Source organism: Schistocerca gregaria, chromosome 3, assembly GCF_023897955.1.
Source record: "Schistocerca gregaria isolate iqSchGreg1 chromosome 3, iqSchGreg1.2, whole genome shotgun sequence".
Lineage (NCBI taxonomy): Eukaryota > Metazoa > Arthropoda > Insecta > Orthoptera > Acrididae > Schistocerca > Schistocerca gregaria.
In genome coordinates this window covers 197021463-197093551 of record NC_064922.1, presented here as the reverse complement: position 1 = coordinate 197093551, position 72089 = coordinate 197021463, and the positions used below count along the sequence as shown (strand labels likewise).

At 41.4% G+C, this 72089-nt stretch overlaps 1 protein-coding gene across 1 annotated transcript; it reads right to left on the bottom strand.

The window, feature by feature from the left end:
- Positions 1 to 17671: 17671 nt before the first annotated feature.
- On the bottom strand, positions 17672 to 64375 carry LOC126355756 (39S ribosomal protein L52, mitochondrial). Its single transcript, XM_050006148.1, has 4 exons — positions 64249 to 64375; positions 64069 to 64156; positions 29964 to 30096; positions 17672 to 17939 (listed from the first exon to the last, which is right to left on the bottom strand). Exons 1-4 carry the CDS (start codon positions 64268 to 64270, stop codon positions 17796 to 17798), a joined length of 387 nt encoding a protein of 128 aa, XP_049862105.1. The 5' UTR covers positions 64271 to 64375; the 3' UTR covers positions 17672 to 17795.
- Positions 64376 to 72089: the final 7714 nt, after the last annotated feature.

Genomic DNA, 72089 nt, shown 5'->3' with positions numbered 1-72089 from the left:
AGCGTGTATTTTATCTCTTGAGTTGCGTAAACATTTTAAAAAATCTTGCAAAAAGAATTTTCTATCCTACTCAGTGTAGGTAGAACATGGTTTATGATCACTTGAACAGAGGCTGATGAAAAAAAGCAAGCAGTTCCAGTGGTTGATGGCAATGGAGTTTGTGAATGGCTAGCCAGAAGCAAAGTCCAGAAAGTAGGCAAAATTATTGTAAGTGTGCACAAACAGTCCAGGGAGCTATCCAAATCAACACACTTAAAAACAGCCAAAATCAGTACTCCACTATAGTGTGTATCAAAACCTTCTCAGAACAGCAATTTCCAGACAAGTGCAGAACCGCAGTACTTATGGACATCGTCACTTCAGTGGACGTGCCCACGGTAGTCAGGATGCCATCTGTGGAAGCAAGATGCACTTGTAGTATGTAACCTGAGTATATCTGATCTTTCCTCCATATTGATACCAGGGCTGTGTGGGAAACTGAAATCACTGTCAGATATGAAATCCCTCCCCCTTTTAATTGGCAAATAGGACCAGAAATGGCCTCACCCTTGCCAACTTTGTTGAGGATGGAAAGAGAGATGCTGGAATCCCTTCCAAAGGCTCCTATGGTATTTCTTTCTCAGAAAAAGGTGGAATGGCTGGTGGAATTGTCTGTGGAGTTGGCAGCCCATCAGCAGTTTCTATGTAACCGTTTTGTCCTGTCTGCAGGGGGAGCTTGTGCCAGCCACAGTTCAAATGGGGAATATAGTTCAGCCTCCAAGAGCACCTCAGCCCTAGAATGCTCAACCTCCACTGATCCTTTAGTGAAGGAGTCTCTGTTGTTGGTGGAAGCCAGACATGGCACAGGGGATGGAAGTGGCTCCACCTCTATAGGCTTACATCACTGGTCACTACTGATCTGTTGGTGTCTAAAACGAGGGCAGATGTTGTAGTGATGGCAGGCAGGTTGTTGGACAGCCTTCTTCCTGGTGTGATTACGTCAGTCATGCTCAGTTGACTGTTGAGGAAGCAAGGGTGGCACTGTATGTTGTTGCAGCTGGAGCTGACGTCAATGCCTGACTACATGCTCATGGCCTCAAGCACCTGCCACATTCTATTGCCAACAATGGTTCCTTGTGTCCACTCGGTGTTTCGCTCAACAGTGTGAGCTCATACAAAAGGTCCAGGTAGTAATATGGCTGTGTGCATATACAATGGGTCTCTCGAGTTGGGCGCAGCAGGGTGATGAGGTGTGTGGTCTGCACTCATGCAAAGTCTTGGTCAAACTATATGCATTTACTGGGATGGAAAGGCAGGTTGTGAGAAACCGGTGAGAGCTTTCCCAAAGTTAGTTGTCACCATTGTCTTGTGCATCTGCATTTTGAAGGTCCTTACCATCAGTTTGGTTTCTGAATTAGATACTGGATGGAAATGTGCTCAATAATGTTACATTTACAAAAATCCTGAGATGTTGATGCCATGAACTGAGGTCCATTATTGGAAACCAGGGTGGAAGATGGCCCCTCCATTATAGATGTGATGCAGAGGGCACAGACAGTTGCTACTGTGGTGGTAAAAGTCATTCCTGTCACATATGGAAAGCCAGAATTGACATCAACAACTAGCAGCCACACTGCTCCTCAGAATCATCCAGCTAAATAATGTACTCTTGGTGAGGGTGTGGTCAAAGGCCGAAAGGCCGCACCAGGCCGTCCGACTGTGGAAGCAGGCGTGGCAGTACTGGAGTATGTTCTACAGCGGCATGAAAACCGGGCCAGCACACATGACATCACTCTATTGCCTTCATTCTGCACATTCCTCAGTGTGCATGTGGAGCACCTTCAGCATGTGGGGATGGAGCATATGCAGAATTACCACCCGGCATTCAGATTCAGTCATGGCTAACAACAGGACACCATCAATTGCGTTAAGCTGGTGTCATAGTGAAAAATATGTACAATGTTGGGGCTGCACCCTTAGGCATGTGCAGGAGTGTCACTGATTGATGTCGAAGGCAAAATACAGCACAGCACTCTGCAGCTGTCAAACTCTGCATCTGGACCATAGGAGCAAGAAGGAAACTCTGTCCACATTTTAGTGCTGTATGATGGACCTATAATGGATCTCATTGTTATAATTACTTAGGAATAATGCCTACCGTTGCAATCGCTGCGCTTTCTTACTGGAAAGTTCTGAGTGTGGACTGAATATCGAAATGAGGGGCTTGTGACAGTTGATCAGGTGAAACTTAATACCGTAGAGATGTACTTGAAATTTCTTGATGCCACATATGATAGCCAACATCTCTTCCTCTATTTCCAAGTAATTTGGCTGTGCTGTATTTGCTGTTTTAGATGCAAATGCTATGAGCTGTTCTGTGCCATTGGCATGCTTATGGGAGAGCACTGCACCAATGCTGCAATCTGAGGCATCAAGCATTCGCACAGGTTGCCCCTTCTAAACACGGGGCAGGCACTTTTTAAGTTGCAAGAAAGCTTTCTGGCATGCCTTTGACCACAGTAGTTTTTCATGCATCTGATTTAGCAGGTAGTTGATCCACACCATATTGCGAATGAATTTGACATAACAATTAGTTTTGCCTAGGAAAGACCACAGCTCTTTGAGTTTCTTGGCAGTTAGTAAGTTATTGATTGAGTCCACATGATTCCGTGAGGGCTTGTGCTCTTCTTTGCTTAATATATGTCCTAGTTGTTGTTGTTGTTGTTGTTGTTGTTGTTGTTGTGGTCTTCAGTCCTGAAACTGGTTTGATGCAGCTCTCCATGCTACTCTATCCTGTGCAAGCTTCTTCATCTCCCAGTACCTACTGCAACCTACATCCTTCTGAATCTGCTTAGTGTAGTCATCTCTTAATCTCCCTCTACGATTTTTACCCTCCACGCTGCCCTCCAATACTAAATTGGTAATCCCTTGATGCCTCAGAACATGTGCTACCAACCGATCCCTTCTTCTGGTCAAGTTGTGCCACAAACTTCTCTTCTCCCCAATCCGATTCAATACTTCCTCATTAGTTATGCGATCTACCCATCTAATCTTCAGCATTCTTCTGTAGCACCACATTTCGAAAGCTCCTATTCTCTTCTTGTCAAAACTATTTATCGCTCATGATTCACTACCATACATGGCTACACCCCATACAAATACTTTCGGAAATGACTTCCTGACACTTAAATCTATACTCGATGTTAACAAACGTCTCTTCTTCAAAAACGCTTTTCTTGCCATTGCCAGTCTACATTATATATCCTCTCTACTTCAACCATCATCAGTTATTTTGCTCCCCAAATAGTAAAACTCCTTTACTACTTTAAGTGTCTCACTTCCTAATCTAATTACCTCAGCATCACCCGACTTAATTCGACTACATTCCATTATCCTCGTTTTGCTTTTGTTGATGGTCATCTTATATCCTCCTTTCAAGACACTATCCATTCCGTTCAACTGCTCTTCCAAGTCCTTTGCTGTCTCTGACAAAATTACGATGTCATCGGTGAACCTCAAAGTTTTTATTTCTTCTCCATGGACTTTAATACCTACTCCGATTTTTTCTTTTGTTTCCTTCACTGCTTGCTCAATATACAGATTGAATAACATCGGGGATAGACTACAGCCCTTTCTCACTCCCTTCCCCACCACTGCTTCCCTTTCATGTCGCTCGACTCTTATAACTGCCATCTGGTTTCTGTACAAATTGTAAATAGCCTTCGCTCCCTGTATTTTACCCCTGCCACCTTCAGAATTTGAAAGATGAGTATTCCAGTCAACATTGTCAAAAGCTTTCTCTAAGTCTACAAATGCTAGAAACGTAGGTTTGCCCTTCCTTAATCTTGCTTCTAAGATAAGTCGTAGGGTCTGTATTGCCTCACGTGTTCCAACATTTCTACGGAATCCAAACTGATCTTCCCCGAGGTCGGCTTCTACTAGTTTTTCCATTCGTCTGTAAAGAACTCACGTTAGTATTTTACAGCCGTGGCTTCTTAAACTGATAGTTCGTAATTTTCACATCTGTCAACACCTGCTATCTTTGGGATTGGAATTATTATATTGTTCTTGAAGTCTGAGGGTATTTCGCCTGTCTCATACATTTTGCTCACCAGATGGTAGACCTTTGTCAGGACTGGCTCTCCTAAGGCTGTCAGTAGTTCTAATGGAATGTTGTCTACTCCCGGGGCCATGTTTCGAGTTAGGTCTTTCAGGGCTCTATCAAACTCTACACGCAATATGATATCTCCCATTTCAACTTCATCTACATCCTCTTCCATTTCCATAATATTGTCCTCAAGTACATCGCCCTTGTATAGACCCTCTATAGACTCCTTCCACCTTTCTGCTTTCCCTTCTTTGGTTAGAACCGGGTTTCCATCTGAGCTCTTAATATTCATACAAGTGGTCCTCTTCTCTCCAAAGGTCTCTTTAATTTTCCTGTAGGCAGTATCTATCTTACCCCTAGTGAGATAAGCCTCTACATCCTTACATTTGTCCTCTAGCCATCCCTGCTTAGCTATTTTGCACTTCCTGTTGATGTCGTTTTTGAGACATCTGTATTCCTTTTTGCCTGCTTCATTTACTGCATTTCTATATTTTTTCCTTTCATCAATTAAATTCAATATTTCTTCTGGTACCCAAGGATTTCTACTAGCCCTCGTCTTTTTACCTACTTGATCCTCTGCTGCCTTCACTACTTCATCCCTCAAAGCTACCCATTCTTCTTCTATTGTATTTCTTTCCCCCATTCCTGTCAATTGCTCCCTTATGCTCTCCTTGAAACTCCGTACAACCTCTGGTTCTTTTAGTTTATCCAGGTCCCATCTCCTTAATTTCCCATATTTTTGCAGTTTCTTCAGTTTTAATCTACAGGTCATAACCAACAGATTGTGGTCAGAGTCCACATTTGCCCCTGGAAATGTCTTACAATTTAAAACCTGGTTCCTAAATCTCAGCCGTACCATTATATAATCTATCTGAAACCTGTCAGTATCTCCAGGCTTCTTCCATGTATACAGCCTTCTTTTATGATTCTTGAACCAAGTGTTACCTATGATTAAGTTGTGCTCTGTGCAAAATTCTACCAGGCGGCTTCCTCTTTCATTTCTTTGCCCCAGTCCATATTCACCTACTACGTTTCCTTGTCTCCCTTTTCCTACTACCGAATTCCAGTCACCCATGACTATTAAATTTTCGTCACCCTTCACTATCTGAATAATTTCTTTTATTTGATCATACATTTCTTCAATTTCTTCGTCATCTGCAGAGGTAGTTGGCATATAAACTTGTACTACTGTAGTAGGTGTGGGCTTCGTATCTATCTTGGCCACAATAATGTATTCACTATGCTGTTTGTAGTAGCTTACCCGCATTCCTATTTTCCTATTCATTATTAAACCTACTCCTGCATTACCCCTATTTGATTTTGTGTTTATAACCCTGTAGTCACCTGACTAGAAGTCTTGTTCCTCCTGCCACCGAACTTCACTAATTCCCACTATATCTAACTTTAACCTATCCATTTCCCTTTTTAAATTTTCTAACCTACCTGCCCGATTAAGGGATCTGACATTCCACACTCCGACCCGTAGAACGCCAGTTTTCTTTCTCCTGATAACGACATCCTCTTGAGTGGTCCCCGCCCAGAGATCCAAATGGGGGACTATTTTACCTCCGGAATATTTTACCCAAGAGGATGCCATCATCATTTAATCATACAGTAAAACTGCATGCCCTCGGGAAAAATTACGGCTGTAGTTTCCGCTTGCTTTAAGCCATTCGCAGTACCAGCACAGCAAGGCTGTTTTGGTTATTGTTACAAGGCCAGATCAGTCAATCATCCAGACTGTTGCCCCTGCAACTACTGAAAAGGCTGCTGCCCCTCTTCAGGAACCACACATTTGTCTGGCCTCTCAACAGATACCCCTCCGTTGTGGTTGCACCTACGGTACGGCTATCTGTATTGCTGAGGCACGCAAGCCTCCCCACCAGCGGCAAGGTCCATGGTTCATGGGGGGATATGTCCTAGATACTTTACAATTTGCTCAAAGATACTACATTTATTATGGGAACAATGCAGCCCATGGGCCTGAAATCACTCAAACAACTGCAGATTTTGCAGCTGCTGCTCCCACATTGACCCAGTAGTTAGCAAGTCAGTTAAATAATTAACACAACTGGGGATACAAGATATCAAGTTCATTGAATGGAATATGGTTGAAACTAGACTGACTTAGTCTTGAATTTGGAAATCAAAATGCATCAAATCAGTTAAACCAAAAATGTTAGTTGTCATCCAAGAGTCTATTCTCAGCTGGGTTAGTTGTCAAGCTATATTTTTATACTTATCTAGGATTACAATCTGATCCCACAAAAGGAAAAACTGTCCATTTTATGTCATCAAGCTCTCACTTGCTTTGAGACATATCAACGGCAAACAAAGTGCTTCTGTTTGTGAGCATCTACCAACAATGAGGGTGGTGGATCTGGAACTACTGCTCTAACTACTGAATTCTACTTCTCTGCACTGCCGAAAAATTGGGTACTTGGCGAATCAGATGTAGACATTGATTGGTTGCCATTCTTTGATCATTCTACTACTGCTGCTGCTGCTGCTAAGAAACTTGACAGTAGCCGTATTGTGGAACACAGCTTGCACTGATGTTGTTACTTTGTGAGCTTTGGCAACTTTTAGCTCATCAGTCAGGGTTGAATCAGATGACTCTAAAGTGTTTGCATTAACTGCTCTATCAGGAAATTGATGTATAATAACATCACAGACTAATGATTCAGCATACAGTGCACCATACTGTTTATAGGAAAAATCACACTTGATTAGTAAGCCTTGCAAGTAAGCAGCCTATGCTCTAAGTGGTTCCTTAACAAATTGATTAAATTTTAGCGTAGTTGTGACTACAAGGGTTTGGTCAATGTCATAAAATCACAAACATCTGGAAAGCTCAAAATAACTGGGGTCGAAGAGTGGGTGTAGTTTTTGCACAAACTTCAAACAATTTACTTCTAAAATACAATAAGAGTGCACTCTGAAATTCTTGGTCAGCTATGTGATGTGCCATGTAGAGAAGAACAGAACTATGTCAATAGATCTCACAATGCTCATTTTACTCATCAAAGCAAGCAAATGGCTGAGGGAGAGATGATGATGCTGTAGCTGCAGGTAGTTGGAACAGTAAGTCCTTCTGTTGCTGCTGCTGTAGTTGTTGATGATGTTGCTGCAATTCTTTCTACAGTTGCTGCTGTAGCCACAGCTTTAGAAACTCAGGATCTATGCATCACACTGGATTGTCAAAAAGTAAGAAAATCCTTATCACCACTCTTCTATCCTATCTGGCATAGGCAGAACACAATTTATGATTACAAACACTGGCACTGATGCGGTAACCGGTGGAAAAAACAGACAGTTCTTGTGGCTGATGACGGTTAGATTTCAGAAAGTAAACAATTTTCCAGAAGCAAAGTTCAGAGCATAGTGAAAGTTACTATAAGCACAAGCAAACAGTTCAAGGACCAGTTCAAATTGAAAACTGTAAACACAAGCAAGGTCAATTACTTTAGTATCAATGGAACATACAGAAGGCTCCATAGAATGGTGAGAACTGTGTGACAAGTGCAAAGCCACTATGTTGACAGATACTCTTACATCGGTGGATGGGTCCATGTGACATGCTTATGAAGGCATTCTCTGCAAGAGCTAGCTGTGGCCAAGGTAGAAAACGCAAATGGAGTAATGCATGTGCACACCAGAGGGCACCTCACAATTGTGTGTGTGTGTGTGTGTGTGTGTGTGTGTGTGTGTGTGGTGTTGTTACAGTTCTTTTTGTATGTAATTGGTTCCTATACTGTGTTCAAGTAGTTAATGCTTCAATGGAATAAAGCTGTATTCTGTCTAGTGCTTGTGTTTACTTATAACTAATTACAACACCAAGCATCTCTGACTTTTTCCTTCATATAGATATGTGGACTGTGCAAGGAACCTGAAACATTGTCAGACAATGAGGATAGCATATTTTATCTCTGTTGTTATTTTTTCACTTGGCATCTTAATTGTGTGTCTACCCAAAATAAACTTCTATTTTGTTTTCTTCATACTGTAATTGTTTGTAGTTATTCTCTTGCCAAATTTTTATTGTGTCTTCTCACATCCAGTTTTGTTTCATTCAGCATATTCTATCATGTTACTGTTTGCTAGAAACTCTCACCTTTTCTTCAATAGCTGTCTTGTTCCACTTGAAAACATTTCTTTTGCTTTCTTCATATCTGAAAAATTGATTGTGTACACTGCTGGTAATCTTCATTGTGTTTTTTACCTTTTTATAATCCACTATTTTGCTTTAAAATTTTCTAATCAGTTTTCTGTGAATTGTTTGTTCCATGGCCCTACAGCTTTGACTTACACTGCTCTCCAGTTCCTGCTGAACTGAAATTATAATTAAAACTTATGTCAACTAATGTTCAGTATCTGAGGAAGATGCTGGGAGCCTTCACAGGTTCTGAACATTGGTTCCTTGGCTTAATTTGTTAAACATTGACTCTCTTTCATCCTGCACAATAGATAAATTATTAACATATTTACCACTGAATGCTGGCTGTAATGACAAAACTTGTCTCAATTTATAACTGAAATGTATGCACAAATATTCTTGGTACTGTTTCAAATTTACTTCCACGTGACATTCTCTGTCAACTCCCGTTTGCACCATCTCTGAATATCTGCATATCATCGCAAGGGTGTCATTACTATGTAGGAGAAGGTGGTTGTGCGTGTCCCTCAAGTTATACCAGATGAGAGTAATACTGGCTGATAGAAATTTAAGTTAGTTTTAATTAGCCATAAATCATTGATTACAAGGATATATAAATTTTAAAAACAGCAGTGCAATTGAAAAAATACTTATTGCTGTTTTCAACTTTACGTTCCTGAACATTACTTCAAGACAAGCATTATGAAGATTATTCCATCAGTTCCATGAAATCCAATAATTACTTCATCTCATTTACACAGTTTGTTGTCATTGTTGTGGTCTTCAGTCCTGAGACTGGTTTGATGTACGTCTCCATGCTTCTCTATCCTGTGCAAGGTTCTTCATCTCCCAGTACCTACTGCAACTTAAATCTTTTTGAATCTGTTTAGTGTATTCATCTCTTTATGTCCCTCTACAATTTTTACCCTCCACAATGCCCTCCAATACTAAATTGATGATCCCTTGATGCCTCATAATATGCCCTACCAACTGATCCCTTCTTCTGGTCAAGTTGTGCCACAAATTTCTCTTCTCTCCAATTCTATTCAATACCTCCTCATTAGTTATGTGATTGCAGCAGCTACCAGAAAGATCGTGGGAGGCGCACATCGGCACGTCACGTCACGGACAGTAGTTGCCACAAGTAAAGTCCCGTCCACCAGAGGGCCCGCGAGAATTTGGCTGCGCCCTCTGCCTGCGGAACAACAACAACTCAGCAGCACGGGCCATGCCCAGTCACTTCACATCGGGCAGGTCTAACAGACAGTTCCTGGTCTACACTAGGTGAAGTGCGACGGAAACGTGAATCGTGTTACTGGCGACGAATAGGGTAGTTCTTTCGTGTGTTGCATCATTGTTCCAGTTTCACAGCTTATCTACGGCATGGAGGATTTAGTGCGGGTTTTGGTTGAGCAGCAGACGGAGCTCTTGGCAACTATGAAACAAGTGCTTCCAGCATTGCTCTCCACACAGTCTGCTCCAGTGCCGTTCCCTCCTCCCTTTCCCCCCATATTACGAGACAGCGGAGGATTGGGACGCACATGAACATCGCCTTCGGCAGCATTTCCAGGCGTTTCATGTTGCCCTTGCTGCATTAGGTTTTGCGGCAGCTAGCACCGTTGCAGGAACCCTTGTCCTTGTCTTTTGATGCATTGTGTTCATTGCTGCCGTCATATTATCGCCGCCGCACTCATGTTGTGGCTGCTAGGGTTGAGTTCTATCAATGCAAGAAACAGCCTCATCAGTTTTACCGGGCGTGGGCCGCTACCCTGCACAACCTTAGTCGCAAGTGTCATTTTGTCATGGAGCAGTCACGAGAGTCGTATGCCCACGTTATGGTGCGCGACGTCATTGTTCATTCGGCCCCTGATAAGGAGGTCCAGCAACGGGCCCTGCAGTTGGAAGAGCCTTCCCTTGAGGAAGTCCTGTCCACTGCTCAATCGTATGAAGTCTCTCATGCCGCAGGCCAACAGTTGGAAGCGTGGTGCGATGTCGCGGCAGTTCAGGGCGGCGCAGCCGCGCCCACTGCGTCCGGGGTGGACGACGTGCGAGCGGTACAATCCGGCCGTTACCGCCGCTCCCGCACAGCGCGTAAACAGAGTTCCGGCCACCTGCCCCTGTTACCGTCCAGTGCATTATGCTATATACATCATGATTGGTCAGAGTGCCCCAAGCATAGGTCCGCTTGTCGCAAATATAATAAAAAACGACACATTGCTAAAGTTTGCTGCTCAGCCTCAAAAGAATTGAAGGAAACAGGTACAGAGGACATGGATGTCGACATTCAGGAAGTTTCATCGGGCCAGGCTCCCGACACATCAGCACACAAACTCTTTATCGAGGTGTCGGTTCGGTCACGCCAATTACAACTGCAAGTAGATACGGGCGTGGCAGTTTCCTTGTTGAATGCACAAACTTACTCCGACCTTGGGTGGCCCCCGTTGGTGCCAGTTTACTGGCGTCTATGCGGTTATTGTAACCAGTTCATTCCCCTACTGGGTCAATTCACTACTGACGTTACTTGCAAATCAGTCACTAGGCCTCTTACTTTAATTGTTGTCAGTAATGCGAGCTCCGCTAACCTTTTTGGGATGGATGAATTTCAAGCTTTCCATTTTTCTATCACAGATACCTTACAGTTGGTCTCTGACGACGTTCCCTATAAGTCATTGGAATCTTTGATCTCCGACTTTAAGGATATCTTCGAGGAAGGCCTGGGGCGTGTTTCAGACTTTGAAATTCACTTGGCGTTGAAGGCGTCGGCTCGCCCGCATTTTCTACGCGTGAGGCAGATCCCCTTGGCTCTCCGCCCTCAGGTAAAAGCAGAGCTAGACCGGCTGGTAGCCCTCGGGGTCGTTCTTCCCATTTCTTCTAGTGAGTGGGCTTCGCCCCTTGTTATTGTCAGGAAGCCCTCAGGAAATTTATGTCTTTGTGGCGATTTCAAGGCCCCCATTAATTCCCAATTGGTGGTGGACACTTATCCCTTGACTCTTTCTGATGAATTGTTCTCCGCCGTGGCGGGAGGCCAATATTTTTCGAAAATCGATTTTTCGGAGGCTTATCATCAGATACCACTTGATGAGGACTCCAAACGACTGGTGGTCGTCAACACCCTATTTCGCCTTTACCAATACCAGCAGTTGGCCTTCGGAATATCCAGTGCCCCGACGATATTTCAGCGTTATCTTGAGCACATCACGTCGACAATCCCTCATTGTATTAATTACTTGGATGACATAACTGTCACAGGCCACAGCACGAAGGAACACTTGCATACCTTCGAACCCTCTTTCTCAAATTCAGGTCCGTGGGCCTGCGTTGCAACCTATGTAAGCTGAACTTCTTCCAACCGTCCATTGAGTATGTGGGCTACACCATCTCTCGGCACGGCGTCCAGCTGCTAGGAAGTTTGGTCCAAGGTATCGTCAAACTTCTGCAGCCCACTTCACTGAAGGAGTTACAAGCTTTTTTACTCAAGCTTGCCTATTACCACTGGTTCATTCCCAGGGCTTCCATCATAGCCCACCCCCTGTACTGCCTTCTGCGCAAGGGTGTTCCTTTTGATTGGTCGCCTGCATGCGAGCAAGCGTTCACCTTGTTGAAGGGCCACTTCACATCAGCGCCTTGTTTAGCTACTTTTAACCCCAATAAGCCGTTGGTCCTGGCTACAGATGCTTTGCAGTACGGGGTGGGGGCGGTCCTGGCCCATTGAGCAGCCACTAGCGTCTGTGTTTAAAACACTTAGTCCCGCATAGGCCCATTACTCCCAGGTGGAAAAAGAGGCTTTGGCCATGGTCTACGCTGTTACCAAGTTTCACGCTTTCTTGGGTGGCACGAAGTTTCAGTTAATCACTGACCATAAGCCATTAATATCGTTATTTGGCCCCGCCTCTCAGATTTCAGATGGGGCAGCCCACAGACTGCAGTACTGGTCCTTGTTCCTCTCTAAGTATCATTATGACATACATTTTGGCCCTACCGGACAGCATGCCAATGCCGACGCTCTTTCTTGTCTTCCGGTGGACCCGGATCCTAAGTTCGATCGGGAGGAGATTATGCGTTTTCATTTGGACGTAGCGTCCCGCCAAGTGGTTGATGGCTTCCCGATCACTAGCTCTAGAGTCGCCAGGGAAACAGTAGCTGCCCGATTCTCCGGCAAGTAGTTTGCCTCGTTCAGCAGGGGTAGTGGTCCCGACCTCCAGGCAGGCCTCGGACCCTCTTCATAATTATTTTGTTCTACAAGACTGCCTCTCAGTCTTGGAAGGAGTTCTCCTTCTGGCTACTCATGATACAGCTCTTCGCGTGGTTGTTCCTGCAACTTTGCGAAGGGAGGTCCTTACGTTATTACATGAGGGGGCACTGGGGTGTTTCCTGTACTAAAACCTTGGCTTGCAGACACGTGTACTAGCCCGGTAGTGACAGAGAAATTGAGCACTTGGTGGCCGCCAGTTCCCAGTGTGTGAGCCAACAGCCATCTCCCTGTTCAGCGTTCTCTTCATGGCCGCCTGCAACCCAGGCATGGGAACGTGTTCACATAGATTTTGCGGGTCCATTTCTCAATGGCTTTTGGCTCATTGTCATTGATGCTAATTCCCGATTCCCATTATGTGGTTCACTGCTCCTCAACCACTTCAGAAGTTGCAATCCAGGCACTATCAAAAATCTTTTCTGTGGAAGGGCTGCCAGTCACTCTGGTATCAGACAATGGACCTCAATTTATCTTGCAAACCTTCCAGGATTTTTGTAGGCGCTTCGGTATTTGGCACGTTTGCTCTCCCCACCTTCATCCACAGTCGAATGGGGAAGCCGAGCACATGGTGCGCACATTTCAGATGCAGATGAAAAAGTATGTGCATGAATTTCCTGTGGAGGAGGCATTGACGCTTTTCCTGACGGCACACCGGAACACACCGATAGTAGAACGCAGCCCCGCAGAGCTCCTCCACGGGCGCCAACCTAGGACACTGCTGCACCTCCTCCGGCCTGGTCCTTGCCAGTCTTCGCAAAACGGGATACCTGGCTTTCACCGTGTATGTCAGTCTGGGCACGTGGGTTTGGTCCCAATCCACGTTGGATACTGGCAGTGGTCCTGCGCCGCAATGGCCGATGGCTCCATACCTTGCAAGCGGGGGACCGGGATGTACGTCGTCACCAAAATCAGCTATGTCCACGTTTGGACACCCACCCTCCGACCCCTTGGGCGCCGGCTTCCCCATTGCCAGTACCATGTTGTTTTCTCAGGGTACACTACCGCCCCTCCCACCTGTGACTCCGCCACTCTGCGATTGTTCTCAGCCTTGGCGGCCTCCAGTAGCTTCAGCACCACTGTCGTTAGAGATGCCCCGGCAAGAGCCAACCACCCCTCAAAGGCCCAGTTTCTCAGGAGGCTGATTCACCTGTGGTCATACCTTCCCCATCGATCCCGCCACTGGGTCTGGCCACTCCCGAGGTAGACTGGGATCCGGAGTTCAGTGGCTTGTCGCCCGTTCCGTTCTGGGCTCCCGCTGTGGGACGACGGGGGCCTCTTCGTGTGAGTCACTTCCAACTGTATTCGAAGGTTCCGGCTCGAGGGTTGGCAGATCCCCCCAACTCCAGCCGTCCAATGGACGTGGAGGTCATTGCTACTGCACGACACGCCACCTTCCGACACAGTGGATCACAGTGGCTTCACCCTCGAAGTTGGAGGAGTTCAGTAGCCACCAGAAACATCGCGGGAGGCGCACATCGGCACAGAGCACCACAGACAGTAATTGCCGCAAGTAAAGTCCCATCCACCAGAGGGCACGCGAAAATTTGGCTGCGCCCTCTATGGCGGTCCCGTCCACCAGAGGGCACATGAAAATTTGGCCGCGCCCTCTATGGCAGAACAACAACAACTCAGGCAGCACGGGCCGTGCCCAGACAGTTCACATCGAGCAGGTCTAGCAGACAGCTCACGGTCTACACAAGGTGAAGTGCGACGGAAATGTGAATCGTGTTACTACAGTGATCTACCCATCTAATCTTCAGCATTCTTCTGTAGCACTATATTTTGAAAGCTTCTATTCTCTTCTTGTCCAAACTATTTATCTTCCACGTTTCACTTCCAAATATGGCCACACTCCATACAAATACTTTCAGAAACGACTTCCTGACACTTAAATCTATACTCGATGTTAACAAATTTCTCTTCTTCAGAAACGCTTTCCTTGCCATTACCAGTATACATTTTATATCCTCTCTACTTTGCCCATCATCAGTTATTTTGCTCCCCAAATAGCAAAACTCATTCACTACTTTAAGCATCTCATTTCCTAATCTAATTACCACAGCATCAGCCGATTTAATTTGACTGCATTCCATTATCCTTGTTTTGCTTTTTTTGATGTTCATCTTATATCCTCCTTTCAACACACTGTCCATTCCGTTCAGCTGCTCTTCCAGGTCCTTTGCTGTCTGTAACAGAATTACAATATCATTGGCGAACCTCAAAGTTTTTATTTCTTCTCCTTGGATTTAAATTCCAACACCGAATTTTTCTTTTGTTTCCTTTACTGCTTGCTCAATATACAGATTGAATGACATCGGGGATAGACTACAACCCTGTCTCACTCCCTTCCCAACCACTGCCTCCCTTTCATGCCCCTCGACTCTAATAACTTCTATCTGGTTTCTGTACAAATTGTAAATAGCCTTTCGCTCCCTGTATTTTACCCCTGCCACCTTCAGAATTTGAAAGATGAGTATTCCAGTCAACATTTCCAAAGCTTTCTCTAAGTCTACAAATGCTAGATACGTAGGTTTGCCTTTCCTTAATCAACTTTCTTAGATAAGTCATAGGGTCAATATTGCCTCACGTGTTCCAACATTTCCATGGAATCAAAACTGATCTTCCCCGAGGTCAGCTTCTACCAGTTTTTCCATTCGTCTGTAAAGAATTCGTGTTAGTATTTTGCAGCTGTGACCGATTAAACTGATAGTTGGGTAATTTTCACATCTGTCAACACATGCTTTCTTTGGGATTGGAATTATTATATTCTTCTTGAAGTCTGAGGGTATTTCGCCTGTCTCATACATTTTGCTCACCAGATGGTAGACCTTTGTCAGGACTGGCTCTCCTAAGGCTGTCAGTAGTTCTAATGGAATGTTGTCTACTCCCGGGGCCATGTTTCGAGTTAGGTCTTTCAGTCCTCTGTCAAACTCTTCACACAGTATCATATCTCCTATTTCATCTTCATCTACATTCTCTTCAATTTCTATAATATTGTCCTAAAGAATATCGCCCTTGTATAGACCCTCTATATATTCCTTCCACCTTTCTGCTTTCCCTTCCTTGCTTAGAACTGGGTTTCCATCTGAGCTCTTGATATTCATGCAAGTGGTTCTCTTTTCTCCGAAGGTCTCTTTAATTTTCCTGTAGGCAATATCTATCTTACCCCTGGTGATATGCACATCTACATCCTTACATTTGTCCTCCAGCCACCCCTGCTTAGCCATTTTGCACTTCCTGTAGATCTCATTTTTGAGACGTTTGTATTCCTTTTTGCCTGCTTCATTTACTGCATTTTTATATTTTCTCCTTTCATCAATTAAATTCAATATTTCTTCTGTTACCCAAGGATTTCTATTAGCCCTCACCTTTTTACCTACCTACCTACCCGCCCTTGCTACCTTCACTATTTTGTCTCTCAAACCTACCCATTCTCCCTCTACTGTTTTTCTTTCCCCCATTCTTGTTAATCGTTCCCTAATGCCCTCCCTGAATCTCTCTACAACCTCTGGTTCTTTCATTTTACCCAGGTCCCATCTCCACAAATTCCAACCTTTTTGCAGCTTCTTCAGTTTTAATCTACAGTTCATAACCAATCGATTGTGGTCAGAGTCCACATCTGCCCCTGGAAATGTCTTACATTTTAAAACCTGGTTCCTAAATCTCTGTCTTGCCATTATATAATCAATCTGATACCTTTTAGTATCTCCAGGGTTCTTCCATGTATACAACCTTCTTTTATGATTCTTGAACCAAGTGTTAGCTATGATTAAGTTATGCTCTGTGCAGAATTCTACCAGGCGGTTTCCTCTTTCATTTCTTAGCCCCAATCCATATCCACCTACTATGTTTCCTTCTCTGCCTTTTCCTACACTCGAATTCCAGTCACCCATGACTATTAAATTTTCATCTCCCTTCACTATCTGAATAATGTCTTTTATCTCATCATACATTTCATCAATCTCTTCATCATCTGCAGAGCTAGTTGGCATATAAACTTGTACTACTGTGGTAGGCGTGGGCTTCGTATCTATCTTGGCAACAATAATGTATTCACTATGTTGTTTGTAGTAGCTTACCCACATTCCTATTTTCCCATTTATTACTAAACCTATTCCTGCATTACCCCTATTTGATTTTGTATTTATAACCCTGTATTCACCTGACCAAAAGTCTTGTTCCTCCCGTCACTGAACTTCACTAATTCACACTATATCTAACTTTTACCTATCCTTTTCCCTTTCTAAATTTTCTAACCTAAGGGATCTGACATTCCACGCTCCAATCCATAGAACACCAGTTTCATTTCTCCTGATAACAATGTCCTCCTGAGTAGTCCCTGCCCGAAGATCCGAATGGGGGACTATTTTACCTCCGGAATATTTTACCCAAGAGGACGCCATCATCATTTAACCATACAGTAAAAGCTGCATGCCCTCGGGGAAAATGACGGCCATAGCTTCCCCTTGCTTTCAGCTGTTTGCAGTGCCAGCACAGCAAGGCTGTTTTCGTTAGTGTTACAAGGCCAAATCAGTCAATCATCCACACTGTTGCCCCTGCAACTACTGAAAAGGCTGCTGCCCCTCTTCAGGAACCACACGTTTGTCTGGCCTCTCAAAACATAGCCCTCCGTTGTAGTTGCTCCTATGATATGGCTATCTGTATCACTGAGGCACACAAGCCCCCCACCAACAGCAAGGTCCATGGTTCGTGGGGGGAGGGGGGGGGGGGCATTTACACAGTAATCAGTACATCCTATTTCTCAACTGTCTTGCTGAATCTTCTGAAAACCTTATATCTTTGTACCCCTTTATCATAATCAGTAAATTAAAAAGAAACTGATATTCATGGAAATCACAATCATGGTCTATGACAGCATTCTTCATATCTGCAGAAAACTAAACTGAAAAAGGCTTACTGAAGGTTCCTTCAGCATCTGACTACCTAGTTTGATCCTGATCAGAATCCTTCCAAATCCCAAATAAATGCAACTGCTTAAGCCACAGAGCCAGACAGACTGCTTCATGTTTGAATGACAGGCTTTCCTCCACCGACTTTTATATAAATGATATTAAATTAATTTTCAGAAGATAATCACAAAAACTGATGCGGGGGCCACATCACAATAAAAATTATTTAGGATCATCTATTTTAAGTTGCAAAAACAAAAAAGACCAGCTTATTCCTGTAAAATATCACTTTACTATATTACAAATAATTACACATCAGATACAAATTCTGCACTATTAATCTAGGTAACAGGTTTAACAATAAGAGAGAAGTGACAATGGACAATAAAATAATCACTTTTCTAACTTTAGGAGATTACCCTTTGGTTTGAGTTTACTGTTTATAATATTTTTCCTATATTCTTCCTCCTCCCTCTTCAATCTTTCATGGCGTTCGACAGCAAAATCCATTTCTTGGGTTAGCTTCACAATTTTTTCCTGAAAAGCGAAAACATCAAAAGTGCAGTAATACTCATCTGTTTCAGTGAAGAGTTAGGGCAAAATTGTTAGTGAGATGTGAGAAACAACAGACAATGTAACAACACAATAAACAAATTCTTGTCCAGAATAGTCCTGAAAGTGTTTGCATGATATGCTAGTGCATTAATTATTTCAATTTACAGTAAACAATACATTATCTCTCTGCAATACAAATCATCTTCTTACCTGAACAGAAGTGATAAAAATGTTTTAAATCTAAAATAGAAAAACTAGCAAAAAGATTGGTAAGTATGTATACTGTATCAAAAGGAAAATTCACTTGAGAATCTATAAAAGTATGAGATAGAATTTATGGCCATTACTTATCTACAGGGGGTGAAATATTTAGTTCTACAAATGTGTATATATAAACATACATAAAGCTCTCCTAACTTTTGGAACTATCAGTTCCTCCCTTGGGATGGGAAGAGGTACAGGCCAGAGAAGATTATCAGGACACAGTCACATCATTTAAATATATGGGCATAACATTGCCACATGACATGAAATGGAACAAGCATCTAAGGATTTTGGTAGGGAAGACGAATGGTCAACTTCAGTTCATTGTGAGAATTCTGGGAAAGTGTGGTTCATCTATAAAGGAGACTGCATACAGGACACTAGTGCAACCTATTCTTGAGTACTACTCAAGTTTTTGGGATCTGTATCAGGTCATACTAAAGGAAGAGGCAGTTCAGAGGTGGGCTGGTGGATTTGTTGCCATTTGGTCTGAACAACAAGCAAGTGTTAGAGAGATGCTTCAGGAACTCAAATGGGAAACTGTGGAGGGAAGGCGACATTGTTTTTGAGGAACTCAACAAAATAGTGATAAAATTTAGATACCTGGCACTTGATGCTGACTGCAGAAGGATTCTACTGTCTCCAACATGCATTGCATATAAGGACAACGAAGATGAGATACGAGAAATTTGGGCTAATTAGAGCCATACAGATAGCCATTTTTGCCTCATTCTATTTTCGAGTGAAAGAGGAAAGGAAATGACTAGTAGTGTTATTGGGTACGTTCCACCATGCACCATATGGTGGATTGCAGAGTATTGATGTAAATGTAGAAGGGCAGGTCATTCAGGTCCCAAAATGAAACGCATCCCATGTGGGTCGAATTGACCTAACCTTCTTTTTAGTCTTACCCAACCTATACCATTCTCCTCCTCAAGGAAGGAACTAATATTTCTAATAGTGCTACAGTGATGAATGTAATACAGAAGCCTCAGTTGTTGAGTAACACAGAGGACAAATGCCACTGTGATGGTTTGGGACAGTATACGACATAACTTGTGATCTCAACACCTATGTACTGAGGGCAACTGGAACAGCAATTGCTACATGCCATTCAAGGTGGCTAGTGGAGTGTAGGTGTAGATATATGGATATCAACAACAACAGGCAGCTTTTAGAGTCAGAAGTAGTGCTTTTCATTTAAGGTGCCCGACATGGAAATTTTTAGCAGCAAAATATGTAGTAACATTTGGGGTGGACTGTGTAAGCATTTTCTGAAGTCTGACAGTTATTGTTATCAACCTGGTCTGCCTCTCAGGTGACCCACAATCCACTGGATGCCTCTGTGATTTAGTTGGTCGACAATTTGCAATTTGTATGTCACAGTCATCTGGTAAATATTGGTTTTTTTCACACACACACACACACACACACACACACACACACACACACACACACACACACAAGGGAAAGTCACTGATTGAAGTATGTTGCTGCTTCACACTGTATCGAATTCACAAAGTTAAATATCATGTAAATTTCTTTAAGTCTTGGTATGCCAACAGATAGACAGCTCAGTGATCCTGAAGCAAAAGAAATGGCAGCATTGGTGGCACTGTCACGCAGGTTTCATGAATGACTATCTCACCTGATGGTACAACACACCTCATTATGTACTAGTTTTAATCCCACATCTGGAGCTCCAGCTCGCAATCTATGTTAACCAGTCTACAAGTCCCTTCCTTAACTGCTATTACTATGAAAGATGTTGCTTGTATTGTGTCTTGTGAGAGTGTAGTATTAACTGCAGCCTGAAAACACAACCCTAGCCATTTGAGTGTCGTCATGTATTTAATAAGTGAGATAACAATCATTTCCGTCAGTGTATCCTTCTCATTGGTACAACAATTTTTACATACACTGACTGACAAAAAAAGTGAAACATCCAGAAGGGGAGGAGCACTTGCCCGCGAAAGGCAAAGGTCCCGAGTTCGAGTCTCGGTCGGGCACACAGTTTTAATCTGCCAGGAAGTTTCAACAAAACAAAACTTTACAGACTGAAAAATATGCAAAGTTATTTATGTAATTACAAAACTGGGCCAAATTTATAAAGAACTTGGCAGTGTAAGTCCACATATCAGTATGATGTTGCTCCCTCTATGACTTCAATGCATGCTATGATTTGGTTGGAAAGTGTTTTACAAGGCCACTGTATCCTCTCCAGAGGCAATCTCACCCACATCCACGAAACCGGTTCTTAATATCCTAAATACTGTCACTGGGACAGAATTGGTGTCTGAGCTAGTCTCAAATGCTGGTATTGTGGACCCTGCTGGCCATGGGAGTATTTCAAAACCATACAGACAATCCATAGAAATATGTGCCATGTGTGAACAAGAAATGTGACTTGAAAAATGGCACCACAACTGCATCACATGAGAGGTAACACATGAAGACATAGAATGTCCACAACACACCATTGTGTCATCAGAATTCCCTCAATCATTTGCAGCCGTGACCTGAAGTCTGATGGCTTCCCACGCTATAACAGCAGAAATTATAAAGCTATGACCCTCCAAAACAAGAGGAATGAGACCTTTCCCCCAAGTCGTGCTATACTCACCAGTGATGGCCATACGGGTTAGTGCACAACAATAATTCATCGCTTCATCACTAGACACATTGTGGTGTCATTTATCAGCAGTCAATGCATGCCAGCCACTGCACCATTTGAACACAGCTGTTTGTGTTATGGTATAGCCAGCAGCGTATGCATGGTATGGTAATCCAACTGCCGCTAGTCTCTGACCAATGCTGCAGGATTACACAGAATGCTGCAGTGAGTCTATTATTTGTTTTCAAGTGGTAGGTGCACATGTAAAGAGGTTACAATGTGCTTGATGCACAACACAGTGAGCCTCCTTTGTGGTGTGCAGATGTGGTCAACAGAAACCTTGGTGACAAGTATGTCACAAACTGCATTTCCATGTAGTCTAACATAAGGTCAGTGTTACATCCAAATACCTAGCAAATCTAGATACCACACGATTCGACCAGCCAATGAAATAGAGACTCACAATGAGCCCCCTTTGAATCTCTATCTTGTCCTTATGCCACTGTCTCACTCAACATCAGATGCTGTTTACACCCTTAGTATACCCTACAAGGTCTGAGTCACAGAGAATTTGAACTCTATAATAATTTACATGCCCACTGATGGTGTGTCCGTATACAAAGTTACACTGAAATCTGGTCATGTCTTCTGGGTGCTTCAGTTTTTCACCATGCAGGGTACTTTACGATAAATATTATCAGCTTGTGCCTTTGTTCTGACAAAAGCCTTTATTGGTAATGCCAGAATAGAAACCTAGAGATTATACATGATTCTATGATGACTTTACAAACTTTGAGGGATGATGGAGAAGAGTAAATGTATCAATTTGAAATAAGGGACACTAGTCCACAAATGACGAAGTCAAAGGTTATAAGTGAAAATTGTTCAGGTACCTCTGACAATGGAACTCTTCTATTGCAAACTCCTTGCTTTCCACATTTTGGGAGGACGTGGTATGGACCAAAACAATAACAAAAAGTCCAGTAAACATGGGCTCTGAAGTGCATATCTGAAGAGCTATGCCATTTGTTCATCTATGCTACTAAGAAAAACATCTCTTCTACTGAAGAAGTGCTCATAGCTCTAAGGATGTGCATTTTAGAGCCCCTGTTCACTGAGAGCTTTTTCTTGTTTTGTCCAAACTGCCTATTCCCACAACATGGAGAGCATAGAGCTTGCAGTGGAAGAGGTCCACTTCCAGAGATATCAGAATGATTTTTGCTTACAACGTTCGACTCGGTCATTTCCACACCAGAGTCTCTTCCCTCAAATTAACACATTTATGCTTCTCCATCATCTCCAAAAGCTTAAATCATCATCATCATCATCATCATCATAGAATCACCCTGTATCAATCACCTTCAGCTGCAATCACACCACTAAATCTTAATATCTAAAAGTACAATGTGAGCAAAAGGTTCTCTTGATGAGGGTCTCACTAATAGGACTGATGCTGGATGAATATATTTGTGTTATTACACATTTTATTTAGCAGCAGATAGTACTAGCATAAAAGATGAGAAGAGAATCAAGCTGCTGAGATGAAGTTTGTACAGCTCATGACTGGTAAGACAAGGATTAACAATGAAATAGTGAGAAAACCTAGTATAATTCAAAAGCAAGAAATACGTGGGAGTAAAATGGAATTTTACAGGATCCAGTATAACTATTCACAACTTCACATTATATGGGCATATGTCATAAATGAATGTTGACTGACTTTCTAGAATACCAAGATGATGACCATGGCTGTTATTTAGTGACATAATGATGAATAATGTGCAAATAAGCGGGAGAAAAACTCGAAAAACATAGAAGGAATGAAGGAAAGAAAAACGACGAAGATTTAATGTTTCTTGAACAATGGAGTTATTAGAGACATAGCACAAGGGTGGATAAGCAAGGAAATTACCACCCACATGAAGTGAATTAAGGAATACGTGTAAACCTAAATATGGATGACTGCATGGGGATTTGAACCATCTCCCCGAAAATTTGAAATATCTCCCAACTACGCCACTGCGCCACTTTGTTCAATAGATCAACATCGATGGAAAACAAAGACACGGAGGTAAAAGTCAATAGACAAGTTTCATTTGCCACTCTCTTGAGTATTGAATGAATGATCTGACCCAGCAAAATGGTATTTATTCTTTCACTCATAACCCCAATTGGCATTTCATCCTGACAACAAAGGCAACCAACCTTCCAATGTAATACACTACATTGGGTTTTATCTGGAAAATTTTCACCCTTCATATCAGCATTAATTATTTTCAGCTTGTTAGACTCACTCCTTACATACTTCCCAAGAATCTCTCATCTTTAATGTCCTTCAACAACAGTCTTCAAACACAATAATACCACAAGACTAAAACTTAAGTGAGAATGATAATCATAAGTGTAGTGGCACCACCAAACGTTACTAAGTAAACCAAGTAGCTGGCAGAACATTACTAGCAACAACTATAGCACCACCACATAGATGGCACTGATTCTCAGGCATGCCGTCTGAAGGGCTCTAACCACACCCTGGCAGACAAGCCAGTGCAGGGATGGAAGGACACTCTTCTCTGATGTGAGCGGTAATGTGCGCACCATGACGGTTGTTGCATTGGCTACAGTGTTATTCTGGTGGACTGTCTGTAATATACAGAACTCTATAAGGCTTGGGCTAGACACTGCTAGGGAATACTGACTTAAGGTTTCTGAATAGTATCTTGTATAAATATCAACCGCTGTCAATAAACTGTGGTAGACTGCCATTTTATAAAAGTGGCAACGACTTGGGACCTGTGATGCATGCAAATCGGGCCTTGAACAATTCTGTAACTGGTGAGAGTGCAGTTTTTCAACCATGGAATATTTACTACATCAACTAATGCAATTTGTGCAGGGTTATCAGGAGCTAACGACAGTTACATTACAGACACTGTAAGTGTTAGCGACTATGGCAGGTATGTGCCCCATGCCACCTGTGTTTACAGCCTTTTAACCATTTTACGAACAATGTAAAAAGTGGGATGCTTACTGCTGGTGACATCAGTTATAATTTTCATTTTGTGAAATTTCCAATATAGAAGGACAGAAGGCCATATTCTTGACAGGAAACTCCAAACTGTATCATCCAATGAAACTTCCAGGCAGATTACAACTGCGTGCTGGACCAACACTCAAACTCGAGACCTTTGCCTTTTGTAGATGAGGTACTGGCGGAATTGAAGCTGTGAGGGCATGTCATGAGTCATGCTTGGGTAGTTCAGATGGTAGAGCACTTGGCCATGAAAGAAGAAGGTCCCAAATTCGAGTCCTGGTCTGGCACACAGTTTTAATCTGCCAGGAAGTTTCATATCAAAGCACACTCCACGGCAGAGTGAAAATTTCATTCTGTATCATCTACTATAAGACATAGAGCCATTAATAAATCCAGCATAACTTGTGTTGCCTAGAAGGTTTATTTTATTTTATTTTATTTTATTTTTGAACATTTATAAATGAAGATGCACCCTGAAGCACGAAAGAAACTGGTGTAGGCATGCATATTCAAGTACAGATAATGTAAACAGGCAGAATACAGTGCTACAGCCAGCACAACTTATATTAGACAAGTGTCTGGTGCAGTTCTTAGATTAGTTACTGCTGCTACAATGGCTGGTTGTCAAGGTTTAAGTGAGTTCGAATGTGGTGTTACAGCCGGCGCATGAGCGATGGGACACAGCATCTCCGAGGTAGCAATGAAGTGGGGATTTTCCCGTACGACCATTTCATGAGTGTACCGTGAATATCAGGAATCCAGTAAAACATCAAATTTCCAACATCACTGCGACCAGAAAAATATCCTGCAAGAATCGGACCAATGACAACTGAAGAGAATCATTCAACTTGACAGAAGTGCAACCCTTCCGCAAATTGCTGCCGATTCCAATGCTGGGCCATTAACAAGTGTCAGCATGCAAACCAATCAACAAAATGTCACCGATATGGGCTTTCGAAGCTGAAGGCCCACTCGTGTACCCTTGATGACTGAATGACACAAAACTTTACACCTCTCCTGGGCCCATGAACACGGACTGTTGATGACTGGAAAGATGTTGCCTGGTCGGACAAGTCTCGCTTCAAATAGTATCAAGTGGATGGACATGTACGGGTATGAAAACAACCTTATGAATCCATAAATCCTGCATGTCAGCAGGGGACTGTTCAGGCTGGTGGAGACACTGTAATGGCGTGGGGTATGTGCAGTTGGAGTGATATGGGACCCCTAATACATCTGGATACGACTCTGACAGGTGACACGTATGTAAGCATTCTGTCTGATCATCTGGAACCATTCATGTCCATTGTGCATTCTAATGGACTTGTGCAATTCCAGCAGAACAATGCGACACCCTACATATCCAGAATTGCTACAGAGTGGCTCCAGGTACACTCTTCTGAATTTAAATACTTGTGCTGGCTGCAAACCTCCCAGACATCAGCATTATTGAGCATATCTGGGATGCTTTGCAACATGCTGTTCAGAAGAGATCTTCATCCCCTCATATTCTTAGATTTGTGGACAGCCCTGCTGGATTCATGGAATCAGTTCCCTCCAGCACTATTTCAAACATTATTTGAGTCCACAGCATGTCATTTTGTGGCACTTCTGCATGCTTACAGGGGCCCTACACAATATTAGGTAAATGTAACAGTTTCATTGACTCTTCAGTGTAAATTATTGCAGCCAGGAACAGAATTTTGGCAGCAAAGAAGGATCACAAGCAATCGCATGCAGACTAGGCTGCTGACTACACAGATTAAGTAGGAATTGCAATTTTACATGTTTGTGTGGTCAGAATTATGTGGACACTCTAATCAGGGATGGGATTGCACATTTAACTCTGATGTGAAACGCAGGGACCACTACTTGAGGTAATCACACCCATCCCCAAAGGAATGTAAGCAAATACCTCAAGCCTATGAAACTGGCAATATGGGCCAGAGTTTGTTTATGATGGAGAAAGGTATTTGACAGTCAGCTCTCTGACAACAGTCACACAGTATGTCATACCAACTCTGGCAGAGGCCCCACCTGCCGCACAGCCTCAATGATCTTATAAACAACCACATCAGTGACCAGCCACATCAGCAGCGGAGCCATGTCCAGCTGTAAACACTGTTTAATTTGTCATGCATTGTAATAAAAGTTGTCATGGTGAAATAAATGTACTAACCGATCTTGGATCATATGAAATGACCGATTCCCAAGTTGAAGACTCGATATCCAGAAATCCACTACCATATAGCTATACAAAAATTTATAAACGTCCACATATATAAACACTTAGTGTAATTATGATGATATTTATGGACTTCTTAAAAAGATAAGCAATGATAAAAAATTATTTGTACTTTATTTTTGAAATGTATTTCAGAAAGATAATTTTGCACAAGTAGATCGATATGTGATAGTATTTTCTTTGTTATATGTTGTTAGAGGTAAATCTTTGTCTTTGGGCAGTTAGTAATACAAGTTTGAAGTACGAGGATGGAGTGCAAGTTACTTGTGTTGTGTTAGCATCACGGTTGATGTTGATTTCTACTGTGAAGTGAAATGATTGAAAATGTATGTGTTTAACACCAAAAAGTCCATCAGCTTTCATATATTTAACAAAATGAAGCTGAGCACCCTCTTGAACAGTATAAAAAGTTAAATTTCAGAATGGACTATGAGCTTACAACTTACAACAAAGAAGAAGAATACCAGATGAGTATTATGAAAACTGTTTATGCGAATTCTAGCGTTGTTTCCTCACTCTGCAGTGTGTCACTATTTCAGCATGCCAAGTGCTGTGAAAATGTGACCTGCCACACAATTATTAACTTACTTCAAATTTGCTAAATCAGCTTTGGGCTACAAGAGGGTTGTGACAATCAGAACATGTGATGCATGTCCCCATTGTGGCACAACATACCACAGGCTTGGCAAACAAAAGGACGCTCGCAAGCTAATGGAGATACTAGCTCTGCAGATGAACAGATTGAGAGAATGAATGATGAGATAAAGGAAATTATACACAGAGTTAAAGGATAGGAAAAGTTAATTGTGATGGGTGACTGGTATTCCATAGCAGGAAGAGGAAGACAAGGAAAAATGATAGGGGAATATGGACTAGGGGTAAAGAAGAAGTCACCTGGTAGAATTCTGCACACAGCATAATTTAATCATTATCAGTGCTTTGGTTTAAGGATCATGAAATAACTTGTATATCTGGAAGAGACCTGGAGACACTGGATGATTTCAGACTGATTATGTAATGGTAAGACAGAGATTTCAGAACAAGATTTTAAACTGTAATACTTTTCCAGTGGCACATGGGGATTCTGACCATAATTTATTGGTTATCAGTTGTTGATTAAAACAAATTGCAAAAAGGTGGCAAATTAAGGAGACAGGCTCTGAATAAGATGGAATAACTACATTAATTTAGAGTTTCAAACACACCATTACGCAATGACTGACTGAAACGGGGAAATGAATACAGTAGAAAATGAATGGATAGCTCTGAGAGATGAAATAGTGAAAGCAGCAGAGGATCAAATAGGTAAAAAAGCAGTGCCTAGTAGGAATCCTTGGATATTACAGAAGGTATTTAATTTAATTGATGAAATGATAAAATATAAAAATGCAGCAAAAGAAGCTGGTGAAAGGGGGATAGAAATGTCTAAAAAAGAAGACTGGCAGAAAGTGTACAATGGTTAAGAAGGAATGACTAGAGTACAAATGTAAATCTACAGAAGCATGTACAACTTGGCGAAAGATACTGCCTATGGGAAAGTTAAAGAGGCCTTTAGAGAAATGAGAAGCCAATGCATTATATCAAGAACACAGCTGGAAAACCAATATTAAGCGAAGCAGTGAACGCTGAAAGGCAGAAAGAATATACAGAGGGGCTACACAAGTGCAATGAACTTGAGAAGCCAGTAGTTTACAAAGGGCAGAAGAAAGATAAGATAGAAGATATAAACTAACAAACTAACTAAATATCTAACTCAAAACAAGGCACTTGAAGCATACTACATGCCTTCATAATTATCGAGATGCTCTGGAGAGCCAGTCGTGAGAAAATCATTCAACCTGATGTGCAAGGTATACGAAACAGGCAAAACACCACCAAACATAATGAAGAATGTAATTTAAAAAAAAGGTAGTGACCGGTGTGAATATTACCGAACTATCAGTTTAATGTGACATGACTGCAAAATACAGGTCAGAATGTGTTCTGGAGAAATGTTTGAACATAAAAGACAATACTGATACTATGACTTATTAGAAGATAGGTTGACGAAAGTCAAACCTATGTTTATAGCATTTGTAGATTTTGAGAAATCTTTTGACAATATTGACTTTAGCACATTCTTTTGAATTTCTGAAGGTATCAGAAACCAGACAGCAGTAGTAAGAATCAAAGGGCATGGAATGGAAGCAGTGGTTGAGAAGGGAGTGAGACACGGTTGCAACCAATCCCCATTGTTATTCAGTTCACTCATTGAAAAGCTGTAAAAGAAAGCAAGGAGAAATTTGAAATGGAAGTTAATGTTCACAGAGAAGAAATAAAATGGCATTGTAATTCTGTCAGAAGCAATACAGCACTTGGAAGAGCAATTCAATGGAATGGACAGTATCTTGAAAGGAGGATATAACATGAATATTAACAAAAACAAAACAAGGGTAATGGAATGTAGTCAAATTAAATCAGGTGATGCTGAGGGAATTAGATTAGGAAATAGGGCACTAAAACTGTACATGAGTTTTCGCTGTTTGGGCAGTAATATAATTTTATGATGGCCGAAGTAAGAGGATATAAGATGCAGAATGGTAATGGCAAAAGAAGAATTTCTGAAGAAGAGAAATTTGTTAACATTGAATATAAATGTAAGTGTTAGGAAGTCTTTACTGTAGGCATTATCTCGAGTGCAACTTTGTATGGAAGAGCAACAAGGGCAATAAGCAATTCACACTAGAAAAAATAGAAGCTTTTGAAATGTAGTGCTACAGAAGAATGCTGATGATCAGATGGGTAGATCACATGACTAATGAGGTACTGAATAATATTGGGGAGAAAATAAATTTTTGGCATAATTTGACTGAAAGAAGGAATCAGTTGACAAGGTGGGGGGTAAAATATACATAGGGAGACCAATAGTTGTTGTTGTTGTCTTCAGTCCTGAGACTGGTTTGATGCAGCTCTCCATGCTACTCTATCCTGTGCTAGCTTCTTCATCTCCCAGTACCTACTGCAACCTACATCCTTCTGAATCTGCTTAGTGTACTCATCTCTCGGTCTCCCTCTACGATTTTTACCCTCCACACTGCCCTCCAATGCTAAATTTGTGATCCCTTGATGCCTCAAAACATGTCCTACCAACCGATCCCTTCTTCTAGTCAAGTTGTGCCACAAACTTCTCTTCTCCCCAATCCTATTCAATACCTCCTCATTAGTTACGTGATCTATCCACCTTATCTTCAGTATCAATAGAAGAGTACACAAAGTATGTTCAAATGGATGTGGATTGCAATACTTATTCAGAGAGAAGGGGCTTGCACGGGATAGACTAGTGTGGAGAGGTATATCAAACCAGTCTTTGGACTGAAGAAGAACACAAGAACAATAATGCAGATACGTCGCAACCTAAGGAAGTGTACCAAGTGAGATAAATCTACGGAGGTGCACACTTTCCATGGTGCAAAAAACAAAATGTAATATTTCTGGAGGAAACTCTTTTCACCCTTTTGGATTTATGATCCACAAAAAGCAAAAGTATTAAAATGATCTTTGTGCAAGTGTTCTTTCAGGCAACTGCCAGTGACAGATTTGGGATTCAGCCTCTCAGAAAATTGACTGAACAAGCAGAAGATCATTTCACAGCCGTCACCTACAAGGAAGTGATGTCCAATTAAGGCACTAACACACACTGCGATCTTCTAGTAACCTGCACAGCTACACTGTTTGAAACTTGTAGCCCGGTGGAGCGGCTTCTTTTGCCAGAACTGATATTCAGATTTTATTGTTGTAAAAACTCTGTTTCTGGATTGTGAGGATGGAAGCAAGTTCTCTAAAATAGACTAAGCCTATACTTTTACTTACCGCATATTCCCGCTGTTTAAGTAGTCGCTTCTTCTGCCTTACACCCAATGGAGTTGTTCTTCCATCAAGAAATGTGTAGTCGGGAGAGTTGATTAATGAAAGCTCTTTATTTGGATTTTCAGGTAATCCATTTCTGAAAGCAAAATAGAATGTTTCCACCTTATTCAGAACTTCAGTGTGGCAACTGAGAAACGGTACTAACATAAACACAGCATGGATGTGCATTTAGCTACAAAACTATACAATGGGGTGTAAAATTTAATAGGTACGTCTAAGCTTCAAATGAAAAGAAGTATCACTAGAACCATTCTTTCCATCTATGTTATTTTGTTTGGTTGAAAACATGAATGTAACATACAATATAATGCAACCAAGTTATGACTGCACTGTCAGTCGCATGGAAATAAAAATGTTACCAAGACAGAAATATATGTTTAAAGGAAAAACTCATGGTTAGAAATAAAATATACAATTTCTCAATATATCACTATTTATATACATTAAAAAATCTGCAGTTCAGTTATTAGGATTGATCTAGAACAGAATTGAGTTATTTGTTATCTGAGAAGCCAATACACAATGAAAGCTCATGTATTAGGTAACAGAGTGATTTGAAAAGAAATGTCAAAATTCAGAGCAAGTATCTATGCAAGCTATTGTCCTATCAGTAGAAAATCAAAATGGACAAACAGAAGAAAACTGTGAAACAGAAAGCAGGAACTATGGAAAATGTAGGTCAAGGCCATCAAATGAATGCCAGATCAGGAACCAATACTGGGACAAGAAGAAGTGAAAAAAGGAAGGGGACAATACTGGGGTATGTGATGGACGTCAAAATTATCAGATATCATGGTGTGTCAGACAAAAAACTGTTGTATATACAAGTCTTATTTCAACAGCTCCTGAAGGCAATAAAAACAAACACTGACATCCTGAAATCACAATTAGGATATACTGTAAATACTGCGTAGATTAGATTAGAAAGTTGAACCATTAAAAATACGAGGGCTGTTCAATAAAGAATGATCATAATTTTTTATGGTCATAATTTCTCACACTAAAATTTAATCTTTTGAATTTCTGTTAGCTTAATGTGCAACAAACACACCATAATGGTTTCATTGTTGGGACTCCTGGTTCCCACCTGCGAGAGGCAGGCAAGGTGAGAAATGTTCAGTATCACTTACCACTGCAATGGAGGTAACACGCAAGGAACAATATGTGGCTTTGAAATTCTGCTTTTGTCTCAACAAATCTTCCACTGAGGTCCATACAATGATACAGGAAGCCTATGAGGAGTCTACTTTTCCCTACAGCACAGCTCGAAGGTGGTTTAAAATGTTTAAAGAGGAGAGACAATCAATTTCAAAGGAAGGTAGACATGGTGCTCCAGTTACTGCTCTTATGGAAGAAAACATCAACACTGCTGCTGTCATTGTGAGAGAGGATCGACGACTTACCTTAAGATCACATTCTGAAATATTGAACATTTCACTGGGTGCCACACATTGGAGACAGAAAAATCACACGACACGTGTTTGTGAGCGATGGGTTCCAAACCTGTTGATTCCTGAACAAAAGGACATTCGTGTGCAGGTCTGCATGCAGTTAAAGTTGATGTTAGAGGGAGATGCAGAGTTTCTTTCAAATGTAACCACTGCTGAAGAAACTTGGCTACATCATTTTGATCCTGAGAGCAAACAGCGAAGCTCAGTATGGAAATCCCCTTACCACCAATCCTCAAAAAAATAAAAGTGGTTGCTTCTGCTGGGAAAGTTATGGTCACCTCATTCTTTGATATTCATGAAATGGTTTATCAGCATGCTGTCTTGCACACACATCAGTAACTGGACAATATGACAGGGAGTCCTGAAAACATTGCAAGTCCATATCAGGTGCAAAAGACAACATTTCCATAAAGCAGGTTAGATGCTACACCACGATAATGCACAGCTGCATATTGCCGATGTTGTTGCTGAATATCTTGCAAAAATCAATGTGAAGTGCATCCCTCACCCTCCCTATAATCTGGATTTAGCCCCATGTTACTTTTCTTCTATTCCCTAACATGAAAAAATGCCTTCATGGGAGGCATTATCAATCATAAGAAGCAGTGCTGAAGGTTGCAGAGGCGATTTTGAAGGACCTCTCAAAAAATGGTTTCGAGCATGTATTTGAAGGCTGGCAGAAATGCTTGGACAAGTGCATCACATTCATGGGAGACTACTTTGAGAAGGACCATCAAAATTATGAGGACTAGTAAAGGACTCTTCTCAAAAAAGAAATTATGATCATTCTTTATTGAACAGCCCTCATAGTTCTAACAAAGTCCATAAAAAAGGATCAAGAATCTTTATAGGAAGACCTAATGCAGTAACTGAAAACAGGCCTAGATTCCTAGAAAGCAACCAATAAATCTTTAAAAGAGAGTCTTAGAGCCTTGAAAGCTACTTAGGATTCAAAATAGCACCAGGTCAGAACGAAAGAAATTAAAACACTCAAAAGTGAATTTACGGAATGTATTGATGCTTCTGTGGATGAACTGCAATATCAAATAAACAAAGTAGGATGCAAATGCCAATTCGGAAATTAGTGAATAAGGAAGTAAACAAAACAGAGTAAAATATTAGTCAAAAAGTAGACAAAAGAAATAGCAAATGCACTTTTAAGAATTCTTGGGGGACAGAAGGCACTCATGAGAGTCATTAAACGAATATTGTGTAAGTATTTGAGTATGTGGATAGGCTACTTCATATACCATTGTCACTTCCTCCCCTTGGTAAGTCACCATGTGAGTTCATATTTCTGTTCAACATTACCCTCCTGGTCTTTTCAAGAGATATATGAACGAAGAAGCAATTATTGGTTGACTTTCTAGGAATGCATGTATTCAGAATTTCAACAGTAAATGCACTATGAGGCACAATACCCTTGTGGCGTCTGGTAATGGAGCTGTATAAGCATCTCTGTGACACTTTCATGCTTTTTACACAAATCTGGGATTAAATGCACTGTTCTTTTTTGGCTCTTCTTTCATTCCTCTATCAATACTACCTTTTAATGCTCCCAGATGGAGAAGTAATACTCAAGTATCACTTGAATGAGGGTTTTCTAAGCTACCTTCTTTTTGGGTGGACTATACTTCCTAAGGATTCTTCCAATGAATCTCAGTGACAACTGCCTTTCCAACTATCAGTTTTTTCTTGTTTTTCCATCCATATCACAAGTGTATTATCCCCGTAGTCATGCACACAGATAAACATTTATTCGTACAAAATGTTTATATGTGAGCGTAGCTCCAAAAAAATGCACAAACTAAAAATAAATAAGGTGTCTCACAAGATGAAATGTAGGCAATGATTAAAGAAAATGCATGGGGGGAAGTAGGAGGTCAACAATGAAATGTTAGTAAGTGATGTGACATCTTCTCTTCAGTGACGACAGAAAAGAATAACAGAATGTGAAGTAAAAATCGATTAGAAGAAGAGAAAAAAGTGGTAAGTGGACAGAACAATGCAAATAAAGCACAATACCAAACACAAACGAAATGGGGGAGACGGAAAACACCGAGAAAAAAATAGAGGGAGGGGGGGAGGTGAAAGAAAGAAAGGAGAGCCATTTTCAGAGGTGAAGAATAAATGAGAAAATTAATAAAAGCAAAATAAGATTAAATTTTAAAAAACCATGAAGTATGTTAAAGAGAGGCAGAGGAGAGATTAGGGTACTAATGTTCACCATGAAGGCATAATGAAAGGATATGCTAGTAAGCAAGATCCCATGTCCAGAGTTTAGGGAAACTGCTCTCCTGTACTTCAAAGTTACAGCAGTCACAAATTTTCAAATTGTGTCTCTCAGGATACACTATTACACATATGCACAATGTATACTCAATTAACTGTTTGCAGTTTTATTTGAAAGTCATAAGCAGAGCAAATAGTGATTACTTATTGAAAGTCCCATAAGAGTACTTTGTCAATATCCTGGCTTTACAGGAAACACACACCAGCCACATTTGTCAATAACATCTTGGACTACTATGTCATATATGCACCATCAGATTCATTAGACTTCTTTTCAACATCCATACAAATTCAGATTGATGTAATCACAAATTTTTATAAACCCCCCCCCCCCCAGATGTAAGGTGGCCAGAAGCTTTCCAACTAGTACCTAATCAATACTTGGAGGCTACCATGTAATTGATGAATGTGGAGTTAAATTTTCAGAATAGGCAGATATAAATAAATATAAGGCTTGTATATTATGCTAAAGACACAGCTACATTTCACTCACCTTGTTGCAAACAGGACTAACCACATGGTCTCTATTTCACTTCTTCCTGTTGGGTGTTACCATCTTCACAAATTCAGGGGTGAATATGAATGACTTCCCTCAAAGCCAACACAGAACTGTTATTTACAGGATTGAAGTACAGATTCCAATTGTATAGTCTGCTGCTGAGCCTCAATAGAATTTCAAAAAGCCAACTGAGAGACCTATAATAAATACACTGATAATAATAAGAGATGGCTTATGCCAGTTCTAGAGAACCGTAGAAGATTTTGTAGCCTAACTAAAGCAGCAGCCAAGAGAAATACTCAATGAACAATCTATAAAGATTAATAATCAGAATGGAACAAAGACACAAGTAGATTCGCTGCTAAATTTAAAGACAACAATTCCCACGAAACAACCTTAAAACTTCTGGAATGCTGGACCATGCCAAGAAATATAAACATGTGGAAACTTTCAATAGTATGAATTTAACCCATTTCAGTGAGAAAGCTAGTCTCTCAGTCATGAACTGGTCTCTTCACCAATGTTATCAAAGAAGTGTACAGCAGTTAATGTTGAATGCATAGCAAACACCCCTGTCCCAACTTTCAGAACAACAACAGCTAAGAAATTCAGCATAAGGATCAAAAGTAAACTGCAGTCATCTTCATACGGCAAAAGAAGCAACTTATTGAAGAAATTACACTCACTATCACTTACTCCTGCAAGTGCAAGAAAGCTTAAACAGTGTCCACACTTGAAAGGTTGCAGGCTTTGATGGGATGTGACCATAACTACTTAAATGTTGTGGATTTGCCACTAAACCCTGGACTGCTTTCTTTTACAGATGCATGTTGGGAGTCAGATAGATTAATGCCAGTCTTCAAGAACACTAAGATCTCTCACAAGTTATAGACTAACTGCACTACTGTGTCACATACAGATTAATGGAACTACTGATTCTAAACATAGTAACAATGATAATTAAAGTACTAATCACAGACCAGTAAGCTGGATTCTGCCAAATACAATTGCCATGACCAGGTCCCCTCCTTAATCATCTATTTGTAAACTTGTTTTGAGAAGAAAGAAAAAATTGTGTGTGTCTTCTTAAATTTGTTCTCAGTGCACAGCACACTACGGAAAGAGGGCCTTTAACTAAACTGAGCAACACAGCTGCCAGGATACAGGCCACCTCATTATTTGGCAATATGCTGAATGCCTGCCTGTCCCACATGCAGAGTAAATTTCATGAACTGGACAATAAACAGCCTCAAAGTTCAGTTCTCTCTTTTACTTTTTCAACTTATGTACTCACACAGTTGTCAGAAAAAGTGTCACAAGCTTACATATGTCTCAGAGCCAAAACAAACTATGTTTGACAACCTGTGTGTAATGGATAAGTATTTCAGTAGGCGGATGTTCAAACCAAAACCTCCAAGAGTCAGAAGCTCCAGCATTCCACTTGAGCAACAGATATGCAAACTGCTGTCTGCAGCTGATATAGTAATGATGTATAACATCACAACAGCACTTCAAAGTGTCTCAGGGCCACTTTCCTTAGTTCATTTACCTAAAGACACCAGGTGTAAAAGTGAAAAGCTGTCATAATTTATTTCAAAGTCTAACTGGAACTTCATGGGTAGCTGATGCATATACTCTGAGAATGACAGCACTGGCCTTAGCTTTTTCATCTGTACTGTTCAACCAAATCCCTCAATATTTCCCACACCCACCTAATGGATGTTCAGCTCACAAGCAGTGCACATTTTATCTGGTGTGCTTCTGCCTAGATGACAGTTTCATACCTCCCAATGCTGAGCAATATCACACAGGAAGAAACAAGCTTTCATTCAATTATGGACAATGAAGTGGCTGCCAGACGCTCACTTGCATCAGCGATTGTCTCATAACTAGGCCACCTCTGCTGACAACTGCAGGAGTAATTGACTTCAAGTAGGCAGGGACCTTAGCTCCATCAGCTTCTGATTATAATCGTATCAAACATGTTAAGAAGAAGTTTGACTTCTTTTTATATTGGGTAACTAAAAAAGGCCAGCCAGACATCATACCTTCATTGGATATCTTCACCAGTAGTGATACCTGGATGCACAGTGACCAATATCCATGTGATGTGTTGCTGTCACAAGTGGTGTCAGAGGTCGGATGTCAGCAGTGTCATTCTGTTGACAGCCGTGTCAATGGCTGATCAGTGCCTGGTCACCATAGAACAAAATTTGATAACAGGAAGGATGACAGTTTCTTCAGCAGTAACCAAGCACTTGACTTCACTGCATTCTAATGCGTAAGTGATATCTTAAGCATATTGTAATGACTTGTGGAATCCTTATTTTCTCTGTTCGGGCTTTCGTGTGTATCTGTTTTCCTATCTAAAATAGTTTACTATGGCAAGAATGCCATCGGGTACTGCAGGTGAGATGGTGACTACCCACAACATAGTTCAACATTTATTGGTTGAGGATGTACATATGTGAGCAGATAATCTTGCTACACATAAAGAGTTAGAAAGATTAAGACAAGAGACAAGAGTGAAGTGTGGAAGTTTGTGCTCTGTTGTGAGAAGACAAGGCCATAGCTTACACAAACCACAATAGCAATTTCAGCAGCTATTATTTGGTGATCATATTCAACAAGCTGACTAGCAATGTGAATAACCTCATCAGTCAAGCTGGTCCTCGGATGATGGTAAGCTGCATTCTCAAGTGTTACTGGGCCTCATAAAAACTGTTTGTGCCATGCATACATTTGAGTCTTTCTCAGGGTATTGTCCCTGAACTGTGTTGCAGGTTTTTTCAAAATTTTGAATGGTTTAACATCATCTGCTGTATGAAACTTGATTATAGTTCATTGTGCAATAGATGATGGTAGCTCCTGCTCTGACATTACAATTCTGACTAAATAAACAAGAAAATGTTCTAGCTGTGGAGAATAATAATTGAAAACAAAAGCAACAATAAACAAAGATCACACAATTCTCCATTTACAAAATGGCACACAAAAGAAAAACTCTTATTTATATTTGATTCATCCTCATACATTTTGTGTGGTGGTTAGTTAAACTGGAAATAAGGAGTTTGGTTTCAGTGGTTTGGGCACCAGGGAATATTGTATGTGCAGAGAAGGGATATTTTTGTTCCTTTTGCATTTATTCCAGTTATAAGACCATGTTTTTACATCACATTGTTTATTTCAGTGTATAACAACTATCTTCGGAACTGAGTACAAAAAAAATTTAATACCCAAATCTGAAGAGTGTCATCATAGAGTGTAATTAATAATTTGATGCAAGATATTGTGGTCTGTAACTGGAATAAATATGAAATAACCATTCCTGGATCACTGTGAATTTTTACTGTGAACAAATAGCAACTCATAAAAAAATGGAAGCCTTGTGGTGCTTTTTAGAGCAGCTAAATTTAGCACAACAAAGGAGAAACCACAACATGATGTACAGGCAGCAAATTGGAGGTAGTGGACTTAGACAGAGGAATGGATCATGGAACCCTGAGCCAGGACAACTGGCAATTGAGAAGCATGGAAAGAAAAAGTGTTCCATATAAGAGTCACTGATGGACAAGAAATCATGAAGTTATTAGAGGAGTTATGTAACCCTCCCACACCATTAACAGCCAATCCAGGTATGCCACAACGGATTCCCACTGGAAATAAATTATCCACATATCAGAGATAGTATCCGATTCTGCACTTCCTCCAGCCAGTCATGGAAAAATTCTTAGACCAACAGCTCAATTATGTAATCACAGAAGAGAATACGAACACTTTGGAGCCTCTCAAGTGCAGATGGAAGCTGACCAGTGCTACTGGTTTATGATGGCCTTGGGAGGTGGATGCTATTAGTTAGAAGTATCACAAGAGGATTGACTCAAGTCCTTGTTTACTGTTCCCTAGTGGCATCAACAGAACCACAAAACACCATTTGGATTAAAGAACATACCAGTGACACCTTTGCATCAGCTGAATGGCATTCTAAGATGCCTAAAATCAAGGCAGAACATGGTGTACTTGTATGAAATCATTTCATTTTTGAGTGATGTTGAGAATATGTGGTGCAACCACAAAATATGAGTCAACTGAAAATAGTGTGCTTGACAATGAATAGGGAAAAATAGCATTTTGCACTACTAAGTCCACTATTCACGTCATACCTGTATTACTGGGCAAGGTAGTGTGCAAATGGAATCTTGGCTTGTGGTGATATCCATACATGAAACATCAGTGTTCTGCCCCTATTATAGAAAAAAATTGCAGTTCTTGTTAGCAGTGCCAAACTACTATCAGAAATCAGTGCCTGTCTTTGTGGGAATAGTGATATCCTTCACCTATCTTCTTAAAAAAGAGGGGATGAGTTCTACTGGACCTTGAAGTGAGAAGAAGCCCTGAGTATTGAAGGACTTGACCTGTGATCCTAACCAGAGTACTAAAATCTGATACCAGCAATCACATCCTAGAATGCATCCTCAGTCAAAAACCTGAGTGAACAGAACAGAGCACCCAATAGCTGATGGCTCCAAGTAAGTTGACGAAAGAACCCAAAATAATTATGCTACAATGGAAAGAGAGACATTAAGTTACCCTATGGCATCACCTAATTATGTTGTTACATATATAGCAAACTTTTTAAGGTGGGGAATGATCATGCCACATTAAAACAACTTCTAGGTCTAAAAGACTCAACCAGCTGATTTTCTTACTGGATGTTATGCCTTAGTGAATTTGAATATGAAGCTACGCACTGCACTGGCAGAACACACAGTAATGCCAATGGATTGAGTTGCAAGGTTAACAAAACAGAATGTGTGAGCATCTATGCTGATGAATGGCAAGCAGTAAAGAGTGCCAAAACACTGTTAGCAATTTTCTATTCAACAGCAGTTCTGTGCTTGCAACGAGATTGTGTATCTAGAGCAGTCATTGTACTGTCCTGCCAGCCAGTTTGTGCAATCAAGTGTTGAGCCCATGGGACAATACTTGTGGGGCATGAAGGGTAGAATGTTATGGACCAATGGATTGTGGAAAATTATTGTTGAAGTAGCCATAAACAAAAATTTGAGCAATACAAAGGAACTGGTTCAAATGGCTCTGAGCACTGGGACTTAACATCAGTCCCCTAGAATTTAGAACTACTTAAACCTAACTAACCTAAGGACAACACACACATCCATGCCCGAAGCAGGATTCGAACCTGCGACCGTAGCAATCGTGCAGTTCCAGGCTGAAGCGCCTAGAACCACTCGGCCACTCCAGCCGGCTACAAAGGAACTGATTGCCTTGTATGCAAAGAGCCGGGTCCAGCTTGAGTGAGCACCTTTTCTAAGGTCCAAGATGATTGGTTCAGATACAATCATGCCCTCTGAGTGAACACCACCACGAAATCGCTTTGTCCTTCAATTACTGACCATTTCTCGCAGTAGCCTATGATGGTTACCAACTGGCTGTTTAAATTTGGTACACCTGAGTCACCTATAACAGGCCAAGGACCTAACTTATTGTCAGAATTTATGAAGCAGTTGTGCTGACTCCTGCAATCCAGAAATTATCTACTAGTGAGCTGCAGCAGCGAATGGAAGAGCCAAGTGGGTTCGCGGAATGATAGGCAGAATGTTAAGCCGCTAAGTAAACAGTTACCACAATTATTTGTTCAAGTTGTTGCCGTATGTTGTAACAACATTAACCCCAAAGTTCATGAAAGGACGGAACTCACTTTACGAAGTAGTGCACAGGAAACAAATACCATTTTCTGACTATGACAAACTACCCCCAAGGGAATATATTTCATCCAGGCAAGAAACGCTCTCGTCTTCTGAGGCAGTGTTACCATCTTCAGGAAAAAGCATTCCACCTGCTTAAAATTTTGCAAAAAGATGAAGAGCAGTTCAAAGATCAACCAAGAAGGCAAACATTAAGGCTTTAGAGCAATGGGTGGGAACAATGTGGAGTAAGCTCACACTACCAAAATTTCACATTTGCCCATGGATGACGCTAATAAATATATTTGTTACTAAGTGCAAGATACATAAATTTATTACAAGGCGTAAGGGTCCGTATGAAGTAGATGAAATGACATCATTTGTAAATAAGAAACTTTAGCAATATATTGTGTATGTACAGCACGTCTGGCCATCTAGGGGTGCTCAGAAAGCGTTTCAGCTGCGACAAGCAGCTATAGTAAAGAAAAGGTAACTTGTTGTCTCCCCCCCCCCCCCCCCCCCTCGCATAGGAATCACCAACCTGGAAATGGATTACATGCAGCCGGGACTTGAGTCTTCACACCACTCACATGCCTTGAAGTCCAATATGAGTGATGTGTGTTTCACCCCTTTGTGGTCATGTTGGGAACACTGAATCAATATGTGCTAATACATACAGAATACCCTGTTCATAGCACAAAATACAAGACAGGAAAGTTCATACAGTGATGACAGCTTCTGAGCTTGTTTAATGCCATTCAAATTGTATCACATTATACCTCTCGAAGCTAATTCATAGCACAACAGGGAATGCATGCATATTAACACAGGTGATGAGGATAAGAGTAGTAATAACTTCCTAAACAGTATGAATACTTTCAGCTTGGCACAAATGACAAACACGGCCGTGAGGGTGTCAAAAATTTCAGCTTCAATTTTAGACCATTTACTTACAGATACTGACAGGAAAAATTGTAGAGCATTTATAATAGATCTTAGCATTATGGATCATTACTGCAAGATAATGAAGCTAAAGATAAGCTTGGTAAAGTTTACAAAACTGCAAGCCTATAGAAGTATTTTTTTTTTTTTTTTTTGGTACATAAGATATGTATTTGTCATAGGGCATTGGCAAATCAAACCTGGGATGAAATGTACATGGTAAACAATGCATGTAACACAGTCATCCTGTAATGGCTGATATTGTACTTCTCCAACACCTGATACTCTGCTGTGCACTAAGGTCTCTACATTCTGCACATTATTTAAATCAATTTTTGAGAAGACATTTCCACAACTAGCTGCTTCTCTCTTGACGTGGTTCAGTTTTGGAACACAGCCTGCAACCAGTTTACATTAAGAAGCGGTAACATTTTTTGCAAGACCAGAATATCATTTTGCAGGACAATGCTTGGGCATATATGGCACAATTGTGACTGATTTGTTCAATTAAAGGGGTTGAGAAGTGCTGTACCTACCACCATACTCCCTGAACTTCAGCCCTTGTGAATTCAGCATGATCCCTAAACTCAAGGAAGCCCTCCACAGCATTCAGTTCAGAACTGTTACAGAGATTCATCAGGCAACAGACTAGGGCTGCTAAGGGTATCCTATGACTTTCATATTTCTGGCAACAGGTGTATACTTTGACAGAAAAACTTTAAAAATGTATCTATTTTTTATAAGTTGTAAATAAACATTTACCACTATTAACATTCCAGCCATCGTAACTGAATTAATCAAGAAAGAGAAACTAATAAATTACATGAATAAATACAACCTTTTTACAGAAGCACAGCAGAGTTTCAAGTGTGGGAGAAGTACAATATCAGCCATTACAGGATGACTGTGTTACATGCATTTTCTTGGGCTTGTCCACAGCTGTTGACATTTTTGACCACAAAATACTATGAAGCAAACTAGAAGTGCTAAGCTTAAGAAGAATAGCAAATGACAATTCCAGTCTTATTTAGAAAACAGGGTGCAAAAGTTGGAGGTAGTTTTCACATCTGCTGAATATAAATTTTTAGTACAACAATTGTCACACGTGAAACATATAAACACAGGTGTTACTCAGTGTAGTGCATCGGGTTGAATTCTCTTCTTAATCTATATCAATGATTTTCCAGACATTAAAAGACATGGAGAAAAAGTTCTATTTTCCGATTTCAGAAACGATATACTCACTGATAAAACACCAGAACTCCTGTTACAGAAAGCAAATGAAGGATGTTTATGAATGGGAAGTACATAGTAGATTAACCTTAAACATAAAGAAAGCAAACAGTATGCACTTCGGCATAAAGAGGTGAAAAACTCCGTCACATTAAGCACAGATGAGAAATATATATACAAGCAACAAACACAAAGTTTTTAGGGATGGTAAAAGAAAAATACTGACGTCAGCTGCATTAGGACACAGAAATATTTCAGTGGTGACAAGTGAAAATTTGTACTGGACTGGGACTCAAACCTGGATTGATGGTCACCTTAACCACTTCAACTATCCGAGCATGCTTCATGTCCAGCTCGAATTCTCAACTTGACACACACTATTTCCATTGTGCATCCCTGCCGCCCCGGTTTTTAGGGACAAATTCTGATTGTCAGCTAACATGGAATGAACACACAAAGATACTGTCAAAAAGAATGCCACAGCATGTTATGCTCTTAGGTGTTAGTGTCAGTTGGTAGCACTCTTGTAACGTCTTGTGACAACATACTCTGCCTACGTACACTCAATTCTTAGCTATGGGCTTACTTTCTGTGGATGAAGCCAAAAAATATGGACACAGTTTTCCAACTGCAGAAAAAGGCCCCAAAAATAATAACTGGATGTAATATTTGGGCTCATTGTAAAGAACTATTTAAAAAATTGGGCATCCTTACTGCACCAAGTGAGTACATACATCAATCTGCACTGAATCAGGGAAAACATTACTAAATCCTTCACTAATAGTTCTACACATAATCACAGAACAACAACCAGTTTTTAAACACATTTTCCCAGGAGAAACAAACAAAAAACACAAAACAGCTTCCCTCGTCAGGAGATAAAATTGTATAATAAAAATTGTCAAATGAAATGAAAAAGGTTACTAAAATACACCTGTTTAAAAAGGCAGTTCAACCATTCTCCATAAATAATGTGTCGCACACAATTTTAGTTTACTTAGCTGACTTAGAGCAGTGGATAGTAATGAAAGGTGATAGCTACACCACCTTGTCGCATTTTAATACATTGTTTACTATTTTCATAAAGAAATTATGTGTCAGGGTCTAAAATGCTTGATCGTAAGATTTCCTGACTTCAGTCATTCAGGTGTACTGAGGTTCATAGTAGAACATGGTATATGAGTACTGGCTGCCAGTTTCAGCCAGCACAAGTACAACAGTAGTGGTAGAGCTGTGAGTTCTGTGCTACCTAATGTCAATAGCAGGCTGGATGGCTCTGACATACCTAAGTCTGATGGTCTTTCTGCAAGAAATAAACTTAGCTCACATGTCCCAGCATAGTATGTATGAGATTTAAGCAACACCATATAACTGCATAAGTTCTGCAGATGTTATCACCATATGAGATTTTCTGTCTCGGGCTACGAGTCAAGTATGTGGTGTGCACATATTTGTGCAGTGTTCCATACAATGCCTGGCAAGAGTGTTCATGTAGTATTCACATTAGCATTCTAGACAGGCAAGCAGTATCCGGATCCAGACCCACAGTCACATGCCGTTCATTTCCATAACTACAGTTAGTATGTCACAGAAAATTTATTTTCTAACATTGCAAGAAACTACAGGGACCAATAAGTTCCTTTGTATATATAAGGAATTGTTCCTGAGGCAGTGATAGGACTACTTTCAACCTGTCAACATAATGGATTACTTCTTGCAGCAGAGAAATCTGCATTGGACACACAGCCTGCTGCATGTAATGCCTTCTAGATTTTGGGCCAGTTGAGCCTCCAGGTGCTACTTATTACAGGTGAGGGATGCTGATGTGGATGTACTGTTAGGACGGCCTATCATCTACCCAGTAGGTGAAAGGGGGTTTGGAAAATTTTTCTCCAGTGACGACACCAGATTAATACTACAGCATCACAAGGATGGTAGGTGCCAGCAGCCAGACCCTAAAAGCAAACACCAGCACAACTTCAGTAAAGGTGGTTGTTATCTTTCTTATCAAAAGTTGGTGGAGTTAAGGTCCTTGTCACATTGGAGCCAGGTATTCATTCCCCACATTATAAGTTGATAGCAGCTGTGACAGAGAGGGCAGTGGCACTGACATAGCAGAAGTTCATGCAGATGGCATGCCCAGGAATCAAAGTGGTGGTTGTTGCTGATCACATGACAGTTCCCACACCATCTTTCATGCAAGATGATGCCAGGCAGCTGCTTCCACAAGAACAAAAAACAACCATATCTCTCCCCAATATGCAATATAACTCAACAACATTCTACAATCCAACTGAAATCTTATCAATCACCCTGGTGAACCACTATGAGCCTATTCACCAATGCTTTCAATGAAACTGTAGTGATCATCTCCACCTCAGTAATTGTTTTTGCAAGTCAGACATCAGATACTACTCTTCCAAATTTCAATGCTCCTTGTGCCATATGGCACAAACTGAACTACATGAGATTTGGTTAACAAGAACTGCTGCTATGTTCCTTTTGCCTATTTTTTCTTATTGTAATTGTTACTGCACATGTTGTAATTGCTACTGTGCCAGAACTGTGCTGAGACTGACACACTTCATCAAATGCTAAATATAGGAAACATGGTGCTGGCTTGAGTCATATTGTACAGAATACTCAACGACTGGGTATTAGACAAAGATAACCTTATTTCAGAGCAAGATTTGGGAATGTTGTAGCTCTGGAAGAGTAATCTAATGAGGTGTTCAAGGCCTGAGTGGCACTGGATAATGAAGTAAGTGCTTCCAATTTTCTGGTAACCAGAGCTATGGTGACTGAAATGAGGGCGCATATTCGATCCAAGATATCCATGTGTGTGCCAGATGAAGGAGAAGAAAGCTGGTAGAGAGTAGTGGTATAGCTATTGAAAAATTTTCTGTTGGAGCAAATACATTTACCACAGACATCTAAGCAGTACAGCAGGGAGTGTTTAGTGCGGAAGTGGTGGAAACTGTAGAAGCGGAGACATCACTGCTTGTCGGTAGGTCTAAAGTGGACCAGTTCTCAATAAGCTGCATGGCAGCAACTTTTATCTTTGACAAGATACTCCAGGTGATATGTTGGAGCTACTGGTCTACCAGAGCTGAGATATGATCTGTTGAGACTATGTACCCTTCCAGAAGGGGGAGGTAGAATAGTTGTTTCTGTGTATTCTATATAATAGACAGAAAGCACACATGTGCAAATCAGAAAGAGTAAGTTGTTCTGTGGAGAGATACGTCACACCTGTTGGGGGTTTAGAGTTTATGATCTCCTGCAGTTCTCTGTGTGTAAAAGGAAATGTGCTCTTTAGAAACAGCTTTATATCACAAAACCCCTATGCGACTATCAAGGAGCATGGTAAGAAAATCTATATCCACAGGGATGATTATGATATACTAGTCTACCCTCTGATCATTTATGGCTTTTGAGTCACCTAGACTAATGGTTATGGTGTTAATGGATATTTTGAGAAGATGACTTTGGGGACGAGGGGGGAGGATTATTTGGGGTTCACAGTCTGAACTGTTCCTCGTTCTGTCGATGGTCTCACTGTTGCTTATGGGTTAGAACTGAGTAGTAAATTGCTATTTCCAGTTTTTGTATCTGTACAGGTGTCACAATGCTGGGAAACTGTCCTATCAGCATAAATGTCACTATACTAGCTGACAGCAGGTATGCAATCTGGGAGTCAGGGAACTGGATCTTGCAAGTGGAAAGAAAAAAAAGAAAACACAATGTGTTGGCCAGTGTACGGAGGAGCAGAGAATGCGAACACTGCATACAGACAGGCACATAGAAAAGCACAAGACACAAACATCAGGAATAACCAAAATGACGCACATGAACCCAAGGGCATGGTGTGATGCAAAAGGCCAGGTCTGTGTTAACCACCTCAGCATAAGAACGACTGGCCTAGCCTGTTACTGCTGGCAAGAAAACACTTGTGTCAGTGGTTCTGTCTATACAATACTCTTTGTTCATTGTCTATGATAGCTTTCTGCATTACTCTGTCTCAAGACCCATGCCATCTCACCTGTTGCCTTAGCTATATCCCCCAGAAGATGCCACTAGGACCTAAAATGGCCTGATTTCTGCACACAACCTTTGTCGCAAAACCAGAGAGGACATGAGATTCCCTGGTAGTGGGTCGAGCACCAAAGTAGGCACTGATGACCTGATTTTGGTGGAATGACAGAAGAGTTCAGAAGCTGGCATAACAGCAGGTCCACCTGATCCAGTAGGGGTGAGGACCCATTTACAGGCAGTAGGGAAGGAACAGCACAGGTTCCATCTCTATGAGCTCAGCATCAGGAGTCGCAAAAGCAACTGCTGTAAGTACCATATTCTGTGGGTGACAGTAGGTTGGTGGAGAGCATGGTGTTGACAGCAGCAGGAGTGGAAGCTGCAGCATTTGGAAGCCTCCTACTAGGAAAATGCCACATCTGACCCTATCGAAAGGCTGGTGTAGAGAGCAACAGGTCGCAAATGAAACTAATTTGAATGACGAGTCAGGAACTCCCGACTGACATTCATCACGAACATGTCGGCCATTATTGCCCAACAATACACTCGGCAGCCAGCCTTGTTTGCAGCAAAAAACTGGGCTCAAACAGCACCCCATGAGGGAAATACAGTAGGCCACTATACCAGACTGCACTCATTAACCAGCGCCACCTGCTGTGAGGCTAGGAAGTGAGACAGTGCATCATTGTAGGACAAGGCAGTCACAGACTTCAGCATTTGGGTCTTGATGGTTCGCACAAACCATTCTACTTCTGAATTAAATGGGGCAGTAGCCAGATGTTGGATGCAACTGTGAATGCAAAAATTCTCAAACTCCTGTGACACACATTGCCAACCATCATCAGAGATTAGGGTCTAGGAGGAGCCCTCAATGGCAAAAATGACAAACAACATACGAATAGTTGCTCACAATGTGGCAGATGATGGCTACATACAAGAAATTAGACAACGCATTTACTGCTAATAACATGCTTCCCAGGAAGGGACCTGTAAAGACAATGCAGCCTTCAATTCTTTCTTTTTCTTTATCATTTTTTTTTCTTTTTCTTTTTTTTTTTTTTTTTTTTTTTTGTGGTGCACAACTACAATGGTCATTAGTGCCCACACTAAGTTAGGAATGCACCGCACGGCACAAGGTGAAAAAAGCAACTAAAAGGGACAACACTATAAAAGACGTATTAACAGGCATAGGATTAAAAAAACAACAGCATAATCAAACGTCCTTAGACAGGTTTGTCAAGTTGATAAAACGAAGAATGCGAGCAGCAGCTCCTGGGTCATCCGCTAAAATGGCATCCAGAGTACATGGCAGGCCAAGATCAAGACGCAGTGTAGTAAAATTCGGACAGGACATTAAAATGTGGCAGACCGTCAGCAATTGCCCACATGGGCAGAACGGCGCCGGCGCAGCTGTCAGCAGATGGCGATGGCAGAACCGGCAGTGTCCAATTTGTAGCCGGGCCAAGGACATGAGGAGGACGTCCAAGCCGCGGGAAGAGGTTTCAAGGCCCAAAGCTTGTTGTTCGTAAGTGCAGCCCAATCGGCACGCCACAGCGATAAAATGCGCCAACAAATGACCCTGCTACAATCTGATGAAGGGACACAACAAGAAGCTGACCGAGGCTGGAGGACCGCAGCCCTGTCCGCGGCATCTGCAGCTTCATTCCCAGGGATACCGACATGGCCAGGAACCCACATAAAGCTAATTGGAGAACCGTCATCCACCAGCTGCTGAAGAGAGCGCTGGATCCGGTGCACGAAAGGGTGAACCGGATACGGATCACTGAGGCTCTGGATGATGCTCAGAGAATCGGAGCAGATGACATAAGCAGAATGTCGGTGGCGGCAGACGTAAAGAACAGCCTGGTAGAGGGCAAAGAGCTCAGCTGTGAAGACCGAACAATGGCCATGTAGCCGGTATTTGAAACTTTGTGCCCCGACAATAAAAGAACACCCGACCCCGTCATTGGTCTTATAAATGAAGGTCATATAAATGACAAAATGGGAGTGGTATACCAAACTGGGGGTAACCTCCTTTGGGAGCAAGCTGAGGTCAAGGTGAACGCGAACCTGAGCCTGGAGCCAAGGTGGCATGTGGTGTTCTCGCCCACTCTAAAGGTTGCAGGGAGTGAAAAATCAAGGTGTTGAAGGAGGCAACGAAAGCAAAATCCAGGGGGTAGCAGAGCAGAGACATACAACCAGTATTGACGGTCGAGAGAGTCATCAATAAAGGAACGATACGACGGGTGGTCGGGAATTGACAGTAGCCAACAGGCATAACGACAAAGCAGTATATCGCACCGGTAGGCGAGTGGCAATTCACCGGCTTCAGCATGAAGACTCGACGGGACTAGTATAAAACGCTCTGATCACAAGACGTAAACCCCGATGTTGTATGGAGTTGAGGCGGCGTAAGATGGACGGCCGTGCAGAGGAGTATACGAAGCTCCCATAATCCAGCTTGGAGCGGACGATCGACCGATATAGGTGAAGTAGGACAGTTCGATCTGCTCTCCACTGAGAACATGGAGGACATTTAGAGAATGGGTACAACGGGCAGCCAAATATGACACATTGTGGAGACCAGCTAAGTTTCCTGTCAAATGTAAGAGCTAAAAATTTTATTGTCTCCACGAATGGAAGAGCAACAGGACCGAGTCGTAAGGACGGTGGGAGAAACTCTTTGTAGCGCCAGAAGTTAATACAGACCGTCTTCTCGGCAGAAAAACGGAAGCCATTGGCGACACTCCAGGAGTAAAGACGGTCAAGAGAACGCTGAACACAGTGCTCCAGTGAACATGTACGCTGCGCGCTGCAATAAGACGGTAAAATCGTCCATGAAAAGCGAGCCTGATACATCAGCTGAGAGGCAATCCATTATTGGATTGATCGCTATGGCGAAGAGAGTGATGCTCAAAACTGAGCTCTGTGGCACCCCATTCTCCTGGCGAAAGGTGTCTGACAGGACAGAACCCACACGTACCCAGAACTGTCGATCCATTAAAAAGGAACGAATAAAAAGAGGGAGGCGACCGCGAAGGCCCCATGTATGCATGGTGCGGAGAATGCCCGCCCTCCAACAAGTGTCGTAAGATTTCTCCAAATCAAAGAACACAGCCGCAGTCGGGCGCTTTCGCAAGAAGTCACTCATAATGAAGGCCGACAAGGTAAGCAGATGGTCAACAGCAGAGCGGCACCTACGAAATCCACATTGTACATTGGTAAGTAGGCGTCGAGATTCGAGCAGCCAAACCAAACGAGAGTTAACCATTCGCTCCATCACCTTACAGACGCAGCTGGTAAGCGAGATGGGTCGATAACTGGAAGGCAAGTGCTTGTCCTTCCCCAGCTTAGGAATCGGTACAACAATAGACTCGCGCCAGCATGCGGGAACATGTCCCTCAATCCAGATGCGATTATAAGTACGAAGAAGGAAACCTTTACCCGCAGGAGAAAGGTTGTTCAGCATCGGAATATGAATAAACCAGGCCCTGGAGCAGAGGACCGTGACCAGACAAGTGCATTTTCGAGTTCCCGCATGATGAATGGGGCATTGTAACTTTCACAATTCGAGGAGCAGAAGTTAGGTGGCTAGCCTCCTCTGCCTGTTTTTGGGGAAGGAAGGCAGGGTGGTAATGCGCGGAGCTTGAAACCTCTGCAAAAAAGTGGCCGAAGGCATTGGAGACAGGAGACATCCTCAGGGGCCACAAGGATGTCATTTGCGACCGTCAAGCCAGAAACTGGTGAGTGGACCTTAGTGGCAGATAGCCAGCGCAGGCCACCACAGACAACAGAAAAAGGAGTAAAACTGTTGAAGGTGCTTGTGAAAGCAGCTCAGATGGCTTTCTTTAATAATACGACGACATTGTGCACGGTAATCGTTCATAATTGATACAATTCGCCACTGTAGGGTGGCTTTTAAAGTGCGTAAAGCACGTCGACGAGCACGTAAAGCATCTCTACATGCTGCGGTCCGCCAGGGGACTGGTACGTGACGTGGAGAAGAAGTAGTGTGAGGGATGGAATATTCAGCAGCAGTGAGAATGGGTTCCGTGAGGTGTCCAACCTGACTATCGTAGCTTGTGAAGGTTTGATCCTGAAAGGTCGCCCTGGAAGAGAAAAGCCCCCAGTCTGCTTTGGAGATGTTCCAACTAGTTGAGCACAGAGAGGGGGTATGATGAAGGAGATGGATAACACACGGGAAGTGATCGCTCGAATATGTATCAGAAAGTGCATACCACTCAAACCAGCATGCAAGTTGGGTAGTACATATAGAGAGGTCTAAATGGGAATAGGTGTGAGATGTGTCCGAAAGAAAAGTAGGGGCACCAGTATTGAGGCAGACAAGATTGAGCTGGTTGAAAAGGTCTGCTAACAGGGAGCCCCTCGGACAGGATTCTGGAGAGCCCCAAAGAGGATGGTGGGCATTGAAGTCTCCAGTTAACAAAAATGGTGCAGGTAGCTGAGCAATAATTTGCATCATGTCTGCTCTGGTAACGGCAGACGACGATGGAGTGCAAACGGTACAAATGGAAAATGTAAAAGTGGGGAGAGTAATGCGGACGGCAACTGCCTGCAGGCCGGTGTGCAATGTGATGGGAACGTAGTAAATATCATCCCGGACCAGCAACATAACCCCTCCATGAGCCGGAATACCTGCCACAGGGGGTAGGTCAAAATGCAAAGAGGTGTAGTGTGCCAAGGCAATTTGATCGCATGGGAGTAGCTTCGTTTCCTGGAGGACTACGACGAGCGGACGGTGCAAGCGGAGCAGCAGCTTTAACTCTCTCGGTTGGAGCAAATGCTGCGAATATTCCAGTGAATAAGTGCCATCGTGAGAAGAAGAAGATGCAAGAAGGGGTCACCTCGAAGGCCGCTGAGGGCCTGGCTTCAAGAGAGTACTGCCGCCACTAGCAGTAGGCGGACAGTCATCGTACATTGGTTCTATAGGTTCATCGGCCATCTTGTTAAGATGGCCGGGAGGGGGAGCTTCCTCCGCTGGTGAACGGCCAGATGTTCGGCTACCAGCAGTACGGCCAGGCGAAACGGATGACGGCCTGGGGTGCCAACTGGTGGGTGGCGCAGGAGAAGAAATGCGCCATGGCGGAGAAGGAGAACTGTGCTTCCTATGAGCCTTCTTGGAAGGTCATTTTGTGGAAGTTTTGGTTGATGGCTGGGAGTTCGAGGTGCGTAGGAAGTCTGCACAGCACGGTTCCTTCTTGAAGGCCCGTGATCTGACTTCTGGGTCTTCGTGGTTGCAGAAGCTAATGAAGGTGCTTGTGCCTGAGAGGTGACGGTAGGAAGAGGAGACGTCGACTGGGCGATCTTAGCACTGGCCGAACGGACGACCGTAGTGCTGAAGGTCAGATCGCATGTCTGCGTCGCCACCTCCCTGGTAGTCCGAGGAGAGGCGAGGACAGTACTGTATTTCCCCGCTGGGAGCAGCATGGGCTTCCTACTTGCAATAGCTTGCGAGCAGCTGAGGTAGACACTTTCTCTTTGACTCGAATTTTCTGTATACATTGTTCTTCCTTGTAGATGGGACAGTCGCGGGTGGACGCTGCATGGTCACCCTGACAGTTCACACAACGAGAAGACAGAGGAGGACAGTCACCCTCATGGGCATCCCTGCCACAAGTGACACATTTAGCTGCATTGGAACAAGACTGGCGAGTGTGATTAAAATGATGACACTGGTAGCAGCGCTTAGGTGTCGGGACATAGGGGCGAACAGAAATAACCTCGTAGCCCGCTTTGATGCGCGACGGCAGCTGAATACTATCAAAGGTTAAGAAATGTGTCCGGGTCGGTACGAGGTCATTGTTGACCTTTTTCACGACCCTATGGACAGCCGTCACGCCCTACTCAGCGAGGAAAGACTGAATCTCCTCGTCAGTTAATCTGTCGAGTGATCTAGTATATACCACACCACGAGACGAATTCAAAGTGCGGTGAGCCTTCACCCGGACAGGGAACATGTACAGGAGTGTAGACCAAATCAGTTTTTGTGCCTGAAAGGTGCTCTCAGTTTCTAGTAACAAGGTACCATTACGCAACCTGGTGCAAGACTTGACCGATCCAGCTATGGCATCTATGCCTTTATGGATAACGAAAGGGTTGACAGAGGAAAAAGAAAAATCCTTTCAGTCCTCAGATCGAGAAACTACGAGGAACTGTGGGGCAGGCGGTAGTACTTCTGTCACTGGTGGCTGGTCAAGTTTCCGTTTGTGGACAGAAGTCGAGAGAGGAGAAGAGAAATCCATTGCGGAGGAATCCCCCACGATTGCCAGCATCTCTGATGGCACGCTCCTTCCTTGTGGGGACCCTCTCAGAGGGCACTCCTGCCTTAGGTGATTGTTCACACCTCAGGTCACACCTCCCGAGAAACGGACGGAGGGACCAATTGGCATGGTCGGAAGGTGTCAGCTCAGGCAATCACCCCTCCCTGGGCCTGGTCTTTACCAGGGGGTACGTGCGTGCCTTACTTGTCTACCCAGGGCGGGAAATTACACGTTACCCCGCCACCGGCTACACGTGCGAACGCGTGGGTCGGCCTTCAGGCACGCACTGGGAGTAAAGAAGAAGAGGAAAAAAAGGGAGAGAGGGAGAGAAAGGACAGACTGTCTCAAACGCCGAGGCGGAGACCAGAGAAGGCAAGGAGAAGAAGGCAAGGGAAAGAGTAAGACAGTGAGATGGAGAAGAACAAAGAAAGGAACCAACCAAAGGAAGGAAGAAAGAAACCAGAAGAAGTGAAAAACCAAAATGACCGCAAATATAGATCGTGGAACCGTCCGTCTCCGGACGCAGGCGCTAACTACCCCCTTGAGGGGAGAGACTCTTTTTAGTCACCTCTTACGACAGGCAGGAATACCTCGGGCCTATTCTAACCCCCGGACCCACAGGGGGGACGTCCAAGGAGGCTCTGGGACTAGCCAAGGCAAAAACTGATGTGGTGGTGCAGCATAGTTCTGCCCACAGGCTACAAAAGCCTGCACAAGATATTCACTCCCATACTCAATTATCAGCTAGCAGATGTGCTGCCATGACGCAGCCTTCACACAAGACATACTCCACAACAATGCATGCAGCAGCAGAAGTATGCAAGAACACAACACCCGAGGGACAATGACTCGACAGCTTTGCTCCTCCATGGCAAACAGGTTGACCCCCTGGACAACGTTGAATCAACTGTGTAGCAGGAGAAACATATGTCATGCCAAATCTGTTCCCAAAGGAGTCCATTTGGGCCATCCCATCTGGATTGCTTAACTTATTTTCTGGGAAAGCGTGTCAGCAGCTGTGGCAGCCACAATCTCCAGTGCTGTCAAAAAAAGATTTAGCAATGTCTGCTGCAAGGTATCATTCCATTTGGAAACGAGACCCTCCTGTTGAATGAACTACAGATTGGTTCCCACTGGCAGTCACGACAGTGCACATGCATTAGCATGCTGGGTGATAGACCAGTAACAATCATTGCAATAATTGCTGAGAAAAAGTGCCAAACTCTGCAAACAGTGTGCAGTTCTCCGCACGAGTTTAGAACCAGGGTCAAATAACGAAATATGTGCTCATGGTCAGTGATGAATACAAAATTTTCTCTATATAATTAAAAAAAATATGGTGGAAATTATAGCCAGTGCCTCCTTTTCCATCTGTGAACAGTTACATTGTGCTGTTGAAATATCTTTGATGTGTACTGGGACACATCAGTGGCCAGGGTTAATGGGTTAAAAACAGTGCCTAAGAGACTGAAAAGCCTGCTGACAGTCCACAGACCATATGAATTTCATGGCCTTTTGATACAGCCAGTTAAGAGGATGGCAGATATGTGCAGATGGTGAAGGGGATGGGGTGATGGTGACAAAAGTATGCTATTGCCAATTACTTACATAGGTCACGAAATTTTTTGCCTGACCCAAGGTATTCTCAAAACAGGTGGTCATATGACTTCAGTAAAGAGTCCAGACCTTGAAATAGAATCAACCAGGACACTACATTGACTTTGTCAATGATCTGGAACCCAAAAACAGAACGTGTCCAGCCCAGAAATATTTTGTGCCAAAGGTAAATTTACCAGTAACAATGTAAACTGTCTTTCCACCTTCTTGTAATGAGGTGAGATAAAAAACTGCCAACACAATGAGATATGTTGTTTACTATAAGATACCACTTATGAAGAAGTCACTGCAACACTAAACAGCCCAAGAGCCTATACAAGTTTAAATTAATTAGACTGACCTTTGCCCCTATGTTGACCTGTAGCTCAATTGGCTGCCCGTCCACAACCAATGACAGGAAAATAAGCTGGAGTGATGCCTGTGGGGTGCCAGAGACAGTCTCTAAGTCCTAGGAAAATACTGGTGCCTCTAACAACCAGCCTGTGGCTCACTGACTGCCACAAAATGATGCCAGCTGGCCGATTTCTCGGCATACCCCACACATGGCATCCATATACAGGCAATCCTGTCAAGCTTGCACCAAATGACAATTTGGGCAAGGCCACTGACTTGCCCATTGAGTGCAGAAGAAAAGCAACATCAAGAGCCCAAAAAACATTGCAAGTAAGGATCCCAACTTCTCGATTTACTTGGGCCTACGGAAATCACAGCAGGTGAAGACAGACAGCACAGTGACATAAGGGTGCACTCAGATCAACAATGGTGTCATCACATGGCGGATCAGCAGAAGGCAAGGTCAACCAGCCAATCCCACTGAGCAACGAGCACTGTTTACTATGCTTATCTAGCTTTGCCACCTGCCAACTGTCAGAAAGTATGACCCTTGCCGCTGCTGTAATTTCGTGTTGTTAAGCTATCTGGGCAAATTCAGCTAATGAAGGGTTATACGGGACCAATGTCCTGATTTACCAAAGGGTTTGGTGCTAATCAAATAAACACATCCCTAATTAGTGAGTCGACATACATTGGGGACACTCAAATTGGCACTGGTGCAAGAGAGCCTGCAGATTGGTGATCCAGACAGCACACAACTGCCCAGGGCACTTGTGGTGCTTGTTAAATTGCAACTGTGCCACCAACACATAGAATGAATTTCCAGAATACTGTGTGAGCAACTGACAAAATTTTGCAAAAGTAAGTTTGTCAGCCTCAGCAGAGGGATTCATATTTTGCACAATTTAGTACAACCTTGCACTGCAGGACGATAACTTGGCGGCCTTATCAGCTAGACTGATAATACACCTGGCAGTGCAGTAAGAACTGGTGAAGGCAATTCTCCCATGTTTCTGCAGACTTGGCAAAACTGACAAACGGAGTCGGGAGTAACAGGGGAGAAGGCTTCTCTGGAGGCACCTGACTTCCACCAGTGTGGTGTGAGAGCAGATCAAATATGCATTCTGTTTGAACAGCTGTTGTTGCTGCTTCTAGAGGCACAACTGTTCCTGCCAGCATTGCATACATACTGGGTTTATTGTGGCCACAAATCAACACTATGAAACAAATAAAAGTGTCACACTTGTACAGACATCCTCTATCGCCACTTTTGTTTCTGTACAAGAATAACAATGTTGCGAAACCATCCTGTTGGCACAAATGTCACTACATTAGGGGGGTACATGGCCCAGAAGATTAAAAAAAAAAAAAACCTTGGTGTGTGGGTCAGTCTACAGAGGAGGCGAGAGTCTAGACACCATGTAGAGCCTGGGATGAAGAAAAGCACAAGACATGGTCAGTGCAAATAACAATACAGACTAGCATGTGGAACCAAGAGCAGGCTACGATGTGAAAGTCCAGGTGCATGTTAGTAGATCTCAGCGAAAGAACTGACCCGCCTGGCATACTGCCATCTGCAAGCAAACACCTGGGTCAATAGTTCTGTCCATACAATTGTCTGCTGCACAATCCATGATAGGTTTCCACACTACTTTGCTGTGACACACACACCAGATATCCTGTGTCCATATGTATGCCCCTTGGTGGGGCAGTGGGAACATATATGGAACAAGCCCTGCATCTATGTCTATTATAGGACTATAGACAAGGGGTTGGGAGCAGCAGTGGAATGGGGATCGGTTGGGGACAGGGGTGGAATAGGGATGGGCAAGAATATCGCGTAGGTTGGGTGGGCAGTGGAATATCACAGGGCACGATGAGATAATGTGAATCAGTTACTCCAGTCCTGTGGAATAATGACAAGGGAACATTCCCTATTACCAGTGAAAGACCTTGATGAAACTTGGAAGAAGTGTAGAGGAGACCAAATAATGCAATACGTATTTTTTTGTTTGTGCCCTGTTTCACTTTTAAGTGGTAAAACACGCCCTGAAAGGTAATTTAGCATATTAGGTTTAGAGGGAATAGTCTTGAAACCATGAAACATAAAATGTATGTTTCACATAAAAGCTGAAATGTTACATTCTACAAAACTGTATAATCAATTAAAAAAATGAAATTTTGAAATTTACACTGCCACCATTACTGAATTTTGCAAAATGGAAACTTTTGCTACAACAAAAATTAAAGAAGCTTTCATGCCACCTACATCCGAGTTTAATAAAGCTAGTTTCTGTAATACCATTTTTGGAAAATAAGCTGCATACAATGTGCTATCAGAGTATGTGTAACATATCTAATTAAAATATCTAAATGTTCATTTGTATTCTAATTATATGTTTTACTTAGTTTGGTTTATGTTTAAATTGGTATATTATGCTGCAAATTATTTTTTTTCATTTTTTAGTTTACTGTTTCACATATGTGTATTTGGTTGATTGAAATAATAAGTAACCCATTATTATTATCCAGAATCATTACAATAATGATAATCACTAAAGAAATGCTTACAACATTACATTTTTTACACCATACACACACAAAATAAATGGCTTTCTCCTGTGCTGGGAAAGACATCTGTTTCACTTGTTCAGATGTTAGCTTACCAGATTTTGAAACAGTCACACAAACATTTGGGGCTTCATAAAGAGATGCTCGAATTCTTGATCCAAACTCACTGTCTGTTTCTTTTACAATTATGTTAAGGGTGGTAAACAACTTTCCAGCTACAGAGACTAATGGGTGAATCGTTTAAGTGAAGTTCTCTTCATGGTGTATCTCCAAAGGCTGTTGAAGAGAAGATCTCACAGTGCATGTACCACCAGCAAACCCCGATCTGTTAGGGTGATGCTTCGAGTATGTACTGCTCAGCGCGCTATCTGCCAAATACCGTTGCTGTGACAAATTCTTCATGACACAATGAAAGTGATTTCATAGCTAGTTTCATGCATTAATAGCTGCTTCTCAAGACTATTAGTTGAAGATTATACAGGATTGCCACATGTGGCAACACAACCTGTTACAATCCCCTAGAACCAGCCCTCTCCGGCACCACTGCTCACTAGCCACATCTCAAAGATACTGTAGTTTGTGGCCTGCAGTATAACGAGGTTCACCAATTACCAGCCCATGGGGTACAAGGCTACACTGCTAGTTGGCAACATCTTAGACAACATCGCGAATCTGCCTAGAGCTGTGCATGCTGGTTCCTGCTCACTGGTTTCTCCTGTTATACAAGCAAGTGCTGCAAGTTCCATAGCAGTCTCATCTGATGCCTGATACTACTAGTACAGAACTGTACATCACTGCACAACTTCTGGACCTCACTGCATTCTTGAGGACCTGTCTTTCAAGGAACAGTTTTTGATTACTATGCATTACACATATTTCTGAACATGGTCCTCGATGCGGATGTTTCTTTAAATTCTTCTTCAGACTGGCTGTACTTGTCTGTATTCAATGAACCTGTGTTGAACAAACTTGTTTCTCCACTGAGGTGAGATTTTATAGTGTGTGCAAAGTACATCTGTTTGCAAATAGGAGAGATGCCAATCATTAACCCAGTTAAAATTTTCCGAATTCTAAATGATCATTCCAACAGCCTGGAATTCCCTGAGAGTTTCACCAATTTACAGGAAATGGAACCAAAAGGCATCATTGTAGCATTGATTTGTGAAAGAATAGATGGACATTCGACTGTAATAGAACAAGATAATGGGCTATGGTTTCATGGGGCACAGCTCCATGACATAGCAATGATTTGTGTATCTGATTGTGAAACATATGAAGAGTCCTTCACCCAGGCAATGTCCTATCTTCAGAAAGTGAATTAAATATTAAATATAAGAAATCTGCAGTTGAATTTTTAAATAACAGAAAGAGGGGGAAAAGGCTGATTTCATCCACACAGCATAAACATCACAAAGTTATGTTAGTGAAACAGCTGTATTGCTGGGAAAAGTATGTTCTTGACGATGGCTCAAAAGAAAGTACTTCAGGTTATGGGTCATCAGCTGGTTGGACATGATATTGACCTACGAAAGTGGGCCTTGCAGACAAGCAGGGAAGTTAAATTACATAATTTCAAGGCAAGCTACAAATGGCTATTGCATTTTAAAAAGGTACACAGGCTTGTATCTTGGAAAATAACAATGTTTTTTAACTAGACACTATATAAATGATAAAAATGATCTCGAAGAAGTCATTTTATGATCTGTAGTGCAAGTTAAGGTGCATAACAGTATTTTGTGGGCTGAAAATGTATACAACTCTGATCGGGGCAGAGTCAACCTGGAGTTGCACTCTGGACATACTTTGTTCCACAAGAGTGCAAAGAAAGTTAACTCCAAGGTGCAGTCATGTCTTCAATTACTCACAGTTACATGATTCAGCATACAGTCTCTGCAGCAGGCAAATCGCTGACCCCTCTTTTCATAGGTTTAAAAGAAAGTAATATAAAGATTGGACAGAGAATTAGAGAATGTCATTCTAAAGCCCCAAATATTTTTGTGGTGACATCGAAATCTCATAAACTAATGTCTGGCCCTGTCAAAAGATATTTGACGTAAGTTTTCTTTCTCAGTTTGGGAGAAAAATCTGTATTCTTGTATTCCTGGGGTGGTCAGTCATAAAGAACTGTTCTGAGTGTTGTCCCTGAGGACAAGGAGCTTGTTCATCTGGTGATCCCAAAAGGCTCGATGGGGTAGGTAGAGCTGTTGGACATATACAGTTCTCGATGATGGGAGAAATTTGTGAGAAGATTTTCAAATCTAGTTCAGCTGCATGATTATGATGTCAATTTCTACTTGAGAAACAAGATAAACAATCTGCATTCACTAACACACAATCAACTATCTTCACCGATGCTTTCCAATGTACTGAAATATGTGTGGCACAAATCTGGATATTTAGAAGATCAGCCGCCACTATTTGCAGCACTTGATGAACATTGCTTTTTATTGACCTGTCCACTGTGTGTATTATGTGAGAAACTGTCGTTCATTGTGTGTGCATAGTGTACAAAATCATTATGATTTAGCATTTCTTTCCTGATTATCATTACTGTAATGATTTTGCTTCATAATAATGAGATAAGTATCATTTTCAATTAACAGAATACACATAACGTGAAATGTTAAAAAAAGAAGAAGAAAGGACATTAACTGCAAACATAAAAGAACAATTTACATAATACGATAAAAATATGTACAGTATGACAAATAATTGGAACAATAATGCACATTTACATATTTTAATTAGGTATGTTGCACATACTACGACAGCACATTTTGTGCTACTCACTTTCCAGAAATGGTATTACAGAAACCAGGTTTATTACACATGGACGTATGTGGCAAGAAAACTTCTTAATTTATGGTGTAACAAAAGTTTCCATTTTGCAAAATTCATAAATGGTGGTTGGGTAATTTGCAAATTTTTCCAACAGTTAATTATAGTTTACAAGAAGATTAATTACACATAATTTTCTTTTTTAATTCAACACTTTGAAGCGATTTCCTCCATACCTAATTTGCCAATTTAACTTTCAGAGTGTGCTTTACCCCTTAGAAGTGAAATTGGGCACAAACAAAAAAGTATGTATTGCATTATTTTGTCTCCTCTACACACCCATCAAGGTTCATCAAGATCATTCGTTGATACATGGGATTGTTCCTTTGTAAGTCATGAGGAAGTTGCTCCTCTGTGGCCACTCAATGGGAATGGGTGGGGAGGGGGTGGGGGCAGACTTGCAGGTGGCTGGAGAGACAAGGTGTGGAAGATCTGTTTCTGGACAAGGTGGGGAGGATAATTTCAGTCTGTGATGCCTTCACTGGGATCCCTGGCATATTTGATAAGGGACTGCTCTTCACTACAGGTAGCTAGGCTGTGTGGAAAGGACTTTGTGTTGTATAATGTATGGCAGCTGTTAAAGCAGAGGAATCATTAGCAGTTGGAGGTTTGATGTGGACAGAGGTACTGATGTAGACATCCTTGAGGGTGGAAATTAAGATTCAGAAAGATGACTTATTTAGCTGTGGAAAACCAGGTGAAGTGGATGGGGGAGAAGGTGCGGAGGTTCCAGATCATGAAGAAGTCATCAGTGAATCTGAACAAGGTGAGGGGGTTTTGCATTCTGGGTGACTAGGAAGGAGTCCTCTAAATGGCCAATGAATAAGTTGGCATAGAATGGTGCCATTTGGATGCCCATAACTGTACCATGGATTTCTTTGTACATGATGCCCCAGAGGTGAAATACTTGTGGGTGATGATATAGTTGGTCATGCTGACCAGGGAGGGGGCTGTGGGTTTGGAGTGAGTCAGGCACTGGAAAAGGTAGTGTTCATAGGCAGCAAGTCCTGGCCTTGCGTCTTATGTTGAGGGAGGTGGCACAGACAGTGATAGGCAGTGTGTCATGTGATAATAGTACAGGAACTGTGGGAAGCTGGTAGAGGAAATTGTCAGTGTCTTTTATATAGTAGTGTAGGTTATCAGTAATAGGCTGAAGGAGTACAGATTCTTTCTATGGAAGCACATGAACCATACACAATGGGGCAGACAGTGTAAACATAAAATGAACAAACACATGCACATGCATGTCTGCACTGTCCCTGCTATCTACATTGTCTTGATACTACAGTTAATAATCATAAACATGAGGTTCTAAATGAACCTAAAAATGCCCAATTAAGTAGAAATGTTCCACTCCCCTCTTAAGCTACTAATTTCCAAATAATCCTCGCAGCTGAAGTTTACTTTCATTTGAGCCCCAAGATTCTGGGAATAATGATACTCATCTGCACTCACATTTTACTACTAGCAAATTAACACTCTGATTGTCATTGTAGGTTAAACATAATTCAGTTCCTAGTCTGACAGAATTTTAACTAGTCACAAATGTTTTATGCCCTATTCCAAACTTAATAACCGTGCCCAACATCCTTTTCCAGAGAAATGAAACAAAGAACAGCATTCCATCTTCACTCGTATTATTATCACTGCAGTAATTTGGCTCCAGTGTCATATTTGGACATATATGATGTGTGTGCATTTCAGTTTCAGGGGATCAAGGGAAGTGTCCCAATCTGCCCTGACTGTGACATATGTGTGTTGCGTAACATCATTGTGGCACAGTGTTTTTGAGTTGAATCGAGTTTGTAGATGGAATGTCATAGCATTTGGTGGCATGCTCTTGTGGCGGATGTTCATGTTTGGAAATGTTTGTGTTATGTGTGGTACTCTGACTTTGTGTAATCATTCTGTGAACTGGTTGTTGAAAGTGTGTGCTGTATCCTAAGTGAGTTATTCACTGTGGGTTGCGCTGGGTGATGATATGGTGACAATGATAAGGGTTTTTTTTTTTTCCCTCCAGGAGTCTGGCTTGACTGCCAACTTTAAGAGGTGTCATGTGTGCAACGACGATATGAAGTTGACTAGAGCCCTAGCTTCTCGGACCAGGGACCTACATATGTGGCAACCTATCCAACAGGAAACCTGGTCCGAGAAAGATAGGTTGGCTATCAGGGGGATTGTTTTACTTACGGATTAGTTTTGTTATTGTTCATCTTTTAATCTTTCAGCAGCTATTTTGTTTTGTTTTCTGAGGGTTATTTTTTAAAAATGTGTGAACTGTCTTTTTGTTTGTTTCTACTATTTCTTCGTTGATTTTGTGTTTAGAGGTTTGTTAATGAGGGGAGGTTGGGGTTGTCTGGATAATTGTTCTGTTTTTGTTGGTGGGTTGGTTGTGTGTGCATATATAAGTGTGCGTGTGGGGGGAGGGGGGGGAGGGGGTGGCAACCTAGTTGTATTCATCAGTAGTTTTGGTTACTAAATTTTTATTGGTGTATAGTTGGTATTTTAATTAGCTAAGTGAACATAGGGGTTTCTGGGTTTTCAATTTGTATGTGAGGTTTTGGTATCATTGGTTTTGTTTGAGGTACATAGGCGAAGGGAATTTTGTGATTTCGCATTCTGGAATTGCTTATTTTAGTTTTTTGGTATCATGGGTTTTGTTTGAGCTATACAGGTTAAGTGAAGTGGACAATTCCAGTGGATTTCGTGTTTTGTAGCATTATGTCATATGATCAGGATTTTTTGGATAATATTTGTTTTGCGAAGGTGGTGTTTTTCATATAGTCATATATTTAACTTTTACCCACCCTAAACCCCCTATTTCCCATGGCTGTCCTGTTAGTTTAATTATATTTCAGGAGTGTCTCATTTTTATTTCATTTGCATGTAGTGACATTATAGTCACCATACTGTATATGCCAGAAGTACGTGTATCCATCATCTTGAGGCACAATGGGTCAAAGCGGACGGGTGGAATTGTATGCTTCTGCAATGCCGTTCCAACTGTACCAACATGCTTTTGTATTGTCTCATTTTTGTGTTTTTGAGAATCTATGTGATAGTATTTTAAACAGCCTAAATTTCAACTATCTTTTTCTGATGTTGTGAAAAGAAACTGAAATACCTAATTTATTGCTGTTTGCCATGTTTCAATTATCACATTAGTACATAGATAACTGACATTTTAAGTCTTTTTTCTTACTTCATGATAATACCTCATATTTTCCATGACACAACAATTATTGAGTTGTACAAATAGATGTCACCAATCCTACAAACAATTTGATCTGTCCAAACCTGCACTTGCTTTGGCAACAATGTACTTACATAAATTACATGTCACTTCAAGTGTGGCATGTAAGCCTATTCAAACATTTCAATCATATCAAATAACTTTCATTGTGGAACTAAGCATACATAAACTGTATCTGTGGTCTCTCTATGGACTTGTACACCAAAACTTATCATAATTTCCATTAAAACTGACATTAATTACTGAAATTTGACTTTTCTGTAGTGCACGCATACTTTATGTTTTCTATATGATGAGCAAGAAATGCATTGGATATTTATTTGAATTCCTTTGGAAAGACAGTGAAATAGTGAATTTTACCTTAAAGCACTTATTAACTAAAAGCTTCATTAACCAAAATATCATTACAAATAGCAGAGAGATTAAAAAGGAGCAATCAGTTGTTTGGATGAATGTCGCAGACTGTCTAAATTCCAGGTCACAATATAATCTGGAACTGATAGACATCTGTCACTAAATGTTGTTACACAGTAATAGTCCTCTGCAAGCAGTTGTTAGGAATGAGAACTAATGCTAAAACACGTGAAACTTGTACCAGTTATTCAACGCACGGGTACTTGAAAACGAACTAAGAGCCAAACGCATCAGTCATCCCAATGCCTAAAGATTCTTAACCAATGTACGTTGTACGCTGGTGACAGGTAACTGCTTTATTTATCTTATCTTTCAATTACTGCACAAGACAATGAATGACTGCACTTTTTATAGCCTCTATCCTGGTTCGAAACTGATAACTGGTTTCTCTCCCACCCTCATTGCCGCAACGCAGTTAGTCCTCTCAGGCTGGTCCTTGATTTCCATAAATCTATAATTTTTAAACTGATGTACTTCTACAGCTGTTCAAAGACAATTGCCCTTTTCAAGGATTTCCTTTAATACGCTATGGGATTAGTGTCCGACTACAACGTATTCGAAAGTACAGATGTTTCAGTTTCACTTACTCTCGTCTCCACTTCTGTTCGAGTCCATTTGCAGTTGAGGTACTGAATAACAACTTCGTTAAGGCAGTTCGGCTTGCACAGATCGTTTCTAAAATAAAATGTAAGAAACGGTGTAAGTAAGCATTCAATAATAGTCGTACCACGAGTAATGAGTTAGAATCAATTGTTCGTGGCACCCACCGAGACGCAGTAATTTCGACATTTTTTAAAAAAAGATATGTAGGTCTTCGTTCACATTAACCAAGCAAAGCACACTTGTTTACTTCGCAACTGTTTATTTATTTATATGTCTTTGAGAACCAAACATAGTCTATGGCGAAGACATTACACCGAGTCTACCCAATACCAACGAATGTTGCGTTGCACACACAGTATCGTGCGGAAAGACTAGCTCTTCTGGACATTGCGGAGAAATGGCTTAGCCACAGGCTATAGGATTGTTTCAGAATGAGCTTTTACTCTGCAGGAGTGGTAGTCCCGCACGTTTCGCAGGAGAAATTCTGTGAAGTTTGAAAAGAGGTACTGAGGAAATAGAACGGTGAGGGCAAGTCATGAGTTGTGCTTGGACAGCCCAATAATCGCTAGAGCACTTACCCACGTAAAGCAAAGGTTCCACATTCGAGTATCGTTCCGGCACACAGTTTTAACCTGCCAGGAAGTTTCAAATCGCTGCAAAGTGAAAATTCATTCTGTAAACAATTCCCTAGTCTGTGGCTAAAGCATTTATCAATTCCAACCACCGCACCAGCACCCCACCTTTTTTCTGAGCAAAGGGGGTGGGTGCAACAGTAAAGTCAGCTCACTGCATGAGTAACATGAAAGCAGCTACATTCACACGTTCCCACTTCAGTGGCTTAGTCTGCTAGGTGTCTCCAGAATTAATTTTTCACTCTGCAGTGAAGTGTGTGCTGGTGCGACACTTACAGTCAGATTAAACCAGTGTGCAAGACCGAGACTCGAACTCCAGGCCATTCTCTATCTCATGTCCCACATTCCAAACTACACAGTTCTCCTGCGAAACTTACAGGTAAAGCAGTCTTGGAAGAAAAGGTATTGGGGGGGGGGGGGGGGGATGAAACGATCGTATGACATTGTTTGCTGGGAGGCCCCATTCAGGGGAGTTCGGCCACCGTATTGCAAGTCCTTTTTAGGTGACGCAACATCGGCGACTTGCGAATCAATGATGATGAAGGACACACAACATCCAGTCCCCTGCCTGAAATCGTACCCACGCCCCCTGTGTGGTAGGCGATAACGCTACAGCTACACTATGGAGGCGGACGGGTATTGTGGAGACTTGCCGTAGTCACAGCCGTGGGGATATTTCTCGAATGAATTTTTCACCCTGTTGTGGACTGTGCGCTGATATGAAACTTCTTGACCAATTAAAACTGTATGCTGCACCGAGACTGGAACTCAGGACCTCTGCCTTTTCGTGGTAAAGTGCTCTAACATCTGAGATACCCAATCACGACACACTACCCATCCTCACAGTCTTACTTTCGCCAGTACCTCATCTCCTACTTTCCAAACTTCACAGAAGTTGTCCAGCGAAATCCGCAGGACTAGCACTACTGGGAGAAAGGAAATAGCAGAAAATGGCTTAGCCACAGAGAGAAGGACGTTTCCAGAGTGAATTTTTCACTCTGCAGCTGATTGTATACCAGAACGAAACTTTCTGGTAGATTCCAACTGTGTGCTGGACTGACACTCGAGCTCAGAATCTTTGCCTTTTGCATGAAAGTACTCTTACCATCCTACAGTCTGTGGCTAAGTCACGTCTCTGCCATATCCTTTATTCTAGAAGTGCTAGTTCTGTAGATTTTACAGGAGAATTCTGTGAAGTTTGGGAGTTGGCAGATGAGGTACTGGTGGTATTAAGGTTGTGAGGATATGTTGTAAGTTGTGCTTGGGTAGCTCAGTTGGTACAGCACTTACCTGCAAAAGGCAAAGGTTCCTGGTTTGTGTATCAGTGTTGCACACAGTTTTAACCCTTAGCTACATGTGCCACTGAAAGTTACTCCAGTACACGCTCGCAGCACTCTGTGCCGCAGTTCCATTTTCCGGAAATCATACGACATAGTATTTTTTAAATATTTATTGAGCAACCAAATTTAAGTAGTATAGCGGTTACAGATAACTCATAATGGCAAATGTAATACTTTAGTAAATATTTCAAATATAAATCATTACTTATGACTAACTAGAAACAAGATTGCATAAAAAACATAGCGATGAACAGATATTTAGAAAAATTAATACTAAGATGTCACGCTTTGTCGAATGGAATGTTGCAGGCATTGCAAATAGTTTTGTGGGTGAAATACTTTTTGCACACAAATCGCATACACTCTGAGCATGTACTTGTAGTTTTATTGTTGCGATGTTTACCGCACTCATTGCATGGAGCAGATCTTGGTCGCTGTCCTGAGGCTTGAGGTATTACTGGTAAATCAGAAGGCTCCTTGTATTTTTCCAAATATGCTTTTATATGTAGGGGCAGTGATTGTATATGACCCCATTCTTTCAGATAACCTTCAAGTAGGCTACATCCCAATTTTTCAATAAACTTTCCTCGTCTTTGCCTCTTCCTTACCAACATTGATATGTTGTTGGCAATAAAAATAATATGGGCACATTTTTGGTCATGTGAATCAACGCCACCTTTAAAGCGTTATAATCGAGAATAATGTCTGATTTTCCCGTTTTCTTGCATACAGCTGGCTCATCGTGCATTGTGGACAGTAAAATGACACTTTTATTTTTTTTTTACGAACGTGAGACAACAGAGTGCAACAATCTTGAAAGCCTAATAAAGTTGATTCTACTGGGCGATTTCGGTTAGGAAGGAACTCAAGAAGGATGTCTAGCTTGTTCTTCTTCATGGTAGCTAGAAAAGTAAGGCCATTTTCGAGACGGCGTATAGAAAGCTCGCAAATTGAATAATAGTTATCAGTTGTTAAATATCTGTTAGAACCTTTCAATGGTTCTACTAATCTCTTTACGGTGCCCATTGGCTTATTCGATAGTACATACTGCCGTGGAAGATGGACACCACAATAAATCTCAAAATGTGATACGTAATACGTTTTCGCATCACATAAGGCATACATTTTTATGGCTGGCTTACCTGGCATATAGATGATGAAGCCACATCGGCTTCGAAATGGGAGGAGCATTTCGTCAATGGTGACAAATGCAGATAAACTATAACTTTTCTGAAAATATTCATTTATTTTTTAATAAACCTCTCTATTTGGGGCTAATTTATCTACCACACATCTCTGTGATGGACTGTGTAGGGATTGTAGTAAAAATCGAAATCCTTTTACTCCAAAAGCAGCCCTGGCCACCATAAGAACAGCACCATTATCGTCTTCTAGGCCTGTGAAGCATCGGCTCTGCAACTCTTGTTGACAGCTAAAATATATAAAATGCCTAAAAGACCCATGATTTTGGACCGAGAGATGTCCTTACAATCTCTATGTCTAGAATATATGCAACTACTTCTCTTTCTTTGTAAATATAGATTAGTGTGATTTACAATTTTAACTATAATATCAATTGTAAAATACTTCATAAATGCATCAATTTCAGTTTTAGCATCCCGTGAGACATGTGTGGGTCCAGAAACAATTTCAACAAATTATTTGAAGACGTTTTCAAGGTTTGGGTCACTGGATTGTTAAGCCAAAATGTTGCAGACCATTACCCCTGCCCCAAAAATACTTGAAATTCACTTGGCAGTCCCAGAGTTTCTTGGCCTTCGTCCCCTGACTGTTCACTCTCGCTGGAACGGTCATCTTCAATAATTCTCTCTTCTTCGTCACTTTCGTCTGAAAAATCGAAAGTATCTTCTTGTTCTAATATGCCTTCATGCTCTTCATTGGCTTAGTAGCTCCACAATCTATCCTGTTGCATTATAACGTCTAGACCAGAAAGATAAGAAACAAGGGAATAATGAAAGGAAAAGCAAAGCAAATAAACGACAAAAGTCAATAGAATAATTAGACGAATGAAGCAAAATGTAGTTTATTTTTGTAATAGAAGTAATAATAATTATTCATTTATAAATGTATAGTATTAAAAAAGCAACGAAGTAGTAAAAAATACTTGCATTGTCGTCTGTTATAAATATAATTGAAAAACACCAACACACGCAAGTGGTACGGGGTGCCGCAACGAGGAAGTGTCTCAGTTAAGGGCTTGCAGACAACTAGCTGTAAATCACACAGGCGGAGTCATGCGGGAATCACGTGAAGACTCCTGGTGGGGGAATACCTGGAAGCTCAACCTCAAACTCCCATAATAGTTGCCAAAACTCAGAAATGCGCAGTTTTTGGCACAGAGTGCCACTGAGCATGTAGCTTAGGGTTAGTCTGCCAGTAAGTTTCATACCAGTGAACACTCCACTGTAGACTGAAAAATTCATTCTGGAAACATCCCCCACGCCTGTGGCAAAGCCATGTCTCTGATAGAGCAATTACCCAGCAAAAGCAGTGGTCCCAAGCCTGAGTCTTGGTCTGGGGCACAGTTTTAATCTTCCAGGAAGTTTCAGTGTTACTATTGTGTGGCAAATCATTAATATAAAACATGAACAAACTTCCCTGCATCATGCTTGAAGCTACTTCTACTTCTGTCGATAATTATCCATCCAAGATAACTTATTGAATCCTTTTATCAAGATGTGCTCGATCCAATCACAAATTGGACTTGATATCCGCTACAGCCCTATATTTGATAATTGGTACTGATGCAGTATCTAGCCAACTGCATTTCAAAAGGCGAGATACGCTATATCTACCTGAGTGCTTTGATTCATGATGGTTAGGACGCCATGTGAGAAAAGTGCAAATTGGGTGTAACACAGCCAGTGTTTTCAGGAACAAAATTGGCATGGGGGAGACGATTCTGTTCAAGATGCCTCATTATTTGGATTTGTCCTTTTTTCACCACCGTTGACCCTTCTCTCATTAAGGCTATGTTTCTAATAGTGATATCTCAGTGTGTATCAACTCAATATGCACAGTAATTTCACAGCAGATGGAAGTTTATTTATTTATATCTAATTATTTGTTTGTTTGTCTGTGTGTAATTTAAAATCAAATGGTTCAAACGTCTCTGAGCACTATGGGACTTAACATCTGAGCTCATCAGTCCCCTAGACTTAGAACTACTTCAACCCAATGAACCTAAGGACATCACGCACATCCATGCCCAAGGCACATTCGAACCTGTGACTGTAGCAGCAGCACTGTTACGGACTGAAGCGCTTAGAAACGGCTGGCTTTTATGGTCAGCAGCAGGCACATCAAAAATAGATTACAAAAACTGTAAGTGCATATAAATGTAAAGAAAATTAATCTGGGTTCACAATGAAACTATAGTGACACCACAGCTAGTACCATACCATAGTTTCATGGGTGAACACAACATTTTCAGTGGTGTCACTGAAGTGATGCCACTTTTGTCATATTACAAAATGTGCATCTCGGTTGTGCTTTGTGATGGCACTTTCCTTCCCCTGCCACAAAATAGTGTCATTCGACTATTACCTCTTGTTCGAATTTCTGTGCATCTCTCATAGTAAAAAATCTTGCTGATCATATTAGTATAGAGATATGTAGACATTACTCTTGTTAGTGGCACTCTCGTTGAAATGAAAGTATGCTTTCACAATTTAATTATGTGCATCCAAATATTGTTTTCACTATGAAACTATAAAAACAACAGTTTATTATTTTTTTATATTTGATAAAGAATGACAATGGTGCCCATAAATTTGGAAAATTCTGAAACCAACTTGAATTCACAGTATAATCCATAACAGTTTGTGCTACACAGAAATACATAAGAAAGCCATTTTCACTCCATGACCCACAGAATCATTAAGTTTCTGTGAGAACAGAACAAAATTACCGAACAGTTATATGTGCTACAACATATAGTACAAAATAACAGCTACAGTACTGTTATGTCAGTCAAAGTGTATATTACAACATTACAGCAGAGAAATGACAATATCGATAAATAATTAATATTACCACAAGAAGCAGAACCAGAAAAAAGAAGTAGGTTTCTTTACCTTATTCTGGTGCTACATTATATACAACAGCCTATAGGTTTCGTAAAATTAACGCACAAATCGGATTCTGCACGAACAACAAAGTAGGGACAATAGTCAGGTACATCACCCATGAAAAAAAAAAAAAAAACAGTTTACATCACCAGAAATTTATAAAATCAAGTATTGTGAGCGTGAAAGTTTCTATGTTGGCAGATAGGTGGATGTTTATCCACCAGATTCAAGGACCAACAAAAGATTAAGTGAAAACTGTATATCCTCAGTCACTGCAATTGCAACATCAGCAATATTGAGGGAAGAAAAGGCCAGATTAATAGACACTCCAGAAGAAATTATGATTTATTGCACCTTCAGAGAATAACCACAATATATACTCAATAAAGAAGTGGACTTAAAAATAAAGATTTTCTGGATTGTTTTAGGTATTTACCTAAATGTATTGTAAGTGCAAACTTCTGATGCATAAACCTGTCATGATACAAACAATCCACTCAGAATTACAGTGCATTAAATAAAGTATCAATATAGACATTGAACTGTTGGCGCTTGCTCAGATATCATGTTGTTATCCCTGCCCAATGTCTATCTGTATCTCAAAAATCTCGTAAGTATATGAATATTAACAAACTGCAAAACTGTTTTTATATGCTGTTACGCTCATATTACATTGATCTCAATATGATTACTATGCTTTTTAGATGCTTTAAAATGGAACAAATGCCAAAATTGAAATAGTAAAATAGGAACAGTAACAACTAAAAGCAAATATGAAGTCATTTTTAAAGATGTCTAAAACTGGTTGTTAGAAACAGTTGTACAGTTTCCTGAACTAAGAGGCATAAACTTGTTAGTGGAAGTGGAATAATGAGTGTTACACAAACTGATATTCAAGATCCAAGATTGCTTGAAATTGCGGATGGTATGTTGTAAAATGTCTCCAGTTGCTATTTATGTACTGTAAAAGCTAATATAAGAATCAACAAAGTGTTAAAATCTTATAAGAGTAGTGCATCAGCAGGTCCACCTGGTAATCAAAAAGATTGATTTCTGAAAATTGTACTGTTGCATATAAAATAAATTATAATTTAAAAACTTGTCACTTTCTTCTATGAGTGTTTGTAAAAAAATCTGCATCTTCTTTAACATGCAAGTGAGGTAGTTCGAGTGAGATGGTTTGTGCAAGCTGTATAAAAATAATGTCATTACTATGCTCAGCCAATACAAAACTTGATCATTTTGCGCTGCATGATAAGAGTGCAGCTGTCATGACAACAAAATGATGTGGAGTATGGTTTCATTCCATATGGTGAGTGCCAAGTAACTCCAGCACATGTGTGTGTTTTTATTCTGAGTGGTATATGGCTAGAGCCATGGCAACATGGTATTTTTCTTAATAGGAAAATATTTTAACTTTTTACATTCAAGGGTGCTGGTTCTAAAAGGTTCTGCCATTGCAGTTACGAATACATAATGGTTAATTTAAATGTTGAAACTCTAATATTTGTATACCAGATGCACTGATAACATTTATTTGTGAGAAAGTAAATATTACTGGCTCATTAATGAAAGGTGATTTATAGTTTCACAGCAGCTCACTTAATTCTACAAGTAAATAATAGTAATGAAAAACTCACATTATTTTCAGATTCTAGTACTGGAAACATAAATGCACTTAAACACCTGTAAAGTGGATTTGAGAAATGAAATATAATTTCTGCTTGACTGTACCTTTTAATAAAGGAACAACAATTAACTATATTACAGATTCTTTTAGTGCACTTCTACAAAGCATAACTCCAAAATTCGTTATAGAATAGCTGTAATATTTCGTCTTGTTTAACTGATACCAGGTAAAGAGTGAAAATATTAGTTTTCAAATTAGTCTTCTGGGCACTGTAAATAGCACCCAACACATCACACAAAAACTTTGAAATTT

Excerpts from the sequence above, each read along its gene's own strand:
- LOC126355756 (XM_050006148.1), bottom strand. The coding sequence starts at position 64,270 with ATGTCGAAATTACTGCGTCTCG. Across the intron at positions 64,157-64,248 it reads GTCGAAATTACTGCGTCTCG|AAACGATCTGTGCAAGCCGA; the intron begins GTGGGTGCCACG and ends ATTTTATTTTAG. Across the intron at positions 30,097-64,068 it reads GAACAGAAGTGGAGACGAGA|AAATGGATTACCTGAAAATC; the intron begins GTAAGTGAAACT and ends TTTTGCTTTCAG.